Source organism: Humulus lupulus, chromosome 9, assembly GCF_963169125.1.
Source record: "Humulus lupulus chromosome 9, drHumLupu1.1, whole genome shotgun sequence".
NCBI lineage: Eukaryota > Viridiplantae > Streptophyta > Magnoliopsida > Rosales > Cannabaceae > Humulus > Humulus lupulus.
The window spans coordinates 11060487-11132575 of record NC_084801.1 but is presented as its reverse complement, the minus strand read 5'-3'; the positions used below and the strand labels follow the sequence as shown (position 1 = coordinate 11132575).

General features: G+C 36.3%; 2 protein-coding genes across 2 annotated transcripts; both read right to left on the bottom strand.

The window, feature by feature from the left end:
• Nucleotides 1-37041: 37041 nt before the first annotated feature.
• On the bottom strand, nt 37042-40147 carry LOC133800885 (uncharacterized). Its single transcript, XM_062238986.1, has 5 exons — nt 39818-40147; nt 39622-39733; nt 38861-38953; nt 37534-37734; nt 37042-37357 (listed from the first exon to the last, which is right to left on the bottom strand). The coding sequence occupies exons 1-5, from the start codon at nt 40111-40113 to the stop codon at nt 37142-37144; spliced, it is 918 nt and encodes a 305-aa protein (XP_062094970.1). The 5' UTR covers nt 40114-40147; the 3' UTR covers nt 37042-37141.
• Nucleotides 40148-55030: 14883 nt separating this feature from the next.
• LOC133799417 (protein FAR-RED IMPAIRED RESPONSE 1-like) lies at nt 55031-56049 on the bottom strand. The gene is made up of 3 exons (XM_062237435.1): nt 55899-56049; nt 55538-55837; nt 55031-55476 (listed from the first exon to the last, which is right to left on the bottom strand). Exons 1-3 carry the CDS (start codon nt 56047-56049, stop codon nt 55031-55033), a joined length of 897 nt encoding a protein of 298 aa, XP_062093419.1.
• Nucleotides 56050-72089: the final 16040 nt, after the last annotated feature.

Genomic DNA, 72089 nt, shown 5'->3' with positions numbered 1-72089 from the left:
AAACAAGAGCAATTAAGAAAATGCATAATTCATAAATAAAAGAAGAACATAGATTTTTATGTGGTTCGATAATTGTTGACGCCGTTTTTCGTCAACTTAGAAATGAAGAGCAATTAAACAAAATACCAGAGGAAACAAACACTAAAAGACATGATATTTTACGTGGTTTAATAGTTAAAATATGCCTAGCCCACGAGTCGATGTTATTCAACTATGGAATTCTCTCAAAGCTTTTTGAAAGCAATTTAACAGAGTATTCCCCAATACAAATTTCTCCGTCCACTTCAAATGAATAGCTCCAATCTATTTATAGACTGGCTTACCGAATATCTCCCCTCACATTTCGGGGAGTTATTATTCAAAATCACAAATTAAATATAATTAAATGCATATAATTATACAATATGCGTATAAATCCTATGATGTTCAGGTTTTTACAACTGATTACAACCAATCCCTTATATATAGGGATTTCCTAACAGTAACTATGTTCACACTGGGCTATTGACCTCGAATAATCGAACGCCTCCGAGATCAGCTGACCATCATGAGCTCACTACCTTGGTTTACCTCAATATTGACAAGTGACTTTGTCGAGATCATCCCTTCCCGAGCTCACAACACCTGGGCTTGAGCCGTCTTGTCTGATGGCGAAAGTTGAACTAGGAGATTTATACAAGTGTTGAACCCCTGTCATTGTAACTTCGAGCTCGACTTGTAACTCCGAGCTTACACCTTACGAGCCTACACTTCGAGATCGAAAATTCCATTCTCGAATTTTGGGTGTAACAATAGTTAAATCTATCTAGTATACGAGTCACTGTTATTTATCTTTTTGTGTTAAAGCTTTCAGAGCAATTTCACAAAGTTTTTGCATAAAAGAATTGAGCGTGTCCTCTAAAGACCATCGTCCAGACTTTTTATAGGCCTGGTACATCAAAATATCCTCCCTTAATTTTAGGAAAGTTACAATATATCTTATTTGAATTTGAAATACAATTATGTACATCAAAATACAATTAATTGCATTAATTATAAATAAATATCCCTAAACAATTAAGATTGATTACATACTTTAAATTAAATCTCCACGATTGTAGGGATTTTGCAGCTGCATATACGCTTTCGAGTCTGCTTCATGTATCGAGCTCAGCGTGTCTCCAATGTAAACTATCAGGTTTCCGAGACAACCCTTCGGAAGAAGCCTTTGCCATCGATCTCACCTTATAGGCTCGGGTGCGAATGACGTGGCGTCTTAATGCGACTGACTATTAGCGTAAGTAGTCATGCTAACTATCCCGTACATATTTAATTTTTACACTTACGAGCCTACATTTCAATGCTGCTTTTTTATATCTCAAAATTTGGGGTCTAAGAATATCATTAGAAAATTTATATATGTGATTTTTTTTTTAAATCTTTATAAATTTACATTTTAAAATTTTCGGTGTAACAGTATATCCTACAATCTTTTAAGCCACTTTAAGTCCTTTAGCGAAAATGGAATGATCTTTTAGAGCACTCCCAATGGGTGCTCTACTCCATCTTTTAAAATACCTCATCAAAACCTACATTTTTCTATTTTACCTCTAAATTTTACATTATACCATACATCAGCTTTTCTATATATTTCTCTACATCATTTAAATATTATATTTTTAAACTTATTTTATTACTTAAAGTAAAATAAAATAATTGAAAAATAAAAAAAATAATAAATATATACTAAATGGAGAGAGAAAGCTTATAAAGAAAAATAATAATATTAAAATATTATATAAAGGATATGTAAGTGTTATGTAAATGTAGATATGAATTAATTGGAATTTGTGCATATCTATTATAAATATATGTATAAAGGAGCTGATGGAAGATGTTTTTATGAGTTTTAGCTAAATATTATAGAGAGCGTATTACAAAATATATCACCAAAACATACATTTTTATAATTTACCTCAAACTTTTACATTATACCATACATCTGCTTCTCTATTACATTATACCATACATTTACATAGATCTACATCATTTATATATTATATTTTTAAAAATATTTTATTCATTTTAAGAAATAAAATAATTAAATATAATAGTATCATACTCGTATATGTTGACGCCGTTTTTCGTCAACAGTGAAAGAAGAGCACAAAAACAATAATCAGTTATGGCCAATAAAAATATGGTAACACAAACGAGATTTTTTACGTGGTTCAGCAGTTAAATCTGCCTAGTCCACGAGTCTTTTTTATTAAGACTTAAGATTATCTCTGAAAATCCTTCAAGGATGAATTCTCCAGAGTTTTCTCTCAAGATCACCAAAGTTCTATCCCTTATAGAGAAGATTAAATGGTAATGGTGCATGACCTCTCTATTTATAGAGAAGATTTCAGAACACTATCCCACATATTTCGGGAAGTTATTATGTATATGCAAATAAATTAAATAGCATTAAAAGCCAGCAATCCTATATACAAGGAAACGTCCCCTGAAGATCAGGGGGCGTATAACTGAACAAATAATATCCCTTGATTATAGGGGATTTATAGTAATCAATGTAGACCGCGTCTCTTACAGATGATTCATTAGGATATTCAAAGTTATTATCCTATATCGCCAAGGCCCTATTCACCCAGGTCTTTTATCGATTTTCGAGCTATAGCATCTTCCCGAGACCACATGACTTCGAGCTCATACGTGTGCCAGGCTCGGAGCCCTGATCCGAGGCTATCTCGAGAATAGACGTACCTCGGGGTCTGTCTTTCGAGCTTGTGAGGATCTTCGAGGCTATCATCTTCGAAGTCGTCTCTGCTTCGCCGACTCGATGCTTAGATTTCGGACATGTTCTAGACTTTACGAGTTCATTTATTACGAATCCATCTTTCGAGGTCACAATCTTTATGGCTCAAAATCTGGGTGTAACATTTTTTCCCCTCAAAAGTATTTGTTCGAATCCTATGAGAAGGAAACTTTTGAACTACTTTCTTCGGGAACCGTACCGTCGCATACTTGAAAATGGACACGTGTCAGTTGGGTATTGCCCATTCAAGGTACTCGAGTACCTTGAAAATCCACCCACGATCGTTCGTCTGCCGCCTTTTCGGTACCATCATGTCATAAATCCCTATCCGTTGGATTTTATAAGGATTCTGTTAAATGGCTCAGATTAATCCTCTTTTACCATCTATATATAAGACCCCAAATCATCTTCTTCCTTTTATTTTGCACTCATCAGAAGAAAAAGAGGCAAAACCAGAAACTATCTCTGAGAACTTTTTGATTGTGCATGTTCTCTCAGCCGAGGAAGCAGAGGACCGCCAGTTTGTTCGAGATCGTAAGCTCATACCTGCAACCTCTCCTTCAATAAACGATTTCTTTGCAATCGCCATCATTGTGTAAGCATCTGATTATCTTTTTGTTTTCCTTTATGCCAGTTTTCCGTCTGTGTTGTTCTTGTTATTTCTGTGAATGCAATTTCTGTGAATGCACTAGTTTACCTTCTTAGTTTGTCACTCTAGGATATTTTTTACCAATAGGCTTTCACGTTTACGTCTCCATGCTAGGTTTAAATCACTGGTTCTAAATCCAGTTTCGGTGTAGAACAAGGTTTCTTTTTTCTGGGTTTCAAAATTTAAATGACATATCTTGCACACCAAGATATCGGGTACAAAACCTTGGTTTTAAAGAACGCACGATACCCAAGATTACCTTTTCTGAATAATCGCCACCCTTTTCCCCCGATATTTCGGGATTTTAAAAAAAAAAATTGTCCACTCTCCTCCTTTTTCTCGTAGAATACACGTTCCGACTCTTTAATAAGGGTTTTAGTATCGAGCTCGTTTCATTCTTAAGTTCCGAGCTTGTCCTGTCAAGCTCGTAATTCTTGAACCCTTGCATGCATGGCCCTCACCATTTTCTCTTTCTCGCTAGATGTCACAGAATCTGGAAAGACGGTGGCGATCGTTGCTGGCAATCCCTTACTCGCCCAAAACCCCGAGCCCAGAGTCGCTGTTTGCTCGGAATCAACGTTTAATTCGTGAGTACGATCTCGCGGGCGAATAGGAGGAGACCCGAGCTTACTATCGCCGCCAAATCGTTGAGGTCATAGAAAAGAAGAGGAGAACTCTTCGGGAGGCTCTTTATCCAGAATCCAATTCAGGGCCCAGACCGATCCCCCTCGATCCTAGGTTAAAAGTGACCGTTGCGTACAGTCCGGGGGAGCTCCAATTCTCACTCATGGGGGAGCCTTCTACCTCGCAACCGAGGAGGGAATTCTTTGAGGCCGAGCACTACTGGAGCTCGGTCTCTTCGATAAATCAGGTAACTGATATCCTGGCCTTCCATGGTCTCAGGTTGTCAAGCTCCTTGAGATGTCGAGCTCCGACCTCTAGTGAACGAAGCTGCTATGCTCCAGGGAATGGAAACCCTGACAACAGGTTGAGTTATGCGGCATGGAGCCAGGAGCACATGAAGGCAGGAGCGCTACTACCTTTGAAGTCTTTCTTCAAGGACTTCACGGACTTTGTTGGGTTGGCCCCGTTCCAGCTCAATACTAATTCTTACAGGGTTCTGTCTACCCTGAGGTCGTTGTACCATGAATTGAAGTGGACAGGACCTTCACCCCGAGAGATTTTGTATCTCTTTTGTCTGAAAAACAACCCTTCCCGAGCTCGGGGAGGAGACGGCTTCTACTATCTTTCGAGCTACCCCAAAGAGAAAAAGGTGTTTAAGGACCTTCCTAACCATCCTCCTGACTTTAAGAAATCCTTCTTCTGGACATATGGCTTGTCCCCATCTCGATGCTACTCATTCAGACGGATTCGTAAGTACTCCAACTTTATTTATCTCTGTGCTCGGGCTTTTGTTTGTAGGATTGTACTTAGTTGAAATGTGTCTTATTTTCCAGCCAATTTTCACCGTCCTACTCCCGACGACGCGATGAAGGAGCATAGAGAGGCTCTGCTCCAACTCCCTTATGGTAGGAGGTCTCTCTCATACCTTTTGCATGAAAGTAAGCTCTGAGCTTGCGGGCTTTTGGGAGATGGCCAGTCCACCTCGGACTGGTCCAACAAGAAGTATAACCAGTGGGAGCACGTGCCTTTGCCTACAGGCGTCCTCCCTCCAAGGAGAGAGGTGAGGCCCCCGCCTCTAGCTCGCCGAAGAAGCCCGCCATCGGGGAACGAGGCTAACGATGAAGCCTCGAGCTCAGACTCGGATCATCAAGGTAAAATCATCCTTAGATAGAAAATGTGGTCCCCCACCTTATTAAAACACAAACCCGATAGGTTAGTTTTATGCCCCGATGATAGAGACCACTTCTATATATGGACTTGGGTAGATGACCGAGTTCATAGGTTTGATAGTTGGCTCGGGAAGTATGACATTATGTACAGTCTGAACAAGGTGTGGGACGGGATAGCCGTCCAATATGGGACCAATGACTATAGGGACCTTTCGAGGTTGACATCCACCTATAGGGAAGGTACTCCCCTCGCCTCTTCTGAAGATGGGGGAATTTCGTGGTCTCCGAGCTCAAGCTCGGGGGAGAGTTCCAGTTAGGTCCTCCTTTACTTGGTTTTTATTATTTTTTTTCCAAGTTTATTAGAATTATCTTTAACCTCGATTGATACTGTGCAGGCGCTATGGATCCCGACCTTGACGTTGTGCTTTTTAGTGATGAGGGAGTTGGAGCTCAGAAGAGTAAGCGCCCGAGAGCCTCGCGGAGGTCCGATCTGCCATCCAAGGTCCCCAGACGCTCTTAGAAGACCCCAACGGCTCAGGCTACAGCAAGCACAGCCGAGGAGCCGAATGCCCAGGTTGATGCATCTATTTCAACCGCGCCCATCTTGCTTCCTCCAGCCGACACTCAAATAACAGTCGCCCGGCCTCCGAAGAAACCCTCCATCTCCAAGGTCCTACTGCCGATGGCCCGACCTCATGTTGAGGAGTTCGTGCTTGATGGTGCTGCTGGGACCCAAGGAGCTGTGCTTAGCTCGGACATTCTCTCTCGAGTGGGTCAGAGTTTTTCAGGCTTCGGCGCTGACCACTGGAATCTTGTGCACAAGGCCTCAAACTGTAATACTCTTTATGATAAGAGTATTGAACTTACTGCCGCGGTAATCTTCGCAACTCTCCTTTAATTGCTTATGTCTCGGCTCGTGAGCTAATTCATTCTTTGTATTTCAGGCCCTTGTCGTTTTAGCACAGCTTAATTATAAGCTTACCAACGAGGTGCACACAAGCATGTCTCTAGCCCAATATTCGAGGGATCTCTAGCTTAAAATGGCTGATGAACTCAAGGACTCGAAGACCGAGCTCGAGAAGGTGAAGACCGAGCTCGAACAGGGGAAGACTCATCTCACGGAGCTGGATAAGATAAAGGTCGAGCTGGAACATGCGAAGACTCATCTTGCGGAGCTGGAGAAGGCTAATGCTAAGCTCGAGGAGGAGAAAGCTTCCACTTTCGACATCATGGAAAGCGAGAAGGCCTGCCTCCTAGACGAGTTCAAAGAGCAGAAGGAGAAGGCGGTCGACCAAGCCATGTACAAAATTTGGGTTGACAATGCCGACCTCGACACTAGCTTCCTGGGTCCTCTTGAGGCCAAGTATGTAGAGCGGTGGAATGCTCGTCTTGAGGCGAGTGAAGCTGCTCGGGAGGCTACTCAGAAGGATAGTCATGCTATTCGTCCTGGGGGGTCTAGTGCCGTTGACGCTGAGAAAGCCAAGGGAACTGCTCCTTCCTGATCCTCACCTCGGGGCTGCGTCCCTTTATCTTTTGTAATTATTTTAATTTATACCCGTAGGGTTGATACAATTTCTCTTTATTTTAATACACATGCTTTACATTCCTTGGTTCGAAATATTTTGCACATTTTATTTTAATAAATCGTTTATGTTTATTTATTCAGACAAACATAATTTGGATTTAGGCTCGAGACTCAACGCATTCATGCATTGTTTGCTCGAAATATCCGCTTCCAATCTTGTTATTTATCAAGGTTGTATGTTACTTTAACTATGAACCCGAAAGTACTTGTATGGTATGTAATGCGAACGGTTTAGTTATATCTTATTTCTTAATTACTTTTCTTGCCCTCGGTTATTTCTCCGATGTTATGAGTTCGAAACTATTTTCCCTTAAGATATTCTAGCCTCGATCTCGACTTATCTCGAAGTAGGTTCAGGTTCCAACTTATCGTCGATTAACTTTAGCTGGTTTGCTCTAAACCTATTAAGGTCGTGTTTGGTTTGTAATCCATACACTTATATTTTTAACCTAGTTCGTATATTTGGTTATATCCAAACATTTTTTGTCTTTTGATAATTTGGTTACATCCAAACTATCTAAGCTCGCGCATCTGGTTACATCCAAATACCTGTATGTTTTTTATAATTCGGTTACGTCCAAACTATCTAAGCCCGCGCATTTGGTTACGTCCAAACACTTGTATGTATTTCGTGTATGTTATTTTATTTTTTAAGCTGATGGTATATATACCAATGATGCCCCCTTAATATCCTATGAGTGTGACCATAGGTTATTAAATTAAGAGAGATTGCAAAAATAAAAAGAGACATAACATATTGAACGAAATATATCTTTATTTGATGGAATTCAAAAGCAAACAGATTAATACAGATAGAAAATCATGGTTACATGTAACACTTTTCCTATACTATTAGTAGTAAGGTCTAAGGTGTTCGCCATTCAATGCTCGCGGTACCAGGCCCCCATCCAATCTCGCTAGCTTGTAAACACCGGGCCGGATGACTGACTCTATCTGGTATGGTCCTTCCCAATTCAGCCCGAGCACACTGGCTGCTGGATCTTGTGTTGCCAAAAATACTCGTCTCAACACCAGATCTCCCACACCGAACTTTCGATCTCGAACCCTCTTGTTGAAATACCTGGTAGCTCGTTGCTGATAGGCAGCATTCCTCAGCTGAGCCTCGTTTCTCTTTTCTTCAATCAAGTCTAAGGTTTCTTCGAGCTGAGAGTGGTTTGAGTTTTGGTCGTAAATGTGAGCTTGGACTGTTGGAATTTCGACCTCGATAGGCAACATTGCCTCGTAACCGTATGCTAGAGAAAACGGAGTATGCCCCGTTGGCGCTCGAGCTGTGGTCCTATATCCCCATAGGACTTGGGGAAATTCTTCGGGCCATTGTCCCTTCGCTTCCTCCAACTTTTTATTTAGCGAACTCTTGAGAGTTTTGTTTACAGCCTCGACCTGGCCATTCGCCTGAGGATGAGCTACTGACGAAAAACTCTTTATTATTCCGTTCTTTTCACAAAAGTTGGTAAACAAGTCGCTATCGAACTGGGTTCCGTTGTCGGATACAATCTTCCTCGGCATCCCATATCAGCATACGATGTTTTTTACCACGAAGTCAAGGACCTTTTTGGAAGTTATTGTTGCCAATGGTTCAGCCTCCGTCCACTTTGTGAAGTAATCCACAGCGACGACAACATATTTCACGCTGCCCTTGCCAGTTGGGAGAGAGCCTATGAGGTTGATTCCCTATACCGCGAATGGCCATGGGGAAGTCAACATGGTCAGCTCGGGGAATTGCGGCGAATCTCTGGCATTTGTCGCATTTCTTCACGTACTCGAAAGAATCTATTTTAATGGTAGGCCAGAAATATCCTTGGCATATGATTTTCTTGGATAGGCTATGCCCCCCAGTGTGATCTCCGCAGAATCCTTCATGAATTTCTTCAATGATCTTCTTAGCTTCAAGTGGAGTTACGCACCGAAGTAATGGCATGGAATACCCCCTTCTGTATAGCTTTTCGTCTAAAATGGTTTAACGGGGAAGTTGATACATTAACTTTCGAGCCTGGTTCCGATCTTTTGGAAGGACTCCGGTCTCGAGATATTCAACTATCGGGGTCATCCAGGTAGGCTCAGATTCAATCATACACACGTCTTCCTCCTCTGGCTCGTTAATGCTAGGTGCCGAGAGGTGTTCTATGGGCACAGCGTTTAATTCATCGTTCTCTGCGGAGGTGGCAAGCCGAGCTAAGGCATCAGCATTTCAGTTCCGCTCTCGGGGAACCTGTTTGATCGCATAAAATTCGAAATGCTCTAATGCGGATATTTCCTTTTCTAAATAAGCTGCCATCCTCGTGCCACGAGCCTGGTATTCTCCCAAAATTTGATTAACCACGAGCTGGGAGTCGCTATAGAAATGTATAACTTTAGCTTTGAGCTCTTTGGCTATACGAATTCCTGCCAGTAAAGCCTCGTATTCGGCTTCATTATTCGACGCTTTGAAGTTAAATCTTAAGGCAGAATGAAATCTGCTCCCTGCGGGGGTAATCAAAATGACTCCAGCCCCCGATCCATTTTCATTGGATGAGCCATCGACGTAAAGTTTCCACAGCTCGTGGGCCGGGGTTATAACTTCATCATTGGTCATGCCAGTACATTCTACTATAAAGTCTGCTAATGCTTGTGCCCTAATGGTCGTCCTCGGGTGGTAGGTGATCTCGAACTGCCCGAGCTCAACCGCCCATTTAAGAAGTCGACCTGAAGCCTCCGGTTTAGATAAGACTTGCCTAAGTGGTTAATTAGTCAACACATGGATGGGATGCGCCTGAAAGTAGGGGCGAAGTTTACGAGATGAATGAATTAAACTGAGAGCCAGCTTCTCCATCAAAGGGTATCTTGACTCTGCCCCCAGTAACCTTTTACTGATGTAATAAAGGGGTCTTTGTACCTTTTCTTCTTCTCGAACGAGCACTGCACTTATTGCGTGTTCGGTGGTGGAAAGGTATAGGTACAGTACTTCTTCCGTTTCAAGTTTTGATAAGATGGGGGGTTCAGCGAGGTGCTTTTTAAGCTTCTGGAATTCCAGCTCGCACTCCTCTGTCCATTCAAATTTCTTACCTCCCCTCAAAAGGTTGAAAAACGGGAGACAACGGTCCGTAGATTTTGAAATGAACCTACTTAGAGTCGCCATCCTTCCGGTCAAACTTTGGACATCCTTGTGTCTTCGAGGTGAGGGCATGTCAATCAGGGCCTGGATCTTGTCGGGCTGGCTTCTATTCCACAAGCGTTCACGATAAAGCCCAAGAATTTTCCTGAAGATACCCCGAAAGTGCACTTCTGAGGATTCAGTTTCATGTTATACTTTCGGAGCACGCCAAAGCACTCTTCGAGGTCATCAACATGGTTATTGTTAAGTTGAGACTTGACAAGAATGTCGTCAACATAAACTTCCATGTTGTTGCCTATTTGTTCTGAAAACATCATGTTCACGAGCCGGTGGTATATGGCCCCAGCATTTTTGAGCCCGAATGGCATGACATTATAGCAGTATAGCCCCTTATCCGTTATGAAGCTCGTATGTTCCTGGTCGGGGGCATGCATGGGAATCTGGTTATATCCAGAATAGGCATCCATGAACGACATCAGGCCATGCCCTGCCGTGGCATCCACGAGCTGGTCAATCCTTGGTAATGGGAAACAGTCTTTCGGGCAAGCTTTGTTGAGGTCTGAATAGTCAATACAGGTCCACCACGTCCCATTAGGCTTTGGGACCAACACCGGATTGGCTACCCAGTCAGGGTAAAAGGCATTCCTAATGAATCAGTTTGTTTTTAACCTGTCAACCTCCTCTTTCAGTGCCTTCTTTCTATCGTCGTCCAGCTGTCTTCGCTTTTGTTGCTTCGGAGGGAAGCTTTTGTCTATATTTAGTGCGTGGCTTGCTATATTCGGGCTTATTCCCACCATGTCCGAATGTGACCATGCGAAGACATCCTGGTTCTTCTTTAAAAAGCAAATTAGTTGCTATTTTGTCTCATCCTGGAGGTGTTTTCCAACCTTCACCTTTTTCGAGGGATCAGTTTCCTCGAGCTGAATTTCTTCAAGCTCTTCTAAGGGTTCGAGGTCAGCTTTCTCCTCAACCCTTCGATCGATCTCTTCATCAATCTCTAAGAACGTCCCGTCTTTACTTTGAATAATGACGAGTGCTTGTGCGCTCGTCTGTTTCTTTCCTCTCAAGGAAATGTTGTAGCATTCCCTCCTAGCTAATTGATCTCCCTTTAATGTTCTGACGCCGCTAGGGGTCGGGAACTTAAGGGCCAGGTGCCTTACTGATGAGACTGCCCCCAGCCCAACCAGGGCGGGTCTCCCGAGCAGCACATTGTAGGCTGAAGGTAGATCCACTACCACGAACTCCATCATCTTGGTTGCTGAGACTGGGTAGTCTCCCAAGGTTACGGGGAGCTCAATGGATCCCATGCAGGCGGTCCCTTCTCCTGAAAAGTTGTACAAAGTAGTCGCACATGCTTTCAGGTCGTGAAGGGAGAGTCCCATCTTTTCGAGGGTTGCTTTATAGATAATGTTAACTGAGCTCCCATTATCTATGAGAACTCGGTGGACCCCTTTATTTGCCAGCTGGAGAGTGATGACCAGCGGATCATGGTGAGGAAACTGAACATGGGGCGCGTCTTCCTCAGTGAAAGTAATTGGTTGGGATTCAATCCTCTGACTTTTTTAAGCTCTAGGTTCGGGTTCGTAGGGAGACCCGTCCCCAGTCTTCAGCTCATTAACGTATCTCTTTTGGGCATTTCTGCCCGTTCCTACGGGATGAGGCCCTCCCGAGATGGTTATTACATCCTCTCCATCTATCGGCGGGGGCCTGTCTTCTTCCCGAGTTCGGGAATTATTGTTTTGCGTGGGCTGCGACGCGGCTGCTTTCTGGCTCGCGGTCGCCTGATTAGTACTCTGGTTCTTGACATATTGTCTGAAGTAACCCCTCGAGATCAATCCTTCGATCTCGTCTTTCAGCTGTCGACATTCATCGGTAGTATGCCCGGTGTCTCTGTGAAATCGGCAATACTTGCTGGAGTCCCTCTTGGACTTCTGATTTCTCATTGGGTCCGGCCGCTTGAAGGGGACCTGGTTTTCATTAGCCAGGTATATGTTCTCCCGAGACTCGTTGAGCTCGGTGTACACTTTGTACACGGAGAAATATCTTTCCCCTTTCTTTTTCTTTCCTCCTTCAGCCTCGGGGTTACTCCCTTCGTTCTTTTTTCTCTTGGAAGGGTTTTCCACAGCAGGCTTTGAAGCTACTGGGTTCGCCAAGGTTGAGGCAGAGTTTACGTTTATCGTTGTAGTTTCGGGCTGGGAAGTCACATTAAGTGTCGACCTCGCTTCCTCTACATTGACAAACCTCTGCGCTCGTCTATTAAACTCGGTTAGGGACCTCACCGGTTTTCTCTGCATGTCGTCCCAGAGAGCACTTCCTGGAATTACTCCGGCTTGGACAGCGTCCACTGTCATCCATATTCCGAGCTCGGGCAACTTCCAGATTAAACCTTGTAAGGTAACTTTTTAATGTCTCACCCGGCTGTTGCCGAACGTTAGTTAGGGTTGATACCTCAGGTCTAACCCCCATCATGGCTTTGAACTGCTTCTTGAAGTCTTTAGACAGCTGCTCCCAAGAAGTTATTGAGTGTCTCTTATATTTTTCGAACCAACTTTTGGCTGGTCCTGTCAATGATGCTGGAAATAACATGCATCTGAGCTCGTAACTCACGTTACTGGCTCTCATTATGGTGTTGAACGTACTCAGATGGCCGTACGGGTCGGTCTTTCCCTCAAACGTTGGGACGTGAGGGATCTGAAATCCTTGGGGAAATGGAGTGTTGGAAATATGGGGAGCAAATGGTTCAAGCTCCTCATCAGAATCTTCATATCGATCTTGTCCTTTCTCATTTTTCAAAAGCCTAAAGGCCTTTTCCAGCTGATCAATTCTTTCTTGGACTAGGTTCGCGAGGGATACTGTCTGGAATCGGTTGTCGTCGATCACAATTCCAGGCTCGCGCCTCCCTAAGGGATCTTTACGCCTATTCAAGCGATCTCTCAGGTCCGGGTTTATCGGGTCAACATTACCCCGACTTTGATTCAGGTGTTCTCGCAAGTCAGAGCAATTTCTGCGGCTTCCAGTATTCTTACGACCTCGATCATGCATGCTGACCGATCTGGTATCTCTAGAGTCATCACTAGTAAAACTTGTTGCATGGTTATTTCGAGATGGGTCTTTTCTGTGCCGCGTCGTTTCCACTGTGCGAGACCGAGATGTTTGACTCCTTTCAGATAAGGCACCTCTCCGCTCCTGAAAAGTTCCCTTGTTTCCTTGTCTCCTCTCCGCACGCCTTTCGTCTTGATCTCGAACTGGTTGTGTATTCCTGCGAGGAGGTGAAGGATACCTTATAGGCGATGGAGGGAACCATATGGGTGACGGTGGCTGCCACCCATTTTGTGGCCTAGATGGTCCGGAGTTTGCCCGAGATGGGTTGGTTGCGTGTGGTGCGCTCCCAGGGACTTGAGTCTGAGCCTCTGCAGGGGCTCGGTTGTTCTCAGTTCCCGCAGGTACTTCCACAGGTGGATTAACCAGGGCCCTAGCCCGAGTACTTCTCTGGGTCCTAGGGGGAGCGGATGGTTCTGCTGGTGCCGGAGGTTGTGCCGGCCTTCTTGTGGCAGCATTCTTTCGTGGATGCCCACGGGGCCTACGGGGAGGAACATGCACGTCCCTAGGAGGAGGAGCTTGGTTTTCACGCGGAGGCGAGGGCTGAGCCACCTGCGCCCCTGCGGCTATCCTTGCTAACTCCTCATTCTACTTGTTGGCTTCAGCCAACTGCTGTTTCAACTGCTGGTTCTCAAGTTCCACAATAGGAATATATCTCTCAGGATTGTAATACATATCCTCATCTCTTGGTGGAGGAGGTGGTCCCCGAGAATCGGAGGATCCACTCCTTTCTTCGACATCTGGGTTTTCCATCGGCTGTTTCCCAAGACGTCTTGGATAATCTTCTTCAAGAATGTTCTGATTATTAGCGGCCATAACTTGTTCAGGGTGAATGCTTAAGACTCTCAATGAAAGCACCAAACTGTTGACGCCGTTTTTCGTCAACAGTGAAAGAAGAGCACGAAAACAATAATCAGTTATGGCCAATAAAAATATGGTAACACAAACGAGATTTTTTACGTGGTTCAGCAGTTAAATCTGCCTAGTCCACGAGTCTTTTTTATTAAGACTTAAGATTATCTCTGAAAATCCTTCAAGGATGAATTCTCCAGAGTTTTCTCTCAAGATCACCAAAGTTCCGTGCCTTACAATGGTGCATGACCTCTCTATTTATAGAGAAGATTTCAGAATACTATCCCACATATTTCGGGAAGTTATTATGTATATGCAAATAAATTAAATGGCATTAAAAGCCAGCAATCCTATATATAAGGAAACGTCCCATGAAGATCAGGGGGCGTATAACTGAACAAATAATATCCCTTGATTATAAGGGATTTATAGTAATCAATGTAGACCGCGTCTCTTACAGATGATTCATTAGGATATTCAAAGTTATTATCCTATATCGCCAAGGCCCTATTCACCCATGTCTTTTATCGATTTTCGAGCTATAGCATCTTCCCGAGACCACATGACTTCGAGCTCATACGTGTGCCAGGCTCGGAGCCCTGATCCGAGGTTATCCCGAGAATAGACGTACCTCGGGGTCTGTCTTTCGAGCTTGTGAGGATCTTCGAGGCTATCATCTTCGAAGTTGTCTCTGCTTCACCGGCTCGATGCTTAGATTTCGGACATGTTCCAAACTTTACGAGTTCATTTATTACGAATCTATCTTTCGAGGTCATAATCTTTATGGCTCGAATCTGGGTGTAACAGTATATATACAAAAGTTTATAAAAAAATAATAAAATATTAATAGCTTGATGAATAGTATAATGAAATACTATTCGTTTAGGTAAAAAAAATATAACTTTACATCATCCATTGGAATATTACTTAACCATTTTTTCTCTATATTATAAATAATAACATATTTTAGCTCTTCCATTAGGAGTGCTCTTAGTGTAATCCCTTATGAATTCTATTATTTTAATTATATTATTTTATGATAGTTGACCTGTTGATCTAATTTTTTGCGAACAATATTTATTTTTTATTTCTTTTCTTTTAATTATATTATTATTTTATGCTACTTGACTTGTTGACCAAAACTTTTATAAAAAAATACACGGTATACATTTACTTCTTTTTCTCTTTCGATTTTTTCTCTAATTTTTTAATCTAATTCTTATTCAGCCTTTTTTTATTTTAACTTTGTTTCTTCTATCTGTTCTAATTAATGGATTGTGAAAGTGAGTTTCTATTTTATTATATATACCACTTCGATTATTTTTTATTGTTCTTTTTTTTATACTTGATATTAATATAATTAAATATTTTAATTTTTAAATTCATATTTTCTTAAAAAGAATGATTATTTAATTTAAATTAAAATGCATAATGCATATTATAATATGAGCTACTAAACATAATGACTATGAACTAATGTAAACTTCAAAATAAAGAAATATTAAATTTTAGATTATGATGGGCTACTAAACATAAAACATATAAAAAAGCTACACAAGTTAACTAAATTATAATTTAACAAAAAAACATAAGTGTGTTATAAAATTTTATGCTACAAAAAAAAAAAAAAACTTTGTTTACATATATGTTTACGTTGACAAAATCATTATGCATGATCTTATTTTATTGATATAAAACATATAACTTCAAAATAATAAAAATAAATCATGCAATTTGAAAAGTGCATATGCAATTTTTTATAACTTCAGTAATTTTTAATTTCACATCTAATTTTTAGATGTTGTGTTTAATCTAAACTGTAAATATTTTTTTTATAGACAAAAAATGTGTAGCCATTATAATTAAATTTAATTGGGAATTTTTCAAAAATATGACTTTTATAATATCAATTTACAAAAATATGAGAATTATACTTTTTTTAATTTGTATTGGAAAATTTATTAAAGACAAAATTAAAGTAAGAGAAACACAATTAGTGAAATGCCACATTTTTTTATCATCGTTATATTTTCTTTGATTTTGAAAGTGATTTTATTTTATTATTTTCAATTTTTTATTTTTCCTTCACTTATAATTATTTTTTCAGTTATTTTTTATTTTTTTTCCGTACTTATTTTTTTTTCTACCAATTTTTTCCTTTATCATTTTTTTCTTTCCATTTTTCCATTCTTATTCCTCTTCTTCTTCATTTTTATTAATTTATCTATTTTTTTTATTTTATTTGTATTGTTTTTTTTAGTTTTCTTTCTTTTTCTTTTTTTTTCATTTTTTCCTTCTATTTTTTCTTTATTTTTGCATTTATTATTTTCTCCTCCCATTTTTTTTCTTTTTTCACACATATGAACTTTTTTTTTTCTTTCTTTTTTTCTTCTTCTTCTTCTTTTTTTTCACTTTTTTTACCAATTTTTTCATTCATTTTTTTTTCTTTCAATTTTTCCATTATTTTTCTTCATCTTCTTTTTCATTTTTATTCATATATCTATTTTTTTTCCTTCATCATTTCTTTTGTTTTGTTTTTTTTTTCATATTTTTTTAGTTTTATTTCCTAAGTTTTCTTTCCTTCTTTTTTTGTAATTATTCTTTTCTCATTCCATTTTTCCCTTTTTTCACATATATTTTAACATTACATAATTATTTTACTATTTTTTATTTATTATCTTTTTTTATTATAATTTTTTATAGTTTTTTCCACTATATGTAAAAAAAATCAAATCAATTTTTTCAGCATTTTCTTTTTAATGTAACCCTTATAGGAACACCAAAATTTGGAAATAAAACTAATAAAAATATGAAAACGTGAATGAGTAACCAGTTACCTTGATGAGAACATTCAAATCTAGAAAAAAATTATATGAAAAAGATGAGAGAGAAGGGAAATGGGGTGGATCTCACTGTTTTTTTTCTATCTTCGAATTTGTGGAAACTGGTTATCTTCCCATTATTTGTGTGTATATTTATGGGGGTAACTGGTTACCTATGTTACTAAAATCATAGTTTATTTTTTATTTTTTATGAAGTGGTCTTCCTCTTTTTCATTCAGATTTGATGTTTCTTTTCATATTTAATATGAGTAACTCGTCACCCTTCTTATGGTAACTAGTTACCCCTCTTATGGTAGTAAGTTACTCCTCTTGGTACATGTTATTTAACCTAGCTCTAGGATTTTTTTTAGATAATTGTTAAATATCAATCAAGTAACTGGTCACCTTACTCATAATTTGAAAAAAAATAATGTACAATATAAAATTAAGAAAAAAATATTAATAATAAATAAAAATAATAATAAACACAATTCATATCACAAAAAAAAATTGCAAAACAACCAAAGAAAAATTTAATATAAAATTAGTTATATAAAAATAATATAAAAAAACAAATGAGCTAAGAAAAAATAATCAAATTATAAACATAACCTTCCAAATTAATAAAAACTTGATTAAGAGTAAAATTACGACATAAACCAATTTTTATAGAAAAATATGGGAAAATAAACCCATAAAAGTAAAAAATCTTAAAAAAACTATTAACTTTTTAAAAAAAAGTCATATTTTTGCACACTCTATTAAAAATTCTATATAAAATGTAATTTCCTCAATTTAATTTGTATGGTATACGTTGCTTGTCTGTCTTGATCTAAACCATTCATCTTAAACTCCAATTTTAGCCCAACAATAAAGATTTTTTTTTCAATCTTATCACGCTGTAAACGATAAAATATCATAATAGATGGGACGAATTTAATAATTGTATCATTTTTTGTTTGAAAAATGGAAAGGTGTTATATATCACAAAAAAGAAAAAAAAGAAAAAAGAAAATCCTCATCTCTTTATTCTTGAAGTTCTTCTTGACTTGGTTGTTTGGCAGCCCAAGAACCTTAGAAATTGATTGAGACATTTGGAAAATGTAATTAAAAATTTATTTAGTGAAAAATACATTTGAAAGTTTAGAAACTGAAAATGTGACCTTTGGTCGTGTCTGTTTACAAGGAAAAATGATCAAATAATAAGAAACGTGCCTCAACCATCGTTTACTTACCTAATTCGATTTCCAAGTCATTCTAGAGAAAGTGGAAAAAAACGTTCAAACATATATATGAGATATTTTTAGTAATAATTGAGGAGTTGTTTCTATTCGGAAAAATATCTTTTTCTTCAATTCAATAATATTATATTTTATATTACAATATTTATCTTATTATTTATTTTTAAAAATTATTGACAATATTTTAGTGTTTTTAATATGTTTATGTCATTTTTTTTATAAAACATATGAAATTATTTATTTATTTAAAATTTATAAAATAATTAAAAAAATATAATAAAAAAATTAATATATTTTTACCTAATATATATGGTAGATTATAATGATTTTTTTTTTAAAAAATTAGTTTTATTTTGAGACAACTTTTGTTGTTTTGGTTCATAACTATGTGACAATTTTTTTTTTTTAGATTATGAATGTTTTTCATTTTTTTTATTTAATATATCAATTTTAGAATTATTTATATATTACTAGCTAGATGTCACAAAGAAGGGACCTGAGCTTCCCATCAAATTTCATACCACGTAGACATCCATACACACAATACCTTTAGTTACCTGAGATTAATAAGTCGTGAGTTAAATTTATCTCAAAATAAATATATTAATTAAAATTAAATTACAAAATTGAATTTAAATATTTTTATAAAAAATAAGTATTTTACAAATTTTCAATTGTTAACTTATATCGAAGTTGTTATACTCATTTTTGGCACAATAATATGGCAAGCAACAAAAATATAAGGTAGGCCCACCTTGCAAACGAGTGTATCTCATCAACCGACTAAGTGAAGCCATCTCGCTAATCACATCCACATCGCCAACTTCCAAAGGGAAGAGGGCCTCGCCATCATCATAAACCAGAGGGCCCTCACTAGATACAATGGGGGTGACCATTGCTACCTTCAAAGAATGATGCCCTCGCCAATTATGAGGAGACCCTCGCTAGTTTGACAGAGTTGACGCCCTCACCCGCTTCACTCAGATGAGGGTCGTCACTACCTTGAGATCTCAAGAATGTTGTATCTTTCAACACACTTAGCCTAAAATTGAGTGTGAATGACTCATTGAAGCAGCTAGTTGGATTACCATTTTAGAAGGAACACTAAGGCCTGAAATAACCCTTATCTTACGAGAATTAGCTTGATCGGGAAACAGAGTGCCGCTGTTAGCTCCATCCCTCTCCACTGTTAGGAATTGTGTCATTGAAAGCATATTAGTTGGATAATGTTTTATGAAATAAATAATTAAGATGAATTTTTACATATATTAATTGTTTATTATTATTATTTGAATAATATTATATGAATATGAGAAAATTCACAAATTCGTTATTGTGACTACAATCTTGTATTGGTACGAGATGATTAAGACTATATGGAACGAATTTAAATAGTTCAAAAGTAAAACAAAGTTGTATGGAATATTTGGATTAAATACTGCAAGTATGGTTCACTAGTATTATGAATATGAGTAATCTAGATCCAGATTACTGATGTAGTAAGACATCTTAGTAGATGTACTTTGTATAATGTGGTTATACATGAACTGTACCTAATATGTTATTAATATTTAATTGAATATTGTTTTGTTTCATAAGTATTAATTAAACATATCAATAAGATAATCATATACAAATTGATCTTATTCCTCAAGTTATTATGAACTCTTATTCATGTCATTTGAGTCATTTGATTCATTCATTATGGTTTGTCAAAATGATCAACCTGAAATCTGTTGTTTTGGGGACTCATTGAGGGGAATGGTTGGAGACATAAAATACAGATATGGAATCTATACTTTTCCGAGATGAATTGAATAATGGTTCTCTTAAGGGTTAGCTTTTGGAACTGCAAGGTTATAGAACTCAAATTCGTAAACCAATTTATGAATTAACCTTCACTAGTAAAGTTAATGATACTTAAGGAAACAAGAAATAATTAAAGAGGTAAAACGGTGATCTTATTCCTACTTTAATAATGAACCATTAATAGATGATTATGCAATGATTAAAACGATGGACGTTTTTTTATATTTAAAAAATACTCAATAAATAAATGTCTATAATTGTAAGAGTATAGTCTCATATTTTTAGTGGAATAATATTGAGATTAATAAATTAAGGTTATTATATTAAAGAGTTTTAATTAATAATCTAAATTTATTGGAGCTTGAAATTATAGGTCTATTGGTCCCCGAGATGGTTTTAATTAATAAGAGTGATAACCCGTGAAAAATAAGGGAAATGACATATTTGGAAGAAATTTATTCTTAATGGTCAAATATATAATTGAGATAAATTAATTAGTTATCATATTAATTTCGAAATTAATATGATTAATTAATTGAATTTTCAAAATTAATTATTTAATTATAATTATAATTTTCAAAAATGTCATTTAAATAATTAGAATAATTAATTTTGAATTGATTAGTTTTATTTATTTAAATACTATCAAAAGATAAATAAGATAATTCAAAATTAGTTTGAATTAGTTTAAAATTTATTCATTAATTAAAATATTAATATGATAAGATTAGTTATTAGGTTTTAGATATTTTTGAATAAATAGTTATTAAATAATAAATAATTAAAATATTAATATGATAAGATTAGTTATTAGGTTTTAGATATTTTTAAATAAATAATCATTAAATAATAAATAAATAAAATGACATGTGTTACACGCTAGTCAGGCCTATAACAATATTCAAGAATGGGTCTTGAATAATTTTATTTATTTTATTTAATAATTTTTTTATAATTTGAATTTATTATTCTTTTATAATTCTATCAGATAAAAAATAGTTTCAAGAATATTCAAGAGAATTCTAAGCTTTCACAAAAATAAGATATTGTATTATTTTTGTCTATCCCTAAAAATTGGCTTCGACTTGAAAAATTCCAAGATCTCATGTGTTGAGAATATCTTGAGAATCACTATAATTCCCACAATAACTTTACGTGTCCACCTGCGTCTTGAGGTGTATAGATACATCTTTGAAGATCTTGGTCTAAGTATTTTGGAGGTTGCTAAGGATTGGATGTTCGTAGGAGATACAAAAAGATAGCGAAGAATCTTGATAGTTCTACAATTGGTAAAATTCCGTATCTTTTTCTATATCATTGATTAATGTACGCATGTTAGTGGATCCGATATTTAAAGATTGTTTAAATAATTTTTTTTGAAATCTCTGGGCCACCACTCTGTGCATTTCGCTGTGCACATGGTAAACTAGTTACCAATATCCACCACTATAAAATATTGATACGTAAACAGTGGAAAGGGTTCCAAAACTAAGTTGCCCTATAGAGCATTTACTCCTCTTTGTAATCCAAGCTACCTCAAGAATAGGATTTAATCATAGTCTTGAGTGTTTATAACTTCTCATCAATATATTGTCTAAAGTGGACGTAGGCCATCTTTTTTGGGCTAAACCACTCTAAATTTCGTGTTTCTTTTTATTAATTATCGCATTTAATTCAATGTTTTTGGTCATTTACTCCTCTGAAATATTCCATTTAGAAATTTATGCATAAACAACTCTTTCATTTATTAATATGTGTAGTTGACCAAAAATTGAGTCAATAGAAGTAATGTAATACATAAACAAATATATATATGTGTGTGTGCACTCTTAATAGTTACTACTCATATATGGTTACTTTAATGTATGATTACTTTAATGTTAACCATTGGATTAAGATCAATGATCCATATTTATAGTTGTTAATTAATATTTATAAAAATAAATTTTGATTTTTTCAAATTTTTGGAATGGTTACTTAAAGAAAAACGTGTATTTATTATGAAAATATAATATTATAAAATTTTCATTTTTCAAATGCAAGTCAATTTCTAAATGTAACTAGTGTTTCTCATTGGTTGGAAATACCATTAAATATGGCAAAAAAAATTAAATTCGAAATTAATGTAGAAAAAAAATTATTTATATGTTGGTGACTTGTTATACTAAGTCAATATGTTAATACATCATTATAATTGTTAGTACCCATATATGGGTAGTAACAATTGGCAAATCTTCCATATATATATTTATTTATTAGATGAAAGTAACGTATAATGTACGTTTGCTTAGTTTTATTTTAAAAAAAAATGTAATAATTTATTTTTATCATATATTTTTAATTGTTATATACATTCTAAATCAATAAACAATGTCATATTATAAAAAAAAATGTTTAATATAATATATAACATAAATACATTAAAAAAATAAACTTTAAAGTTGTTTCATATATATCCTATCTAAATTGGATGTTTAGACTCTAAAATAATAGTACTTTTTTTTAATAAAAAAGTTTTATTTATATTTGATAATTATATTACTCTAATAATAAATAATAAAAACGAGCATGTGTTCATAACATGTCGTACAATAAAATCTTTGAATTTAAGATTTCATAGATAATCTTTATTTTCTCACTTCAATTTGCTGACTTATATTTGGTAATCTTTCAATTACAGAAAAGGGCTTATTCCAAATCTTAGAGGTATTGATAAATCATATTTATCATATGCTTTATTTTGGTTGTTGTTGGAGATAACTTCAAAACCACATATATATATTTATATAATCATTTATTGAAAATTAAGAGAACAATCTTATTTTAGTATTTGAATTATGCTTAACTAGAAGAATATATTTGATTTTCGTTGTGGTATTATACTATTGAATAACCCTTTAATTACATCATATTACTTGTCACGTGTGAATGTGAAATGACTAATGCAAGTGGTCACGTGATTCAGTGGACCAAACAAAGGCGCAGTAATCATAATAGGGTTAGGAGTTGGGACCATGATGTCACGTGCGTGCGCGTGATTAATTGATATGTCACGTGCGTAACGCCGGTGTTTTGTGGCGGCCAAGTCCATTCACAAGTCAACAGATTGAAGCCTTTTCGTTTCGATTATGAGATTATTTATGTGCTTAATTAGGTAGAACACACGAATAAACATACGTAATTGCATATTTAGACTAGTTTTTAACCATGTCTCTTGATTTTGTATTTTATAATTTATTTTATAGAGTAAATGGTGGCTGGTATTTTAAAAAATATTCTACTTTTATACCTAAATTTTTTTAGGCATAAAATTATTCACAGTTACTAAAATATAACATTTAAATATAAAAAAATGAGTATTTTTTTTGTAAAAAATATTGAGTATTTAAATGTTATATTTTAGTAATTTTGAATTTTTTTTTTATTAAAAAAAGTATAATAATGTAATATTTAAAAAATATAAAGTATTTTAAAGACCCTTAACCTTATTTTATATAAATAATGATATATGTAATTAAAATCTAAGTCCAAATATTATACACAATAACGTTAATATTTTTTCGTTTATTGTTGTTATCATATCATTTAAAACTAAATTTCTAAAATTTACTTTTACAATGTATGGCACAATGGCGTCGACCAAGGCTATGGATTGGGGCGTGGGATACACCACTAGCGTAGTGTGTGGGGTAGAATACCAACGGGGCTTGAATGGTTTTGGGCTTCGCTTGCGGCTCAACTAGGTAGCTGCTGGCTTGGCTCGGCTTTGACGACTTGGGCAGATTGGGTTGCTACATGGACTTGGACTCTCCTTTGGCTTTTAAGCTTCTTTTGACTATTTAATCCTTTTCTTTTGCAAAAATGCCAATATTTCCCTACAAAACTAAATAAATTAAGTCAAAACTAAATATTTTTAAATATACAATATATATGATAAATTCCATAAGAATATTAACTAAAACTCAATTTATTATATTATTTTTCTACAATTAATGTGTACTTTGGAGCACTGATTAGTTAGCCGTTTTAAGATATTTATTTCTATTTGATACAGTTTCCCAAATTTTTATATTTGAATTGTAACAAACTTAATAATAGGAAAATCTAATGCACTGACCACCCAATAAAAATTTATATATAAGTTAGAACGAAATGGTTCATGAGTTGTTGGACTTGAGAGGCCATGTTTGGTACCATGTTTAGTAAGAAATTGAGTAAATGCTTGGTACTCTCCTCCCCATTCAAATAGGAGAGTTTTAATTTAATAGCCTAACTCATTCTCTATTTGTTTTGAGCTTTAAAATTCACTTTGAAATAGGAAATTGAAACTTGTGTATTTTTCCTTCACACAACAAGCGGAACAAAAATTAGAGTCCATTTTACTAATGTGTGGAATAATACAAAAATTCAATAAAAATTTTATAATTTTCGCAGATGGATGACCGAGTCTATTGTGCCATAACAACAAATAATTCGAATGAACAAGACACTAGAAGATGTTGGATGGAGGAACAAGACACTACTAAGATTGTATAGTAGTAGTCTCTACATTTCTTTAATGATCAAGTAGCAAATGTGTAAGTTCATGTATGATGACGATTGCTCATGTTCTTTTAAGTTAATTTACTTATTTGAATTTGCCTTGATAGTTTTTTTAGTTACTTGTTTTAAATTTATTTAATTATTTATCTCAAAAAAATTATTTAATAATTTTACTTTATAAATGATTTATTATTTATTTTTCCAAAATTACATTATTCTTATTTATTTTATCTTTCTTTTGTAATATTATTACATCACGTATCTTAATGTATTATTTTTATTTAAAATTATTCCATAATTTATAATATATATATATATATATATTGATCCTTATTAATTCCTATATATAAATTTTAATTTTTTAAATTATATTACTACATGTAGATTTGTTCAATTTTTTAAAGGGTAAATGTCTTTTTCCTACTGCTTTAGTTATACCGCCAATTTAATTTATTATTATTATCATTCATAGTTATTGGAGTTATTAGTTATTTGAATTACTCATGTTTTGAGTTCTCACATCTGATTTAAGATTCATAGAACAGCTATAAACTTTGAAAGATACACTGCTGACAGTAATTGTACTAAAAAATAGGATTTTTGCTCTTCTTGTTCCTTATAAATGATTTTTTTTTTATAATTATTTTGGTAGTCATTATTATTGTTCATAAAGTTTTCTTTTTTCCACCATTTATTTAATTTTCATTTGCTAATATATATTTTGTTTATTAGCTATTCATTTTTCTCTATTTTATGTGTAGTTTTGTCATCTAATTGTTATCACTTGAAGTATACTGGGGGAGCATAACTGTATGATCTTATTTTATAAGTTTATATGCATGTTTTTTATTGTACAAAATAATGTATAATAAAAAACATAAATACATGTATAGATGTAATTTGCATACATAATAAGACCACATCCTTTGAATTCTCTAACATTTTGTCCTTGTTGAATGCCGTGTATTGTAAGAAATGTAAATCTCTTTGAAACAATACCACAGTCTTCCAAATCTTTCTCTAAAACAACCTAATGTTTGTGCGGGCAAGTCTCAATACATGAGAAGAAAATTCCTATAGAGAAAACTAAGAAAGAGTGGGCGGCTAGGTATAGAATATTAGGAGTGAATTTTTACCTAGTCAAATTCATTGACAATGCATTCTATAACACTAGTATATATTGACAATTAGCTAGGACATAAAATATGTTTTAGTTTTCCATTTTATTTTAATTATTTAATCATTATAATGATTTAAATACTTGTCAAAATTAACCAATTATAATTGTGACATTTATTTAATTCATTTTATTAATATTAATACCAACTAATTAATATTAACAAAATTGTCTCAATTGCCTATAACAAAATTGTCTCAATTGCCAGCAACGACGACACGTATTAACTGTCGGCGTTGCCGGCAACGGCGACACGTATTAACTGTCGGCGTTGCCGGCAACGGCGACACGTATTAACTGTCGGCGTAGCTAACAACGACGACACCTATTAACTGTCGGCGTAGCTACCCCTACGCCATCATAGGTAAATACGACAGTTAGTCGACTGTCGTCATTGCTCAATAACGACAGTTAAAAACTGTCGGGAAAGCCCGTTTTTGTAGCAAATTTGCAATAAAAATTCTCAAAGTTTCTTCTATTTATTTTCTCACAAAATATCAATAAATAAGTTAACATTATTTATTTCCATTGACCTAGTTTCTTCTATTTATTTTCTCACAAAATATCAATAAATAAGTTAACATTATTTATTTCCATTGACCTAGTCAATATGATATTTTATAATTAATAAATAAATTAACTATTCAAGACTAATAGATTAATTTTAATAAGAGATGGCATGAGGATCATGAATCCATGAACTCAAGCTCCAATAAGTTAACGTGAGTCTATTTATAACAAATAATCTCACTAGCTTATTAATTCCCCGTGATTCTACTATAAACTCGAAATTGCACTATTGAATTCATAGAACACTTTACACCAAATGTAAATACGTTATCTATTGTTATAACCATCACCGTCATTCAATCCTCTATAGATGATCTACTAATGAGATGGGTGCAAATTACCATTTTACCCCCATTGGTATTTTATCCTTAACTTCCACTTAGTTCCTACATAAATGAGTACTCTATCATTTAACACTTGAACTTGAATATAAGGAAATCATCGTTTCACTTCTTAAACAAAAGCTATAGATTTCATGTCTATGATAAATACTCCCACTAAATTATATTTTCAAATCTCTAATATGTAAGTATGAGCTAGTTCGTAGGGTAAGCTGGTGACGAACAAATCAAAAGACTTGAATAATACAATTAGCATAATATTAATCACTCAGAATTAATATTGAATTGACCTATGGTCAACGTTGTGATATGATTAGATTAGATGATAACAATACTTACTTATCTTATTAATAATCAATATCGGTTCAGTTCAATGTAACAAAACACATTTGATCTTATTGTTTAACCCAATTTTGGACTCAGTGACGTGACATTTAAAGAAGACATGTGGCAATAAAACGACATAAAATGTTGAGAGCTAGTCGAAATGAGATAGTTGCTCGAGGAAGCCATACCAACACAAGCAGTCATAATCTGTTTGAACCTGTAAAATCCTTTATTGGCATTTTTGATAATAAAGACAAAATTAATTAAAAGGGTATTTTCGAAATTAGTAGTTTCCTCTTTTGTAATATTTTGTGGTGAATTTCGAAAATGGGTAGTTTCTTGTTTTGGTGAAATGTGTTCTTTATTCAGATTTTTATTTATGTGTTAATAAAATAAATATATATATTTTCCTATAAAAGATTATCTTTTTCTTGAATTGGAAATTATTAGTATTTATTTTATTTATCTGATTTGGTTGCCCAGAAATCGTGTACAGCTTGCAATCATAAAAGATATATTGTTTCCTTATTTATTTAAGGAAACTGGGTTGAAAAACTGTCCAGGTTCAATGAATCTGTTTGAACGGATTGCCAGTCTGTTTGAACAGATTCTGACTTTCCTGTTTTGGAAGATTTTCCATTTATTGGCTGTTTGATTTCTGATTTGTTTTCCACGACCTAAAGGGATTCTAAAATGTATATAATCATCCTTAGGACGTTGGTTTTTGATTATCTCTCTTGGGTATTATTTTCCAAATATTTTTCAAGTTTTAGAGAGACTTTTTATTATGTGAAGAACTTGAGTCCAGCAAGTTCTTAGTGGTTTATTACAGTGTACTTCTGTATTGTTTTCCTTTGTGTTAATTGTGCAGGTTGAACACACTTGGACATTGGTCATCAAGCTTCGGGAGAAGTCTTGTTCGTGAGTCACTTTTCGGGAGGAAAAGTGCAAGTGTTATGATTTGAAGGGAGTTCAAGATCTTAGCACTTCAGAAATTTGATTAGAAGTTTAGATTACAACAGTTGCGACAAATTCAAGAGGGAGTATTTATTTGTATAAGTCAATTTGGTTTTGTAATCATTTAGATATTCTTCTAATAAATTTCATTCTCTGAGCGTGGCCTCGTGGACTAGTAGCAATCTGCAAAGATTGCTGATACCACGTAAAAATTCGTGTGTTCTTTACTTTATGTTCGTTTTTATCTTCTGGTCACAAACTGTTTAAACATATCTGGTTTCTGTTCAAACAGTCTTGGTATCTGTTTAAACATTTCTGTAACAGTTTAACAATTAATTATTTAATTTAAATAATTAAGTTGGTAATCATAAAAAAACGGAATTTCAGAACCAAGTGTCCTGCTCAAGAAGGAGCAAGTAAGCACTATCTATTGAAGCTCCTTGGAGACAGATGCTGCTCGATATGCAAGACAATTTTATCAGAGGATCCACATTTCACGAGATATTGTGAAATATCCTAAGATATTTTTGAGAGTTGAAATCCAACATCCTATTTTCTAGATCCATCTGAAGCAATGACTATCACTACTAGAAGCCAGAGTCAAGAACCACAAAGGGGGAACCCTAACACTGCCCATTCTCATCGCTCCTTGAGCAGTCAGATCCATCATTTGCGCCCCACTTATCAATTTCCTCCTCTTGGAAACCTGCCTACACTAGTCACATTTAGGCATGATGAGCCCCATGTTGACTTAGGAGAAGATCTGCACCACGACCTTAAACAACTGAAAGGGGTTATGGGGCAGATGAAGGAACAATTCATTGCCATGCTTGAGAGTCAAGCATCAGCTCAAGATGTGACGCCCCACATCACTATGGCTACTTCCTGGAATGACAACTGACCCTACAAACCAACACGAGTCTTTCCAGCGTGCTTTGTCCTCACTCGCACGCTTCCTGGGAAGGTCAAGCACGCTTAACTTTGGAGTTCTCAAGTGATGGGCTACCGAAAAGAAGATGCATTTTATTGGCATAGGTAGTACCCATCAATCCATTTAAGCCCTCTTCAACTGTGTAGTCCCATATTTACACAGTCTTAGAATCATCACACTTGACCTTCCCTAGGCGGTGTGGGATTGCACAGCTTTACCCGTTCTTTCCCCTTACGGATCACGGGATTTTGACTATCACAATCACCCCCGTTATGGGCCCGACGTCCTCGTCGGCCACACTTCCGGCTGGGTCAAGGCTTTGATACCATTTGTGACGCCCCGCATCACTATGGCTGCTTCTTGGAATGACGACTGACCCTACAAACCAACACGAGTCTTTCCATCGTGCTTTGTCCTCACTTGCACGCTTCCTGGGAAAACTTCCCAGGAGGTCACCCATCATCAGATTGCTCCAGGTCAAGCACGCTTAACTTTGGAGTTCTCAAGTGATGGACTACCGAAAAGAAGATGCATCTTGTTGGCATAGGTAGTACCCATCAATCCATTTAAGTCATCTTCAACTATGTAGTCCCATACCTACACAGTCTTAGAATCATCACAATTGACCTTCCCCAGGCAGTGTGGGATTGCACAACTTTACCCGCTCTTTCCCCTTACGAATCACAGGATTCTGGCTGTCACACAAGAGGTCATATCTTAAGCCTTCAATAAACAAAGACAAGATTTTCAAGCCTGGTTGGATAAAAGGGAACGAGTTTTTGAGGCCCGACAAGTGGAAGTTGACTGTCGCAATGCTGAGGCGGCAAGGTTGCTAGAGGTTGTCTTGTCACAGAATTAAGCAACGAGATCCTGACCAGTGAATCCTGAGCCTGAGAACATTGATCAGGAAAATCCTGAAGCCCAATGACCAGCTGGTCGGGCTCCAGGACCTGCTCAACCATCACGGTCTCGAGACCAAGTAGTCCCCCTAGGCCAACTCGACGCCAACACTCGAACAGAGGGGCTTAGCCTAGGGTGCAGCGACCGCTTCATCAAGATGAGCAAGTGTTGCCCAACAGAGAGCAAGGCTGTGCCATAAAAGTGTCTGGAACTGGGAGGCCTACTAATGAACCACCAAGGCGTGCAACCTCACGGGAAGGCCAACCTCCTAATGTTGAAGCTGGTCAGCAATTCTGACAACCAAGAAACGAAAGACCAGCTAGCCAGATCCAAGCCCAACCACCTCAACATGTTGGATACAATTATGGTCATCCTCATAGAAGAAATTGAAGGAGGAATGATCAGGAAGCCAGTAGCAGTTTTCGAACAACATACAGAGATGGTTATGATAATGATGAGGGGGATAGTCGATACTACCAATCATGTGATTATCAATATTATAACGACCATCATAACGATGGAAACCCAAGAGGAAAGTTTGTTCTGCCAAGGCCACCTGGGCCTCAAGATATCCCACAAAGGGAAATTTTTCAGCCTGAATGACCGTTTGCCCCACCAAGGCAGCAAAAGCCATCGAGCTGTCCAGAAAGACCACCTTCTGGCCCTCTCCTCGAGTAGATAGTCAAAATGTAGGGGGCGATCCAAAGGAGGAAGCGTCTTTGATAGACTTAGGACCAGAGGGCCCGACCTGCGTGATGTCCTCGACCAGCTTCGGGAAGGCAACTGTTCCAATGTTGTAGGAACTGTTGCACTAGTAATCCTACTTGCACCACAAGGAGGAGCTGCAACAATCCTAGTCGCTGCTCCAGCAGCTGTGCCACTAGTTTCCCCAACAATCCAAGCACAACTAGACGCCCTGACACAGATGGTTCGGGAGCTAACTGCTCCTAAACTTACTGATATTGATTTAGAGAGAAGGAAAGGGTCTCCTTTCTCTGGCCGAATAAAAGCTTTTACCATTCCACCCAAGTTCAATTTGCCAACTTGGAAGATGTATACTAGAAAAGAATATCCCATCTCACACCTCAATAACTTCGAAATACAAATAGATATTCAAGGGGTGAGGGATGATGTTCGTTGCAGAATCTTCCCTACAACCCTAGCTGATTCTACTCAACAATGATTCTTTAAACTAGAATATGGAACTATTACATCCTGAGATACATTTGTGAGGCTCTACTACTCACAATTCTTTGCTGCTCATATTCCACCAGCCGAGCTCAACGACCTTGTGGACATTAAGCAAGGGCCTAATGAACCTCATAAGGATTATGTGCAGGGATTCATGCAGGAAGCTGCAAGGTCAAAAACAGTCAGTGATGATGGAAAACCGATGGTCATCATGGCTGGGATTCAAGTAAAGGGTCTCTTATGGACTGATCTTAGAAGAAAGACCGTCTACTCAACTAGATAATTTCTAAATCGAGTGGAGGATTACATTAAGCTGGAAGAGGCTATTCAAATAGCAGATCATGCCAATCAAGCAGGCACCAGTTGTAACATCCCAAATTTCCTAACGTGGCTTAATGCCTGGATTAGGGGGCCGGGAGGCAATAATTGAGTTATTATGTGAATTATATTATGATATAATTATGCTTGCATGTTAGCGATATTAATATGTGTATATGGGCCCGTTTCTTATAAGAAGGGTATTTTAGTAATTTGACCCGTTCGTGGTATAAATGCAAATATGTGTTTGTGTGATTGAGACCACATTATTATGTGGATATATTTGGGTTACTCGACGAGAGGTGATCCCGATGAGCAAGTTAGCGGAAAAGTCACAATGGGGTCTTAATACCCGGCTCGGGGTGAGCTTAGGGGTATTTTAGTAATTTAGTACATTACCGGGAATTAGTGGGTAATGGGAATTTATTGGTAACCATGTGAGAATATTGGAGGTAGCGGGAATTATAGGATGTAAATTGTGGATAGCGGGATTTGAGGTAAAGGACAAAATTGCCTTTGTGAACACTTGATAAATAGGCTAAGGGTAAAGGGAAAAATGGTCATTTTTGGTCTAAGTATAGTGTTTGGGTGAGCTGGGAATGTTTGAGAAGGCTAAGGAAATTAAAGGAAAGGAAATACAACGGCTTCCTTTCTCTCTCTCTCGTTTTCTCTATGTGCCATGGAAGCTTGAGGAATTTTTGGGGAAATTGAAGATCAAAGCTTAGGAATCAAGGTGTTAGACTTGGGGATTAGTTCAATGGCGTTTTTCATCTTTGAGGTAAGATTTAAACTCAGCTTCTCTTGATGTTTCTGTGGTTGTTGGCTGAAGTTTAAGTATATGCATGCTAGATAGTTGTAGGGTTGAGTTTGAGAATTTTGATAAGTTTCACTATGTTATATAGCTGGGTTTTGTTGTTGGAAAGGGTTGTGTTAGTTATGGAAATTGAATTGGAAGATTGGGGTGGAATTAGATGGGTTTTAGTTGGGTTTAGCTGAAGAAAAACCCAGAAAATTCTGGGTTCGTGGGGCTGAGCCGCGGCCTGCGAAGAGAAATGAGAGCCAGGAGGGCTCGGAGGCAGAGGCGGGCTGCAGCGCATGTTGGTTTCCAGGGAGGCCGAGCCTCTGGAATTAGAGGCGGGCCGCGGCTCAGGTTTGTGGGGCCGCGGCCCTTAAGGGGAAAATTGGCCTTAATGGGATTTTTAGATTGGGAACTTAACCGTTTGGGCTCGGGATCGATTCTACTTCCTTGATAGGTGGCATTCGATGTCCCAGAGGCTAAGATTTGATCTGGAAGCTTTTATTTACCTGTTGTTGATGGAACTTCCTTATTACGGTTATGACTAGGTTTACGCTAAGGGCTTGAATCAAGGATCGTACTCAAAGGCCCGTCGTTAGTAACTTGCATACGAACCAAAGGTAAGAAAACTACACCTATTATGTGAATGCATGATTAGAGCTTAGTCAAGGTGATGAATGTGAAGATGAATAAAGCTTGGACTTTGTTGATGAACATGATTATAATTATGTTTGTGAATATCTGATTAGGTACATTGTAATGTGCATAATTTTGAATATGATTATGACTGCTGAGTGAATGTATTATAATGCATTATGATTGTTGATAAGTATGCTATATGAAACATGTGACCGTCTGTTATGACTGTGAAGCTTAGTTTATAAACTAGAGGGTTATTAGGGTGTTAAGTGGGGATCAACTTACCAGTTGAGAATATGTTGGACTCTGGGAGACTCGCCTCATAAGTTGAGTCCTAAGGCTTCAACTTATAAGTTGGAGGCACGTGGTGGCTTGACTTATAAGTCAAGGGCTTAAAGAACTTAGTTTATAAGCTAAGATTGGCATAATGCACCGTGGAGTGCAGGCCACCATGGCTGGGCCACCCTGGGAGTGTGACATGCACTTGACTGGCTCGGATGCCAACAACTTGAAAGAAAGTGCAATGTGCACTTGTGTGACTCTTTGGTCTTCAGTTTGGTTTTATGAACGCACAAGTTTCAGTTATTACCGTTTGATAGTCGTTTTATTCTGTGAACTGTTGATTACGTTTTCTTGCTGAGTCTTCTGGCTCACAGGTGCTTTGTGGTGCAAGTAAAGGTAAAGAGAAGCTCAACCAGCCATGAGTTGGAGGGCATTTGCAGTGGTATGTACATATGCAGTCCGCTCGACCACCACGACCGAGATGCTCAGGGGAACTAGGGTTAAACCCAGCTTTGCCGCCTAGGTCGACTTATTATGTAACCTGAGTATTGTAATTAACTTTTAAACTGATGTTTTTGGGATCCCATGTAAAGAACGTGCTTTTTTTTAACTTAATGAAAATACTTATGAGTTGACCAAAAATTTTAATACCTAAACCTTTAGTGGCTTAATCACATGTTTAGTCCAAATGACTTGTTAGCAAGTCTAGCACTGGTTTAAAACACACTTGGTAATGGACCCTATTTAGCAAGGCGTTACACCAGTACTGCTCCAACAAAAAATATTGGTACGTCTAATAAGAACCATACAACCAATGGTAATGGTAGTAAGAAAAACCATAATGGTGGTAAACGAAGTTGTTATACCCAGATTTCGAGCCATAGTAAATATGACCTCGAAAGCTGAGTTCGCAGCAAATGGTCTCGTGAGGATTAGAGTGATCTAGGATTGTAAGTCGAGCCTGTAAAGTATGATATATGATCTCGAATGCGGTGATCTCGAAATGATTTCGATCTCGAAAGGTAGCTCCGAGAACACCTTCATCTTCAGGAACTTCGGAGCATGGGTCTTGAGCTCGATATCCCATCTCGAAAGCAACGTTAGCTCGGGAGATGTCAGTGGCTCGCACAATGACATGAAACCTGAAATGCTGGAGCCTTGAAGATACGTTATAACCACCTTGAATATCTACAAGTATTATAACTATGAGATGTAACCCTCATTAATTGATGTAAATCCCCAAGAATTGTGGGATATTATTTATTCAGTTATACGCCCCCTGATCTTTGGGGGACGTTTCCTTTTATATCTGATTATTGGCATTTAAAGCTATTTATTTTTATTCACAAAAGAGTAACTACCCAAAATATGTGGGATAGTATTCTGCATCCTTCTCTATAAATAGAGAAGCCATGCACCATTGTAAAGGACCGAAATTCTGATCCTTGAGAGAAAACTCTGTAGAATTCATGCTAAAGAATTGTTCAGAGATAATCTTGAGGTTAATAACAGAGACTCGTGGACTAGGCAGATTTAACTGCTGAACCACGTAAAAAACCGTGTGTTTGATTCGTTTGTTTCTTTTGGCCATTGTCTTTAATTGTTTACGTGCTCTCTTCTTTTATCTGTTGACGAAAAACGGCGTCAACAGAAGTAATAACTCCAATGGTGGCAACAAAAAATAATAGAAAACGAGCAAAAACCAATGATATGCCACGAGAGTACAATCCTCGTTTTACCACCTACTCTACGCTCTTAGGGTCACGAGCAGAAGTCTTTCAAGCTACAAAGACTAAAGTGTCTTATAGGAAGACAAATCCTATTAGGAAAGATCTAAGTAAAAGGGACACGAACACGTTTTGTTGTTTTCATAATGACTACATACATGACACCAATGAGTGTAACCAACTCAAAAATCACCAAGCCATGAGAAGGTATGTTCGATGTCCTGCCAAACAAAATCAGGTTGCTGCACCTAATATGGATGCACCAGCACAACCATTACAACCAACTCTTGTAGCTTGTCGATTAATGAATGTAGGACCACACCTGATCAGTGAAAGTAGAAAGGCACTGGAACGTTATGCTTGAACACTTCGCCATGAATCGGGAAATGAGGTGCTGGTCGTCGAGGAGTGTACTCCCAAAACAACTCTGGATGAATGTAAGCCCATAACATTCACCGAGGACGACGCCGCGCATGTCAAGTTTCCACACAACGTCCCTTTGGTAATAGAGGTCTAGATTGCCAACATGATCGTTGCCAGAGCAATGATAGATAATGGCTCTTCTGTAAACATCATTTTCAAAACTACCCTTAAACAGATGAAGTTAATTGTACGAGATTTGGAGCCCTGTACATAGACCCTATATGACTTTCTGGAGAAGGATTGGCCCTAGTTGGAACAATTAAACTAGCAGTTATTGTGGGAACTGCACCAACAAACAATACTGTCATGGTCACATTTGTGGTAGTCGACACTCCCTCGGCTTTCAATGCCCTACTTGGAAGACCGATATTGATTGACCTAAGAGCCATACATTCACATTCCACTTAATGATGAAATTTCCCACTAACGCCGAAATTAGGCGTGTTAAGTGAAACCATAGAGAGGCTCGAGAGTGCTATAACTTCTCCATCACAACTGCTGAAAAGGCTTGGCAACGACCAACGTGATTTTTGTTGGACCAGCAGAAAGCATGCCGACAACAGTGATGAGAGTAAGCACCATCAGAGAACAAGCCACAATGTCCTCGGATAAACCGAGCAGCTCCAAATAGAGAGTTGCTCAAAGCGAAGGAGAAGATGTAGATCCTCACTTTGGAGATTTTGATATTGGAGTGGGACCAATTGAGGACTTGGAGGAAGTTTCACTCGACCAAGACGAACCGACTAGGATAGTAAAAATTGGGAAAAACTTTTCCGAAGAAGTCAAGTATGAGCTTATAAGTTTTTTAAGAAATAACCAAGACGTATTCGCTTGGTCGCACAAGGACATGACAGACATTGACCCCACTGTTATCAGCCATGCCTTGAATATATATAAGCATAACTTCAAACTGGTACAACCAAAAAGAAGGTTGTTCGATAAAGAAATATCTAAGTTTTTAAAAGAAGAAGTTGAAAGACTAAAAGAAAATGGATTCATAAGAGAAGACTGTGCTATATATTATTGATGAAATTAAGTAGTAATTTTTTTTTGGCAGCAGAAATTAAATAGCAATTTGAACACACACCAAGGATAAAAAGGAATTCGAATACATATTGCTTAAAGATTAAGAAAGAAAAGAGAAAGATAATGCATCACTTAAAATTTCTAATTATAATGAGAGAAAGTAGTATCTAGTTTTACCAACTTTCTAGCTAAATAACATTTTCAGCTGTCATTCTAAATCAAGAAATATTACTTGAGATCCCATTAATAGCAAAAATAAATAAAATAAAGAATCACAAAGTGTTAGACAATTGATGACACTTCTAGACTTTCAGAGTTGGTTAAGAAATTTGCAATTGAAATTCGTCTCAACTAGTTTTATTCTTTCTTGCCCTCCACTCAAAGTTGACACAAAAAAATAAAGTTACATAAAACAAGAAAAACATGTTTTTTTTCATATGTGGTAGAGGAAATAGCACCATGTTTATATTTCATTTAGAAACTTCTTAAATACTGAATATTCATATATTTTTTCTTTTGTTTTGAACTTTGTGAAGAACTTAAATTCAAAAGTCAACAATATACACAAGAACACAAGTTTTTTACGATATTGATGGCTAGACTGACTCACTAATAGTGGGATAAGAACAAAAATAAATTAATCATTTCTTGGCTAAATCAAGTCCTTTTTTTGTCTGAATAAAATAGGTTCGATTAAAGTTATAGTGGGCATCTGCCAACTTTCAAAGTAAACACCTCTAAAATGTGACTTTGAGTAAATAAATTAAGCACTGGTGAAGTAGTACACAAATTCAATAAGATTTTGTCCATTCTTAACTTTTATTTTATTTTTTAGTTCAGAGAAAATACGATACCAATAACAATAAATAAAAACAATCCCTCCTGTATTGATTATCACTAGTTATGTATATTCAGCTTTATCAAAATCAAAACTGATGATCGTTAATGAAGAACACAAGAGTAATTACACTTCATGCTGAGTAATTTTGGGTTAGCGATATTATTTAAATTTGATTTTTTTTTAATTTTAATATTTACACCCATTTTAAGTATACATTAATACTATGTACCATAGTTTGACTTTAATTATGTAGCAAACAGGGCAACATGACCTTCCAATTCCATGTACCAAACATGCTTGTAAAGAAATTTGTTTATTCTAATCATCATTCGGTTGTTTATGAAATTACATATCTTTACAGAAATGGCAAGAGTTTTAAGCTCGGTATTAAGAACTAAGACCAAGGCCACTTAGCATTTCTCCATGTGAAACTGCGAGCTCTAGAGTTCGTGCCATTTGGTTCAGCTTGTATATGCTGAAGATCATCGAATCCAGAAACACAACAGCATCGAAGTTTTTGATCACGAAGAGTCGCTTCCTCCCTGTATGCTGGATTGGAATACCTTGGATGTTGAATAAATGACACATTTTTCCACCATAGCTTGACGGCCTAGAACAACATTGGCACAAAACAAAATCATGTTAAAAGTTTGTTAGCTATGCCATCTTCCCGGAATATATGGACATAAGGGAAAATATTCTCAGTTATTGAGTTGTTAAGTTCTGTTGATAGTGTGATTGATCTTTGTAAATGAAAAAAACATGGAGTTTCAATGTACCACTTACATGCCAATATATCCATACTGCCACTTTATGTGGCATCAACCAGAAGTAAAGTGATTGATCAGAGACCGACGATAAGGAAACTTTCTTGGCTCTCAAAGTAGCAGTGAAATAGTTGCCAAGAGTTGGATGCTGGACTGAAATAGCCACAGATAGATTATCCCCTGGAACACTGGCTTTGATATTCCAATTCCCAAACATATCCTGCAATTATTTTCACGGATCTTGAGATTTTTCCATGTAGAATTACAAAAATGTTATAATTTATCAAATATAGCAAGATATTTTGATGAAATGTGAGGCAGTTTTGTGCCTCTATACCACTTCAGATATACAGATTTTGATTAGTTAACTTAGTCAATTACCATTATTGGCAATGAATCAGGGCCGCTAAGAACAACCTTACTCCGGCATTTATTTTAAGCACTGAACAAATTAGCGACAACTCACTACATTGTCTTGATGCACTTCTCATGAATTATCTGAATCAGCACCTGAAAAGTCTAATATTTAGCATTCCCTGACACCCTCAGTGATTCTTTTACCAGCACAAAGCTTTATCACACATGGCAAGGTTTTCTCTCTTCAGTTGGAGAAAGAAAAATGTGCCACCATATTGTAGAGTAAAGACCAAAAGGTTTACAAAAGAAGACAATAAAATATCATTGTCTACAATGGAAGATGATACAGGGTCCATCTTAGATTAGAAACAAAGATGCCAATCTCTGAGTAAATAAAAAAAAAAAAAAAAAAAGAAAAAGGCCACCTTAAGTCCTTAGTCTTAAAGAACCTAACAGCCACCCAAATTTTAATTTTCTTCCCATTCATGCTCCTCTTCAAATTCTGTGCACCCTAGAAGATCCTATTACTTCTTTCTAGCCAAAGATCCTGCTATTTTTTTTTCGTACAAACCAACCATATGAAAACCTATCAGAGAAAAAATAGATGGACGGAATTCTTCCTTCCAAGGATCATGGAGCGAGAATAGACAGAATTCTTTCATTTGCAAGTCTACTTCGTTTACAGATCTCTTCAAGCATTATGATAAGGGGTCTTTGTTCTCCCATAATTTACTACAGACCAAATGCAACTTAGAGAAAATGACTAATTCCGCAGTGCATAAATTGCATGAAACAAAATACGAATTACAGGGCATAAATCATCTAAGCATGTAACAAAGACCAAAAGAGATTGCAGAATTTGTAGATTAATTGTATTTCCAGAAAACATTTTTGAAATGCAAATACAGTTATGAGCTATGAGCATTAGCATAATGCTATGTAAGAGCAGGATGTTGATATAGAAGAGAAAAGTTACTACTAAAACATACCATAAAAGGACTGACATGCAATGGTTTTGCCACTAAATCAGATTTTGGATTGAAAACAAATGTTACTCTTTCACCCCATGGAGTATTGGTTACCTGAAACCAAAAACCAACAGCAATGTCAGCAAAGCAACTCACTACCAATAACTAATCAAAAATCATACTAACAAGTGTAATTTCTAGCATTTGCTAACTTATATCTATAAAGTAACTAAACATTTTTAAGCGAATCAATCTAAAAATGCCACTACTTATGAATCTCCAATAGGAAATAATCTACTTCCTCCTGCTCTAGCTTTTAGCAAAAGAAAATTAATCATTCAATCTGAAAATGTACAGCTAATGAATCTCAAATTTGGGTACCCATCATTTCTACCTATTACATGTGACATGTAATTAAGTATTATGACCATTCAAACAACAAAGATGAGAGAGGGAGAGATTTAAAAGCATTTTAAACTCTTGTTTCCTTCAACAAGAAAACAAATAGAAAAACAGTTCATTCAAAACTCAATGTTCTTACAACCCATGAGAGTTAGCTTGGCTGGCTCAAAGTTTTCTCTCATGAGGACTGGTGCTGAATTTCTCATAGGGACTATCCTAGCACTTTGCTAGTTTCTTGCCTCCCAAAGACTGTATGTTTTAGTGTAACTAATTCTACAATCAATTAAAACTCAACTGTCGTTCAATGGGAATTTGTGAATTAAAATCTCATACAACAACAATAATAATAATAAAAATAAACAAAGTGACATTAAACCCACCTCGGCAATGCAGTTGTTCAAATTCTGGGCAGAGTCTTCTAAATCATAGCAATAATACAAACTCAATGGATTTTGCTCATATCCAACGCTTTCAGGTATAGATAAAAGAAACCTGTTTTTATCCAAACACAAACGCAAAACCATTAAATACACACACATAAACTTAAAAGTCAACGATGTGAGGAGAAGTGATTACACGGGGCCAGTAGTGCCAGCAACCCGGCGAGCTTCATCGGCGGAGAGGTGGTTTTGAAGTGAAGCGGAGGCAGAGTCGAGGTCAAAGAGGGCGTAGCGAACGGAGTAGGTGAAGGAGTGGTGGACGGGTCGCCGGCGCTCGTGCCAGACGGTACCTTCGTAGAGCGAGAGAAAGTGTGAGTGTGAGTGGTTCCGGCGACGGAGGAGTAAGCGGAAGGGAAGGAGGAGAGAGAGTAGGAGGGTAGTGAGAAAGGTGGAGATAATTGACCCGAACAGATAGATCAACTCCATACGCATTCAATCCTTCTTTCAGTTTCCTTTGATAATGATATTTATATTTATATATAAATACTAGTTTTATTATTCGTGGTTAGTCATATTCAACAACATATTTTATATATTTAGAGGTTCTTAAAAGAATATTAAATCTAAATATTTGTAACCAAAACCTATAAAATGTAGAATATAAATATTATTTTTTGCTGTTATTATATGTATAAATAATTTTTTATTTGTAAAGCTATATTTTGACTTTATTAATTATTATTTACTTTATTTGAGAATTTTTAGTTATTTTGCCTTTTTAATGATTTTTTTGATATATTTATAAGTCTTTTTTTTTAAGTAAAATTATTTTATCTTTAATTACAATATAATAAAGAATTCATATTAACTTTTTGTGCCCAATATTTTAACGCATGACCATTTTTTATGTGATATACACGTATTAAAGCATAAATGATATTATTTTTAAAAGAGTAATAATTAAGACACACTTAAATTATGCACATTTTTTTAATTTATAGCATAATATTTCCTCATTTTTTTAATCTTTTGTACAAGTTATTTTTCTTATTAACAATATTTGAAAGGTGGTTCTGTACATTTTTGGCGAGGCAATAGCTTGATTGGGTTTAGTACGTTTATAGGTTTACTAAATATAATGATATTATTATAGGTGTCATAAATATAAAGAGAAAAATGACAACATAAAGATAAGCACTAACCCTTGAAAAAGTCAAATCACTATATATATTTTATTTGTAGATATGGGTATAATGAAATTTTTTGTCTTTATTATCACTACCCAAATATTCATCATTCTATTAAGTTATCTAGATATATGAATTTTCTTAATTAGGAGATAACATACATTATAATTACGGTAGGAATGGAAATTCCGGATAATCTATGATGATGAAATCAGAGTTTAAATAGTTAGTTGCATGTGCGCGTGTCTCTGATTTTGACAGTGTAAATTTATTGAAATTTTCTGAAAATTGGCAAGATGCATACTATAACTAATATGTATGCGGTGAAAAAAAATTAAATTATAATTTCTCAAAGTACCGAAAATAGAAAATGCTCCTATGACCAAAAGTAATGACGCTAACTAATAAGCTTTATATATTTATATAGGGTATTGCTCATGTGCAGCTCTTAAAACGTCTGCACCTATGGAGACATTTTTTTTTTTGCACCATTAGATCAATTGAATGGTTGTGATATATATACTGCTGTAAGTTATTTTAATCATATTTTCTCTCTTTCCCTCACAGCTACGGCAACCCATCCTATTTTCTCTTTTTCTCTCATAGCTACGACAACCCATTTTCTTAGCTATTTTCTCTCTTTCTTTCACAGCTACAGCAGCCCATTCTCTCTCAAACGACTTAAGTTCTCTCACAACCATTCTACGGTAGCCCATGCTTTCTCAAACGGCGGCTTAAGTTCTCTCACAACCATTCTACGACAGCCCATGCTCTCTCAAACGACTTAAGTTATTTGAATCCTATTTTCTCTCTTTCTCTCACAGCCATACTACGGCAGTGTATTCTCTCTCAAACGGCTGTGATATTCAAATCGGTAAGTTATTTTAACCATATTTTCTCTCACAACCATACTACAACAGTGTATTCTCTCATACACGGCTGTGATATTCAATACTAGTGGAAGTTATTTTGTCTAATTTGTTAAAAAAGAAGAATTGTTCGGCTGGTTCGTTAAACCACAGCGATAGTACACAGTGTATTCTCTCTCAAATCCGGTTATGTCTTTGGTAGTGGGATGTGAGGCTGTAGATGATTTCAGACGGGGTTTCAAAGCAAGGCGGTTGGTGGTTTCTTATTTGTGGATTTAGGGGTTGCAGAGTCGAAAAGTGAAGTTTGTCTATCGACGCAGGTTCAACTTTGTTATTTTGGGGTCATTTTTGTGTGGTGTTAGCTTTGTAGCAGATCTGTAAAATTAAGACTAGTAATAATAGTTGATTTACAACTTAACTTAGCCATTAGCTACTTTGTGTGGGTCGTAGTGATTTTATATTTGTTGCAGTACTGTGTTTTTGTGTTTAGTGGTTTTAGTTTGGCATTCTGCTTGCTTGTTTTGTTTCATTGTGAGAGGTTTGCAGGATAAAATTTATAAATAAAAGAAGAATGATGTTTATGCATCCAAGGGGTCATTTATGTTATTAGGTTGATGACATTCTGTTTGGCATTTTGTTTGTTTGTTTTGTTTCATTGTGAGGGGTTTGCAGGAAAAAATTTCTAAATAAAAGAAGAATGATGTTTATGTTGGAAAAAGTTTATACATGATCTTTATTTATTTTCATGTATATCTAATATTAAACAAATTAATACAAGATAGCCTAAAACATGTTTATAAAATTGAATTCAAAGATAAACAAATAATATAATACTTACAGTATACGCAACGGAATTAAGAGTCCTTCCTTCAGTTTCTCTAACTCTTGTATCCTTTCTGTCGTAGAGTATTATCAAGAAACTGAACCGATCTTCTATTTTTCTTCATGATCTTCCAATGTATCCTTAGAACTACCTAGACTAGTGTGGGCAATTCTCAACACATGAGATAGATATAGAGAGAAGAAGAGAAAATAACAAAGAGGCTTAGAAAATGACTTGTGTTTAGAGAGAATCTAAAACTATTAGAAAATCTGACTTGTGACTAATCTGTCGTCTCTTAAATCTTCTCTCTAAGCACTCCTTTTATAGACTCAATTAGGTCATTTAATTTAATTAAAAAATCAATAAAATAACAGCCATTTTGAAGCCCTAGGTCGAAATTATCATGGGCTATAGGCCCGTAAAATTCCCATTTGATTATAAGCCCATTGGACTTAAAATCAAGGCCTGCATTATTTTCTATTGATTTAATTAATTAAATAATTATTTAAATCCTTTATCAAATTAATTATTTATAATTTGAACCTTGATTTAAACTTATTTATTAATTTAGATACCAATTTATCTTAATTAATAAATTTGCCATAATTTCTCTTTTCTTCTCAAAATTACACAACTCTGTGAAACTATCCAAAATTGACCTGGTCAACTTTGATAATTCTAATTGATGATTAAATCAATTAATTGAGACTATCTAGATGATTTTATCCAAGGTACAATGGGGACCATGGGCCTATGAAATCAAGCTCCAATAAGTTATCATAAATCTAACAAATAAATTTACTAACTTATTAATTCCTCGTGACTCCACTATAGACTTGGAATTGCACTCTTGAATTCATAGAACGTTCTATAACAAATATAGATACGCTATTAATTATCCATTGTTACAACCATAATTGTCACTCAATCCTCTATAGACGGTCTAGAATGAGATAGGACTAAAATACCGTTTTACCCCTCATTGTATTTTATCCTTAAAACACTTAGTTCCTTGTAAATGATATTTCAGTAAACTAATTTAATTACTGAAATGAGATCTCTATCATTTAACACCTTGAACCAAACTAAAAGGAAACCATCGTTTTACTTCTTCATTAGAAGCTATAGATGTTCATATCTATGATTAACACTCCCACTCAATTATACTACCGAGTTCCCAAGATGTAAGTATGGGCTAGTCCGTAGGGTAAGCTGGTAACGAACAAGTCAAAGAACTCAAATAATACAATCAGTTAGAATACTAACCACTCAGAATTGAGATTGAATTGACCTATGGTCAACTATATGATATGACTAGAATAGATAATAACGGTATGTTTACTTATCTTGTCAACTGTCAATATCGGTCCTGTCCGATGTAACAAATACATCCGATCTTATCTACTTTGCTAATGTTCTGGAAAGAACATAACACTGTAATGTGTAAGTAGATCATATCGTAGATTGGCAAGTCAGTGTAAATCCGGTGCACTGACTAATCTTAGGATTAACTTATTTTGAACATATAATCATATTTATATTCCACTGTGATTACGTCACTATAAATAAGATTAGCTATATGCTCGGGATTTAATAGAAGTTTATATTAAACAAATAATCATGAAAATAAAACATGTGAGCAAAGTGATTGACCAAGTCAAAAAATGATTTCTATTCTTTTATTGATAATAAGATGAGATTACAAAGAATTTGGGTTTTAATTAGGGCATAAAACCCCAACAGTTTATGCACCCAAGGGGTCATTTATGTTATTAGGTTGATGAAGAGCTATTGTTTATGGACTTGAGTGAATTTAACTTTCTAAGGATTTGTTAAGTATTAAATCATTTCTATTATTTTACATCTATAAGAAATGCATTATTATAAACATCAAGAAATCATTAGTTGGTCAGTCATGCCATTCAAAATCTTCACTCGCATGAGTGCCCTTTGGTTTGTTGGTCGTTTTTGAAGTAGGCTATGAAAACTTATTTGTAATCTATTCCTATGAATTGAAAAGGGTTGTGGTGGTTATAGCTATGTATAATATTTGTATATATAAAACTGGAGACAACATATTCCAAAACTACTGGGTTAGGATATGTCATTAAACTTTAACAATAGACTGCAATCATTCTAAAAATGGAGGATATGATAAATGATTTTGTTTGAGTATGAAGAAAATGGTGGTTAATTTTTTAGGAATTTAAATTACTCATTTATATTTATATTGCAACTACACAGCCATAGACTTTTGAAGCATGTGTATTGTTTGTTGGGATTATAATATATTTTTTTATGAATATTGTTTCCATACGTCACCACTATTGAGATCAATTTTTTGGTTAATGTTGCAGAGGTTTGATTTCTTCTGTATTATTAGCTAGAGGATAAGTATTTTGTCTTTATGTTATGTTTCTTTTTTCTTGAAGGAATGAAATTTGTTTGAAAATGATTATTGTACAGTTGTTAATATATTTCCCCATTTTATGTTACTGGTGATTTGATGATTTAGGATGGAAAATGTTATTGTTGAATTCTATAATGGAATCAATACAGAGGCTGTGTAATGATTATGTTAGGTTGAAAGATGATTTGAGAGTAATTAAAGACGAATTGTGTGCAATAACTGAACATGGGAAACATAGGTATAGTGAAGCGAAAAAATTTGAGCATAAAATGGTTGAAAAATTAATTGGGAGGAAGGAAGATGTTGATTTGGTTAATCCTTTAGGTAAAGACAAAGCAACTGATTTTGATAGACACACTGATGGTGTCGTTAAATGTAGTGGGGTTGATAGCAAAGTGGAAGATTTAAGTAACAGTGAGTTGAAGAAGTCTGTAGGAGATATTCAGGGGTTAGATGAACCAAGTTCATCCATAGGTACTTGTAGGTTTAAATGTGGAGGTGATAACTCAATTAATATAGAATGCAGAAGGAAGAAAGTTGTTGGTAATTGAGAGGATAAATGTTTGGGGGGAAACTTTGGGAACTTTGATGATACTGTTTTAAGGATTTCATCCAAATTTGGAGAAACATTATTGTAGCGTGAGATGTCGATGAAAGTAAGTAATGGTATATTTTCGTAGGTTAAAAGTTGATTTTTTTTTGTATTTTTGGTTTTTTTAATTTACTTATTGAACCTATTTGGTTGTTAATTTTGAGATTGTAGAAGCCTAGAGTTTGTACGATTAACCAAACATCTTCAAAGTTGTCGGATGTAAAAGTAGGAAGCCAGTCAGTGTCTAGTAGCATTGGTGGGCCAATTGATCGGAGGAAAAAACGATAAATGCGTAATTGAGTACGTTTTCTATTTCTTTGTTATTGTACCTTGTTTTATAATTTACTAGGTTATCTAAGCAAGTGAAGACTAAATCACAGACAACTCCATGTGGAGTTTATATTTCTAATGTTACAATTGGGAAGAGCCAAAGCATAGGGCCCTTTAAAATCCGCACGCCCATAATGGACGATGATATAGGAAAATTAATAGAATACATATTTGATGATAGTTTGAATCCGGAGTAAGTATATTTTTTCCATTAATTAACAATAAGAATTTTTTTTGCATTCCCAATGTTATTATAAATTTGTTTTATTTTTGTGGCACAATGAGACACTGGTAGACACGGGGTTTAATCATCTGACGCGTGGTTTGGTTCGAACATTGTGTCCTGGTGTTTTTATTAATGGAGAGGTATGGATTGATAATGTTGGACTGTTTAGTTAGAAATCTTCACTTTATTTAGATTTCCCCACCTAAACTAATATTCATGGACGGTAAGGGTAGGTTTCCAATGTTTTTTTCTTGTTTTGAACGTAGGTGTTGAATGCAGTATGTGAGATGAACACACGTAGGGAGCAGCAAGTTTCAACAGAGATTTGTTCGTCATGGTATTTGAATATTAGAATGACGGTGAGTATTGTTCCTGTAGCAAAATTCAACCCAATATAAGAGATATCAAATTAATTCTAAATATTTTTTAGTGACAGTGTACTGGAATTAATATTCAGAACTTATTTCCTTAAAGCAGTCGATCTGATTCAGCTCGTAAACTATTTATTGGAGATTTGAATTTATGTGGGAAGGTATATTTGTGGTCTTTTTTAGTATTTTGGGGTTTTTTTATTAGTTGAATATTTTATTATTTTGCAAATTAAGATTCAAGTTCACAACGAGGAGATGCAACACTGGGTTCTCTTTATAGTTCATGTAGGTAATGGGGTTGTCGAAATATGTGATTCGTTGCTGCTAGGGCGTAAAGAATCATTATCACAATCTCTTGTTCTAGTGGTGGTGAGTTTTTAAATTTTTTGGGGTTGTTTTAAGTTTTTTTTTTTTGTTGGGAGTAAAACTAAGGTGAGGTGTTAATTAATTGGAGAAGGTTTTCTATTTCAAAACTGAAGGTGTAGTATTGGACTATCATTACAGTTGATGTTATCTTGTTTTGTCCACACTGTAGTTGCAGTAGCTTGATTTAGTTCTCCGAAGGGACCTGTGAAGTCATTCACATGTTTCAAGGCTTTCACTAATAATGAAGTTGTCCAACAATCAAATGGATATGACTGTGGTATTCATGTGATAAATTGGATGGCACAATGCAACCCTTCTGACTTCAAACCAAAGGGTGTAAGATTTTATGTTGTACTTTATTAATTTTTAAATCTATCGGGTTTCTTAGTAGTTGAATAATGTTTATATTCAGTAGTTGAATTTTTTTTTATTTCTTTCACAATTCACAATTTCTGTTAAAGTATAACTCATATGATGAGAGGGCTCGTGTTGATGTTGGTTTAGTGACATCTCTACACAACAAAGTTAGGAATCAAGTAATGGCTTCAGCGAGGATAAAGATGAATTTTGCTCGATGTGTAGGGAAATAGGTTTGATGATTAGTAATTGTGAGTGAGGTGTGTTATGAAAAATATGGTTAATGAGGTGTGGGTCTATTGTCATGGGAGCTCGAAATATCCTTTTGACTTAATTTCTTTATTGTCATATACTTTTAATTTGATCTTGTTGCCCCTCTCTATATGTCAATGACAGGATGTTTATTGTGTGGGGTGATGTTAATTCTATGCAGATTGGCGCGATATTATTAAAATGAACAGCGATGAACCAACCCCTACTTTCATATATTCAAGACAAATCAAATAAATTAAAAAAAAAAACTACGATGGCATATTAAGCATGTTCCATTATAGAGCTTCATATATTTGTCCCACTTTAATTAAGAATAAACATTTATAAACACCACCCTATCCTATTTCAAAATAAGCTTAAGACAAGAATCATGGTATAGCATAACAGTGGTGGTTGTTAGTTGTTATGCAAATCATGGTATATCATGTCCCACTTTAATTACTGGTTGGAGCTGCCTTATATCACCTACAACTATATGAAGCTAATGTCTTAAAAATAATGTCTGTTTTTTATTATGTTGGGGGAAACTATACTTGTACTACCTACCATTAAATGTACCAAATAGGAGCAAACCAATTTTATACAATACACTGAGACATAGCATATGAAAATTATAATTATTGAGCCTTCCCATAATTGACAGAGAATATTGTTTTCATTGTACAAGATATATAACTCATTTTTAGATACAACATGTGTTGTGACCTTCGTTAAGATGCAGCAAGTACCATAACGATTTATTCAACTGAAACTTGTATCTTACAGCATATAGAACATTCAAACAAACACGTATATGTAACACCCTGGTTACTCCAAGGTCGTTACTGTGAGCTTTAAACCGTGCTTAACTCGATAATCGAGTTCTTTGGTTATAAATGTGCATCTAGGTGTTATTAACAGGCTATGGTGAAAACCGTTCAAAAGGAAATGATATATTTTATTTAAAACATAAAACTATTCATGGGCCCATAAAATCGTTTACAAGTTATTTACAATCCAAAATGGTCATTACAGTGTAAAAATTACAACCTGCCGACCTAAGCGGCAAAAATAGGGTTAACCCCTAGTTCCTCCGAGAAACTCCTTGGCCGTGGTGGTCAAGTGGCCGCATATGTACACATCGCCACCTAAGCTCTCCACTCAAGGCTGGGTGAGATTTTATTTCCCTTTACCTGCACCACATAGCACTCATGAGCCAAGGCTCAGCAAGAAAACTCATTACTGCATGTATATAATTTCAGATGATGATCATGATAATCATACAGAGCTTATAGCCCTTAACAGTTGAGTGAATAACACTTTGAGGTTCTGTTAACCATGATGGGTCTTATAGCCCTAATCAAATGAGTGATTTAACACTTGAGGTTCTGTTAACCATGATGGGGCTTATAGCCCTAATTAGATGAGTGACTGATGAGCAAGTCACTAACGTAAACCAGATGAGTGACTGATGAGTAAGTCACTAACGTGGGCTCAGCACCCATAGCCATGTGACGATGCAGTCACTTGGACCTTCTGGCCCTGGCTCTAAGTGACTAGCCATAGGCTAGACAAGCACTTTTAGTTTTCATCGAACTTGAGGTCGGTCCAGAATTAATGCTCATGATGAGTCATTCAATGCTGATGTCGATTAGATCTAATCTTTATCGGCTTGCGTTAAACACACTAAGACCGTTCTTAACTTATGAGTCAATACCATATGACCAGTGCTCAGTACTACTGCCGAACTTGACTAATGAGTCACAGCTTCACAGTTAATACCGACACCATTGCCAATTCTGACTAATGAGTCAGTGCCATTCACAAGTAAGCAAGATTTGCTAAGCATTTGATATGCAATCATTGTCCACATTTAAACACTCAACATGCCTCATGAATAAGCATGCATGTCACATATGGGGTGCAGTTTTCTTACCTATGGTTCGAGCTATAAATAGTAAAAGAACGACCCTTGAGAACGATCGACCTTTCGATTCCTTAGCAGTCACCTAGTCATAACCAAATATAATCTCCATTAATGAAAATCAACCATAAAAGGATCTTGACCTAAACCTCACTCCCGGGACCCCGAATTGTACCTAAACGGTGAGTAGATTCGATCCCGAGCCTTAGGAATTGAAACCTGTAGAGTCCCAGAACTTTACTTAGCTAGTTAGATAGTAGTAGTAATAGTAATAGCTAGTAATAGTTATAGTATGTTTATTACTGTGGATTTTGGTTCAAGCCGCGACTTAGTTGAACACTCGTAGCAACACTTATAGATTTTATAAGTTTAACCTATAGTTTAAGAATATTAATTATAACATAAGGTTTGATTAATATAGCTGATTATAAAGATGTTATTTATTATACTATAAGGTTTAGATAGAACTAATAAGATCATGACACTTGTCGTGTGCATGTTTAGTGAGAAATTAAGCATTTTTGATGAATAATTTTTTAAAAGAAATATTTGAAAACCCCAGAACCTGCCAGCAGCTTTAAAAATGTTATAGGACTCAGTCAAATCTGTTTAACCAATTCAAATTAAGCTGAAAAAGTGCAATTACGTGTATAATATTTCGGCGTATGCCGATATATCGCAGCTATAGGGGCGATATATCGCCACAGGGGGAATACGAAAACATGTGAACTTCGCACAAATGCATTGACGAACACTCAGGGCATAAGCCCAGGCGATATATCGCCTACCATGGGCGATATATCGGCCCTCGGCCAAGTTTTTTCAAACGTTTTTGAAACCGAGCTCATTTTATTCCTTAACCTCTTAGCAAGCTTCTGAACGTTTTGACCGAGTCTTAAGCATCTGCTGAACAAATATTCAAATTTTTTTCAAGTAATATTCATTATTTTTATTCAAGCTAAAAGAAAATCTTTTCACTCCTTGAACTCTATAAATATGACCTAGTACCCAGCCATTTTTCTCATTCTTCAAGCTGTGTTCAGAGCCTTCAAGCTGCTAGGTTTACTATTGAGTGATAAACACTTGGGTTGGGATATAAGCTTTATCATTTTTAAGCTTTATAAACATTTGGGAAGTAAGATAAATAGTGTGTTTTTCTATATCGAGGTGTAGTTCGGTTTTAATACATTCAAAGGCATTCCTACTCTTATGTTCATTTCTATATGACTCTTTAGTTTCTTTAGTTTTCTTTACTCAAATCCTAACTCGATATTTTCCACTTTTGGTTAGGTATTTAAGTTCTTTGAACTTAAGGTTTCCTTTCGGTAAGCTCTTCCTCTCGGTGGTTTAGATTCATTTCTTTTTCATCTCCTTCTTTTAGAAATACTCACATTCTCATTGTTGGTTTTTAGGAGTGTTTCAAATCCCGTCCTTGTTCTCACATCCCAGTTTTGGTAAGGAAAATGGGATAGAATTTTATATGTTTATATGTTATCTTATGTTATGTTATGCTATGTTATGTAATGTTATATTATGTATGTTGATAGACCTTGGGCATATGACTTGTATAACTAACAAGCCCCAATAATTTATAGGCATATGACTTGCTTAGCTAGCAAGCCCCACAAATCTATTGGGCATATGACTTGTTTAGTTAACAAGCCCCAAGTAGTATAATGGCCATTGTAGTAGTATGTAATGCCCTGGATAGCCAAGACCGTTACACTGTGTGTTTATAAAGGTGTAAGACTTGCTAATCAAGTCATTTAATTCAAACGTGTTACTGAAACTATAGTTGAACTAGGGTTAAAAGATTTTGGTCTCAAAAGTTGCATTTCTTATATATAAACAATTTTCTTTTTACATGGGATCCCAAAAGTAATACGTTAAAGACTGTTTACAAAAGATTCAAGATTAAGATACAGTGACCAGCCATTCTAAGGCAAAACAGACAGTTAAGCATATCCCGTCCTGTTCCACTCCTCGGCCGTGGCGGCTGAACAGCTAACTATGCACATTCGGCCTTGCAGCTCTCCATCTCAGGATTGGTCCAACTTGCCTTTGCCTTTACCTACACCACATAGCACCGGTGAGCCAAGGCCCAGCAAGAAAACACAATAACAGATCACAATCATTCAACAGACAATCAGATAACTCATACCGCATAAGCATGTACTCAACAGTTTAGGCATTCACGTTAATCAAGTATTCAACATACCAAGTATATCATTTCATATCAATAATCATTTTACATATGATAACTAGGGTTAATGCCCTTAGGCCGCACCCTCTACTTATCCCACTAACTCTGGCCCGCTTAAACCGAGCTCAGTGAATATTAAGCTGTCATCGGCTACCAGTGGCCGAGCTGCGCCCTGTGCGCAAGATTAATTTATGGCACCCTTAGGCCGTCTATCACATGTCCCATGGCATAATACCATCTATGACATCATACAGATATAGGGAGCTCTTAGTCCCATCACAAGCACATAACCGGGTGCAGTTTTCTTACCTTTGGATTTGCTAGCTTTGTTCAATTTGATCCTCAAGCACGATCCCTCTTGAGCCCTAGCATACACCTAGTCACAACCATAGATTAGAATCATCACCAAACCTCAAGTCCAAAATCCTAGCCTCGGGACCAATCCCGAGCCCTCGGGAAGCCCTAATTCCACCAAATGGGGTGGTCAAATCGAACCTCGAACCCTCGGGCAAAAACCCTTGAAATTAACCCAAAAACCCCTTTATGGAAACAGGGTAGCGCTACAGCGCTACAAACAGAGCCTAAAACGCCCCAGACCACATAGCCTAGCGCTACAGCGCCCAATGACTAGCGTTGTAGTGCTAGTTACAGCATAACAAACCCTGCATTTTTTCTCCTTCGATTTCCCCGAGCCAAACCTTACCAAAACACTTCCAAACTTCAAACAAACATAAAAACAAGCCTACCAACTCACCCCACACATCCCAACCACACATAACTCAATCACATGCACCCCTAATCAAAGAATTCACCATAGCTGAACCTAAAGCTCAGAAACTCAATAAGAACAACAGTTGAAACCACAAAACTTGAACTAGAATTCCTTACCTTTGGTGGATGAGCTCAACCTAGGTTATCCTCCACACTAGCTTGGCCTTCACCTCCTCAAAGCCCCAGCCTCAATTTCCCTAGAATTCCCACCAAAGCTCAGCTTAAAATCCACAACAATACTAAGAACTAGAAACTGAAAAACTACCTTGAACCTTACCTCAAATGATGAGTATTCCCTGCCAATTCCTCAAACCAGCCCAAAGACCTTAGCCTCAAGCTCCTGCCTAGACCCTTCCTGAGTTTCTGCCCCAAAAGACCTCAAGAATTGATGAAGAAGAGCTTGAACCAAGAGAGAGAAAATAGACTTCCAATTCCCTTTTTTTTTCCTTTTCTTTCCTTTTCCTTCTTTTCTTTCTTTTCCTTCAGACCTCTATTGCCTTCTACACATTCCACCAAAGCATAAAACTTAATATTGATTATCCCTTATAAACCAAATGACCACAATACCCTCCCATAATTCCTAAGCCTTTTAATCCACCTAGAGGCATTTTGGTCATTTCACCCAATTCCTGCTAATTCCTCGAGTGTCTCAAATATCTACCACTTACTTCCCTATACCTAACTAATCACCAATTATATTCTTCAATGTCAAAATTGACCCCAATATATTCTCTAAATTCCCAGAAATACCCCCAAGCTCGCCCCGAGCCAGGTATAAATCCCTGCCGTGACTTTTTCGCTAAACTGCTCACTTGGATCGCCTCGAATCACAGATTATAAATATATCCACATAATAATGTGGTCTCAACAATTTATCACATATATATACAGTTATGTCCTCAATGGGCTAAAATTTACAATTATGCCCTTCGAACCTAATCATGGCCTACATGCATACTAATACACATAGTCATGCATCACAGATATTCAAATAATCATATAACATGCTTTAATCATTAAATCACATATAATCCAGTTATGCCCTCCCGGCACACTAATCAAGGCCCTTAAGCCTTATTAGTAAATTTGGGTCGTTACATAGTATATGACATATGTTTATAGTATATGTTTATGATATAGTTTATGTGTATATTTTATGTTTTTAGTAGATTTTCCTTGCTGGGCATTAGGCTTATTCCTTTATTTTTTTATGTATGCAGGAAAATAGTTATGGCGGCGGAAGGATTCTTGGCAGCTTGGGGTTGTGTATTGAGGAAGAATGGATTCGGTGGACTGTGTGAACGATTCGAGGACGATGTTATTTGCAGTTTTTTTTAATTATGTTTCTATGTATTTTCCGCACTTGGTTTTGTAAACAATTTCAATTAAGTTAAGTTGTGTTTTATTTTTCAAACAATGGGATCCCATACCCCGAATTTATGAATTTCAACATTTACCTTAAGTTTTTAATAAAGTTATGAATGTTTTGTATGTATGTTTTCTTAAGAATAGTGTCTATGTATAGTAGTTTTAATGGTCCAAAGTCTTAGAATTAGTTGGGTCATTACAACTGGTATCAAAGCAACGGTTCATTCGTATGAAGTTCTCCTTGATACACACGCTCAAGCTCCGAATCTAACCGCCAAGTAAATGTTTATAGTATAGTTATTATGTTTATATGTATAACTAACGATTTTAGCCTTTATGTTTTCAGTTAAGAATGAATGGAGCATTAACTTATGAGGATATCCGAGCTATTAAGGCCTTAAAAAGAATTAGAGAACCAAGAAACACCGTAGGAGTGCTAGAAAGAATCACTCGGAGACTACTTTTATTCCACAGGGAGATATGTCACCTCCAAGAAACTAAGCAGATCATGATGATATCAACGGAGCAATATGTTTTAGTAATTAGACTTTTCAAAGATTATCCAATTGTGATTGCAACTTTAGAAGATATATGGGAGATGATAGATGATGAAGATGAGTTACCGGTAGCTATGAGATATTATTTTCTCATACTTAGGTTCACTTCTAAAATGGAGTTCCAATTTACAAATGAGCAAAAACATAGAATCTTTACAAATCTTCCTCAAGGGAATTTTGAGGCTCAAGATAATGATGACTATGAAGAAATAGACGATGATATGTTAGATGAAGGATCAGATATAGAAGATCTCGATTTTTAGAATAGATTAGTTTCCTTGTTTATTTTATTTATTTGCATTTGTGATTGTAAATAGTGAAAACTTTTTTTCCAAATTAATATCATTGTTATTTTGATGACATGTATGAGTTTGATTTTCTTTTGCAATCATAATAAATAATAAATTTAATAAATAATGATTAAGTTCGGTGAGGGTGGATACAAATCAATGAACCGGGCTCTCTATATTGAGAGTTAGGGGGCCATAGTAGTGGGAAGGATTTTACTGATCCCAGCCCTCCCTCAATATGGTTAACTTTGGAACAACAATGAGTTTCGAGCCTGAGAATTTAGTCATATAGGATGGTTAGAAACACACTTAGAAAATAATAAAGATGGATCATTTTTCTAAGTATAGAAACCCACTCTAATAATAAAGAAGGATTATACAGCTTTCATAAGAAATCATAATTTATAGGCCTGAGTTATGTTTGTTTATATTAAGATGTATGTATGGTTTCTTAAGAATAGTGTCTATGTATAGTAGTTTTAATGGTCCAAAGTCTTAGAATTAGTTGGGTCATTACACAAAGAGATCACGCTCCGGTGTTACATATACATGCCTCTTCACTTGTTCAGCAGCATACTTGTGAAGCTTCAAAATTAATGCATCCTCTTCCTCCGATAAGGTTTTCACCATGTACCTACCTTCTTTCAATAGCTGGTGTCGTACCTTGTAGAACATGTTCCGTGTGTAAAGATTTGCTAATTCATCCTTTATTTGTGACAAATTTGTCTTCCCGAGCTCAGGACTAGTGTGAAGTGTAATGTACTCATCCTTTGCTTCATGCTGTCTAATTAAAGATGAGGCCATGTTGATCGCCCTCATAAACTCGTACAACTTCAACTTTTGATTAAATTTTTTCTTCAACATCGCATTAATACCTTCACTCCGTTGAGTAGTTGTCATTCCACAGAAGAAATTCCCTCTAAGAATTTGTGTAGTACCAGAATACCAATTTGGTAAACCTACTCACAAAAGATGGATCTTTCACTTTCAAAATGACTTTGTTGTGTAAATGCCAATAACACAATCGGTGGGGCACATCATCCATCAACTCCTCTAGCATGTTAACAATAGCTTCGTCTCCATCTGTCACTACTGTTTTGGGTAGAACACCTCCCATGCATTCCATGAAAGCCCTTCTCGCCCACTTGTAGCTGTTTCCAGACTCATTGTCAAGAATGGCAAAGCCCAAAATGCACGTTCTATAGTAGTTATTAGTTCCTATACATATCAGCAGCGACTTCCCATAACTATTAGTCTTGTATGTCGAATCAAAAGCTACTGCATGGCCATATGTTTCATAGTCTGATCTACATCTCCCATCTGCCCAAAATAAATTAAGAAGAAGATTATCCTCATTGTACGAAAACTGTCCAAAAAAAACCAGGGTCTTCATCAGCTTTATGCTCCAAATATCTGATTGCACGCCCTGCATTAGAACCGATAAACTCAACTTTTGAAGCATGGGATAGTCGATTGTAAAGATCTTTTGATGTGAATGGAATCTTCTCATAACCACCCATTTGCTTTGCCATGTACAACATGATGTGGCAAGTTCTTATGCCTGACTTCTTCATTATTTGTGTCGTCGTCAAGGTTCCATATGAGATTACCCGATTGGATCGAAGGAATTATTTATGGTTGTCTGCTACAACGTTGGGAGAATGAATTGGGTTGAATTCTTTGCATATCCAATGCCTACTACCCTTCACCAAGTTCACTCGAAAGCAAACCTTGCATCCTACTCGACTAATTGGCTTAGGCTCCCTTGTTCTATCAAGCCTTCCCACATGTATTTCTGTAATGGCCCACTAATTCTCAGACCTTGGACCATTAAAACTACTAGATATAGCTATTAATTTAAATAAAACATACATAAGGAATATTCATAACTTTATTAAAAACTCCAAAGTAAATATTGAAATACACAATTGAGTGATATGAGATCCCATTGTTTTAAAATAAAACATAACTTTAAACTAAAGGAAATTGTTTACAAAGCTAAATGCGGAAAATACATAAAAACATAATTTAAAGAGACTAAAAATAGCGTCGTCCTCGAATCGTCACGCAGTCCATCGAATCCCTTCATCCTTAATACATAAGCCAAGCTACCATGAATCCTTCCGTCGCCATAACTATTTCCCTGCATACATAAAAAATTAAAGGAATGAGCTTAATGCCCAGCAAAGAAAATCTACTAACACATACAACATAAAGCATAACATAAGACTACAAAACATATACTATAAAACATGCATTATAATGGCCATCATGCTTCTTGGGGCTTGCTAGCTAAGCAATCATATGCCCATAAATTTATGGGGCTTAGTTATCTAAACAAGTCATATAAATTTATGGGGCTCGTTATCTAAACAATCATATGCCCAAGGAATATATTATTGGGACTTGTTATCTAAACAAGTTATATGTTTGTTATCCAAACAATTTATATGCTAAAAAAACTAAAAACATATCATACATAAATCATGGCATATATCGAAACATAAAAGCATACAAAATCTATCCTATTTTCCTTACCAATACTGGGATATTTGAGAACAAGGACGGGATTTGGAACACTTTTAAAACCAACAATAAGAACGTGAGTATTTCTAAAGAAAAGAGATGATAAAGAAGATAACTAAACCACCAAGAAGAAGCTTACCGAAAATAAACCTAAAGAACTTAAATACCTAACCAAGAATGGAAAAAACGAGTTAGAATTTGACTAAAGAAAACTAAAGGAAACTAAAGAAACATACAAAAATGAACTTAAGAATAAGAATACCTTTGGATGTACTAGAACCGATCTACACCTCGATATTGAAAATACACTATATATCTCACTTCCCAAGTGTTTATAAAGCTTAAGATGATAAAGCTTTTATCTCAACACAAGTGTTTATCACTCTATAGTAATCCTAGTAGCTTGAAGGCTTTGAACACAGCTTGAAGAATGAGAGAAATGGTTGGGTACTAGGTCCTATTTATAGAGTACAAGGAGTGAAACTACCTCCTTTTAGCTTGAATAAAAGAATGAATATTAATTGAAAAATATTTGAATATCTGTTCAACAGGTGCGTAAGACTCGGTCAAAAACATTCAGAGGCAAGTCAAGAGGTTAAGACTATTTTTAAAATTGAAAAACCAAACTTTCAGAAATACATAGGTGGGGCCGATATATTGCCCCTATAGGCGATATATCACCTCTCCCAGTATTCCTGAGGCTGGTTCGATCGTTAGTGCAAAGTTGACGTGTTTTTTGTATCTTCCGTAGGCGATATATCGGCCCCTATGTTGCAATATATCGGCATACGTGAATATATTAAACATGTAATTACACTTTTTCAGCATAATTTGAAGTGATTAATCAGGTTTGACTGAGTAATACGAGATTCCAGCAAGTTCTAGAAGGGTCTAGAGCTTCTAGAAACTTCTATTTTTGAATTATCCACTTAAAATGCTTAAATCCTCAAATAAACAAGATTGTGACAAGTGTCATGCTCTTAATGGTCTTGGAAGATTCTAGAGTTTCTAGAATTTTCTTTTATTTAAACTATAATGAAATCCTTAAATAAACATGCACACGACAAGTGTCATAATCTTATTAGTTCTATCTAAACCTTATAGTATTATAAATGACATCTTTATAATCAACTATATTAATCAAACCTTATGTTATAATTAATATTCTTAAACTATAGGTCAAAACTTATAAAATCTATAAGTGTTGCTACGAGTGTTCAACTAAGTCATGGCTTAAACCAAAAACCACAGTAGCTATCATACTATAACTACTACTAGCTACTGCCACTACTACTACTATCTAACTAGCTAAGTAAAGTTCTGGTACTCTACAATTCTCCCCTACTAAAAAGAATTTCATCCTCGAAATTTACTTACCAAACAATTCCGGATACCGTTCTAACATGTCTTCCTCCAATTCCCATGTTGCATCCCGTTCAGAACTATTACTCCATAGGAATTTGATTATCGGAATACTTTTAGACCGTAAATCCTTCATCCTCTATCTAGGATGCTAACTGGTCGTTCCTTGTAACTCAAGTCTTTCTGGAGTGCTGTCGTATCGTACTTGAGGACATGAGATGGGTCTGACACATATTTACGCAGCATTGAGATGTGGAACACATTGTGGCTATCTGCTAGAGCTGGCGGTAGGGCTAATCTATATGCAACTGCTCCCACTTTGTCCAATATCTCAAAAGGACCTATAAACCGAGGACTAAGCTTGCCTTTCTTCCCAAACTGCTTCACACCTTTCATAGGAGATAACTTTAGGAAGACTTGATCTCCGACTTTGAATTCCACATCACACTGTTTGGCATCCGCATAACTTTTTTGACAGCTTTGAGTAGCAAGCATACATTTTCTAATCAACGCTACTGCTTCCTGAGCTTTTCTAACAGCTTCAGGACCAAGAAGTTGCCTTTCTTCTACCTCGTCCCAATGTAACGGTGATCGACACCTTCTTCCATAAAGTAGCTCGTAGGGTGCCATCCCGATCGTTGACTGGTAGCTATTGTTGTAGGAGAATTCTATCAGTGGCAACTCCATGATCCATCGAAATCACGTACACAAGCGCGCAACATATCTTCTAAAATTTGTATGGTACGCTTGGACTGTCCATCGGTCTGTGGATGAAATGCTGTACTAAGACTTAACTTAGTACCCATGGCTTCCTGCAAGCTTCCCCAAAATCTCGATGTAAACACTGATCCTCTATCAGATACTATTATCTTAGGGATTCCATGCAGTCATACTATTTCTTGGACATAAATGTCTGTATTGATCTGCTGTATATGAAGTCTTAACAGGCAGGAAATGAGCTGACTTGGTTAGTCTATCTATTACTACCCAAGCCGAATCACGTTGCTTACTTGTTCATGGCAAACCCGTCACGAAATCCATGGCTATATCATCCCATTTCCATTTTGGAATGCTAAGCAGTTACAGTAAGCCTGCAGGCCGCTGATGTTCTGCTTTCACTTGCTGTCATACTAAACATTTAGACACAAATTCCGCTATATCCTTCTTCATTCCTGGCCACCAATATATTGCCTTAATGTCGTGAGTCATCTTGGTCGACCCTGGATGAACTGAGTATGGGGTACTGTGTGTTTCTTCTAGGATCTTCATCTTAATCCCTTGATCATTCGACACGCATACCCGATCCTTATATCTCAATAACCCCTGTCCTGATATCGAGAAATCTATGGCCTTACCTTCTTTAACTTTATCCATATGTGCTACTAATGTATCATCATGCTCTTGCCCAATCCATATTTCTTCTAATAGACTTGACTAGATAGACAAGTTAGCCAGCTTACCGACGACTACCTCTATTCTGACACTAATCAGCTCCTGCTGTAGCGGCTTTTCTATTCCAACTAATGCTGCTAGACTTCCATAACTCTTCCTACTTAGCACATCAGCAACTACGTTTGCCTTTCCCGGGTGGTATAGAATTTCACAGTCATAATCCTTCATTAGTTCTAACCACCTGCGCTGCCTCATGTTAAGCTCCTTCTGAGTGAAGAAATACTTTAAGCTTTTGTGGTTCGTATAAATCTCACACCGTTCTCCATAAAGATAATGACGCCAGATTTTCAACGTAATGACCACCGCTGCCAACTCAATATCGTGTGTTGGATAGCGTTGCTCGTACCCCTTCAGCTGCCTTGAGGCATAGGCTATCACCTTGTAATTTTGCATCAGCACACAACCCAACCCTTGCTTCGATGCATCATAGTATACTACAAACTTGTCGTTGGGTGTCGGTACACAAAGTACTGGTGCTGAGCACAGCTTATCTTTAAGCAACTGGAAGCTCTCTTCACACTTATCAGTCCAGTTGAACCTTTGTTGCTTCCGGGTCAGGTTGGTGAGCGGAGTGGCTATATTAGAAAAGCCCTCTACAAACCTCCGATAATAACCTACTAACCCTAGAAAGCTTCTTACCTCTGATGCATTCTTTGGTCTTGGCCAATCCTTCACAACTTCTACCTTAGATGGGTCTATTGCAACTCCATCCTTGGATACAATGTGCTCGAGGAATGCTACTTGCGAAAGCCAAAAATCACACTTCTTGAACTTGGCATAAAGTTGATGCTCCTTCAGTCTTAACAAGATCAACCTCAAATGTTCCTCGTGCTCGACTTCGTCCTTTGAGTACACCAAGATGTCGTCGATGAATACTACGATGAATTTATCCAAGTAGTCCTTAAATACCCTATTCATTAAATCCATAAACGCAGCTGGATCGTTGGTAAAAACGAAAGACATAACTAAAAACTCGTAATGCCCATAACGTGTTCTAAAGGCTGTCTTGGGAATATCCTCTTCCCGTACCTTGAGCTGATGATACCTAGACCGTAAATCGTTCTTTGAGAACACGGTCGCTCTTCGGAGTTGATCAAACAAGTCGTCAATCCGGGGTAGCAGGTACTTATTCTCAATTGTCACCTTATTCAGTTCACGGTAATCCATGCACATCCACATGCTTCCGTCCTTTTTCTTCACAAATAGAACCTGTGCTCCCCATGGCGAATGGCTCGGTCTAATGAAACCCAAGCCTAAGAGTTCTTGTAGCTGCGTCTTTAACTCCTTGAGTTTGGTAGGTGCCATCCGGTATGGTGCCTTGGAGATAGGCTCGGTGCCCGGTACTAGTTCAATTATGAAGTCAATTTCCCGAGTCGGCGGCAACCTTGGTAAGTCATCGGGAAATACTTCTGGGAATTCTTTTACAATGCGGATGTCTCCAACTTTTAGTGGTGTTTCCTTTACCACATCTGTGATGCTAATGCATGACATCCTTTTTCTATCATCCTCTGAGCTTTGAGAGATGATATAAGCGGTGTGCGTAGTCCTGAAACTTGTCCCATAAAGCATAATCTCTTACCGTCAGGAGTCTCGAATATCACTTGCTTACGTCTGCAGTCGATGGTTGCGCCATGCCTTGCTAGCCAGTCCATGCCTAGTATCACGTTGAAGTCTTTGATCTCCAGTCCTATCAGATATCATTCTAGTTCTACTTCCTCAATCTTGATCAGTATGCCTCGTACTATCCGTGATGATAGGACTACTTCGCCCAAAGGCAACTCAATTACAAACCTAGTTATAAATCTTTCACAAGGTTTCTCTAATTTCTCTATCATTCCTAACGAGATATACGAGTGAGTGGCTCCCGAATAAAATAATATAGAACATATATTATTGAGGATAGGAATCTGACCTGTAACCACTTTATTGCTAGCATCAACTTCTCCTTGGGTTAAGGAAAATACCCTGGCAGGAACCATCTTGTCTTCCTTTTTTCCCTCTGGCTTGAGCTGGAGACGCTGCCTCTTTTGGTGACCTTCCTGACCACAGTTGAAGCATCCCTTGGTGTTTGCACGACACTCACTAGGATGTTTCTTTTGGAACTTAGAGCATTGCGGGTATTCTACATAACTCGGTCTATTACTTCCATTGCTCGTCCGTGCCCTTTTATCGTTGTCGGACTGCTTGTTGTTAGGATGCTTTCTTTTTTGACCATTATTGTTGTTGGACTGATTATTGTTGTTGTTGTGGTTGTTCCGACCATTCTGAGGTTGACTTGTCTGTTCAGGCTCAGGCTTACTAGCCTCTTCTTTACTAACATTCGCCTGAAGCCTTTCTACTTCTATTGCCATTTCTAGAACATCGACATAGGTAGTATTTCCCGGGTTTGCTAACTTAACCCCTAGCTCAATCTTTGGTCGAAGTCCTCTAACGAACTTGGTCACCCTCAGAAAGTCAGTTGGAACCATTTACGGTGCAAACTTGTCTAATCGGTTAAACTGTCGAGCATACTCTGCTACTGATAAGTTCCCTTGCTTCAGACCAGCGAACTCCTCGACCCTTGAAGCGATGACTACCGAATTGTACTACTTTTTGTTGAACAGCTCCACAAATCTGGTCCAAGTCATGGTGGCAACATCGTGATTCTGCTGAACTAAGTCCCACCATATTCTAGCATATTTCTTAAGCAGAGACGAAATGCAGGATATGTGGTCTGCGTTGCCGAGATTCATGTGCGCTAGGATCGGCTCCACATTTCTGAGCCATTCTTCCACCTCGAAGGGGTCTGTTGTCCCATCACAGTTTGGAGTGCGTTGCTTACGAAATCGCTCATAAATTGGCTCCATGTGCTGAGTTGGGTATTGCACATAGTTCACCATTGGCCATCCCCCACATGGACCAACTTGTTGGGGTGCTGGGCCCATTTGCTGAGAAATTCCCTCTCAGAATTTGTGTAGTACCAGAATACGAATTTGGTAAACCTACTCACAAAAGATGGATCTTTCACTTTTAAAATGACTTTGTTGTGTAAATGCCAATAACTCAATCGGTGGGGTACATCATCCATCAACTCCTCTAGCATGTTAGCAATAGCTTCGTCTCCATCTGTCACTACTGTTTTGGGTAGAACACCTCCCATGCATTCCACGAAAGCCCTTCTCGCCCACTTGTAGCTGTTTCCAGACTCATTGTCAAGAATGGCAAGCCCAAAATGCACGTTCTATAGTAGTTATTAATTCCTATACATATCAGCAGCGGCTTCCCATAACTATTAGTCTTGTATGTCGAATCAAAAGCTACTGCATGGCCATATGTTTCATAGTCTGATCTACATCTCCCATCTGCCCAAAATAAATTAAGAAGAAGATTATCCTTATTGTACGAAAACTGTCCAAAAAAAAACCAGGGTCTTCATCAGCTTTATGCTCCAAATATCTGATTGCACGCCCTGCATTGGAACCGATAAACTCAACTTTTGAAGCATGGGATAGTCGATTGTAAAGATCTTTTGATGTGAATGGAATCTTCTCATAACCACCCATTTGCTTTGCCATGTACAACATGATGTGGCAAGTTCTTATGCCTGACTTCTTCATTATTTGTGCCGTCGTCAAGGTTCCATCTGAGATTACCCGATTGGATCGAAGGAATTATTTATGGTTGTCTGCTACAACGTTGGGAGAATGAATTGGGTTGAATTCTTTGCATATCCAATGCCTACTACCCTTCACCAAGTTCACTCGAAAGCAAACCTTGCATCCTACTCGACTAATTGGCTTAGGCTCCCTTGTTCTATCAAGCCTTCCCACATGTATTTCTGTAATGACCCACTAATTCTAAGACCTTGGACCATTAAAGCTACTAGATATAGCTACTAATTTAAATAAAAAACACATAAGAAATATTCATAACTTTATTAAAAACTCCAAAGTAAATATTGAAATACACAATTGAGTGATATGGATCCCATTGTTTTAAAACAAAACATAACTTTAAACTAAAGGAAATTGTTTACAAAGCTAAATGCAGAAAATACATAAAAACATAATTTAAAGAGACTAAAAATAGCGTCGTCCTCGAATCATCACGCAGTCCATCGAATCCCTTCATCCTTAATACACAAGCCAAGCTACCACGAATCCTTCCGCCGCTATAACTATTTCCTTGCATACATAAAAAATTAAAGGAATGAGCCTAATTCCCAGCAAGGAAAATCTACTAGCACATACAACATAAAGCATAACATAAGACTACAAAACATATACTATAAAACATGCATTATAATGGCCATCATCCTTCTTAGGGCTTGCTAGCTAAGCAATCATATGCCCATAAATTTATGGGGCTTAGATATCTAAACAAGTCATATAAATTTATGGGACTCGTTATCTAAACAATCATATGCCCAAGGAATATATTATTGGGACTTGTTATCTAAACAAGTTATATGTTTGTTATCCAAACAATTTATATGCTAAAAAAACTAAAAACATATCATACATAAATCATAGCATATACCGAAACATAAAAGCATACAAAATCTATCCTATTTTCCTTACCAATACTGGGATATTTGAGAACAAGGGCGAGATTTGGAACACTCCTAAAACCAACAATAAGAACGTGATTATTTCTAAAGAAAAGAGATGATAAAGAAGATAACTAAACCACCAAGAAGAAGCTTACCGAAAAGAAACCTTAAGTTCAAAGAACTTAAATGCCTAACCAAGAATGGAAACAACGAGATAGAATTTGACTAAAGAAAACTAAAGGAAACTAAAGAAACATACAGAAATGAACTTAAGAATAAGAATACCTTTGGATGTACTAGAACCGATCTACACCTCGATATTGAAAATACACTCTATATCTCACTTCCCAAGTGTTTATAAAGCTTAACACGATAAAGCTTTTATCCCAACCCAAGTATTTATCACTCTATAGTAATCCTAGCAGGTTGAAGGCTCTGAACACAGCTTAAAGAATGAGAGAAATGGCTGGGTACTAGGTCCTATTTATAGAGTTCAAGGAGTGAAACTACCTCCTTTTAGCTTGAATAAAATAATGAATATTAATTGAAATATATTTGAATATTCGTTCAACAAGTGCTTAAGACTCGGTCAAAAACGTTCAAAGGCAAGTCAAGAGGTTAAGCTATTTTTAAAATTGAAAAATCGAACTTTCAGAAATACATAGGTGGGGCCGATATATCTCCCCCTATAGGCAATATATCGCCTCTCCCAGTATTCCCGAGGCTGGTTCGATCGTTCGTGCAAAGTCGACGTGCTTTTTGTATCTTCCGTAGGCGATATATCGACCCCTATGCGGCGATATATTGACATACGTGAACATATTAAACATGTAATTGCTCTTTTTTAGCATAATTTGAAGTGATTAATCAGGTTTGACTGAGTAATACGAGATTCCAGCAAGTTCTGGAAGGGTCTAGAGCTTCTAGAAACTTCTATTTTTGAATTAATCAAATAAAAAGATTATGACAAGTGTCATGCTCTTAATGGTCTTGGAAGATTCTAGAGTTTCTAGAATTTTATTTTATTTAAACTATAATGAAATCCTTAAATAAACATGCACACGACAAGTGTCATGATCTTATTAGTTCTATCTAAACCTTATAGTATAATAAATGACATCTTTATAATTAGCTATATTAATCAAACCTTATGTTATAATTAATATTCTTAAACTATAGGTTTGTAGAGTCCCATAATTTTACTTACTTAGTTAGATAGTAGTATTAGTAGCAATATCTAGTATTAGTTTGTAGTATGTTAGATTTCGTGGATTTTGGTTCAACCCGGGACTTAGTTGGAAACTCCTAGCAATAGTTATGGATTTTATAAGTTTAACCTATAGTTTAAGAATATTAATTATAACATAAGGTTTGATTAATATTGCTGGTTATTAATATGATAATTATTATAACCTAAGGTTTAGATAGAGCCAATAAGAATATGACACTTGTCATGAGCATGGTTATTCCTAAGGTTTAGATAGAGCCAGTAGAATTATGACACTTGTCATATGCATGATTATTAAGGAATTATTATTTTAATGATAAAATAAGGGAAATATAAGACTTAGTCTTCACCAGAATCTGTTAAGAGCATGACATTTGTCACAATTTTATTTATTTGTGGTTTAGGTTGTTATTTAGATAATTAAACAGATTTTCTGTAACTTTAGGGTACTATAACTTCCAACCTATTTTTGACCTAGTTATGTTATGAATTTCAAAAAATAGTATTTCTAGAAAGTTGTAGATAATTGAATTTTCTTTCTAACAGTATAAAGATGGTCTAAATCGAAGTCTGACAGCTCCAATTATGTTGATTTTACTGCAGGTGAGTTTAGAGTTATGAGATTTAGGGAGTTAGAAGTTAGGATTCTATTTGTTTTTATTATTTTTGTTTTTAATTTTAAAAATCAAGCTTTGACTCCTTAAGCCTCTATCTAAACAATTTGACCAAGTCCTAAGCCTTTGACTGAAGAATATTCAAATATTTTCAATTAAATTCATTATTTTTATTCAAAGCCAAAAAGAATATTTTTATACCTAGAACTCTATATATATGACTTAGAACCCAGCCCTTTCACTTACTCTTCAGCTATGATCAGACTCCAAGGTATTAGTGAGACATAAGAGTGATACACTTGGGTTGGGAAAGAAAAAAAGTTTTACTATTTTTAAGCTTTATCAAACACTTGGGAAGTAAGGATTAGAGTATTTCGGTATTGGAGTTAGGCCAATCTATAAGGTCAACAAAGGTACCCTTATTCTTAAGTTCAATCCTGTTTGATTCCTTAGTTTCTTTAGTTTTCATTCAGGTTCTAACTTTTGTTATGGTTTTTGTGGTTAGGTTTTTAAGTTCTTTAAACTTAAGGTGTTTTTCGGTAAGTTTTCTCTTGGTGGTTTAGTTCTAGTCTTTTCATCTCTTTCTTTTAAGAAATACTCACTATTCTTATTATTGGTTTAGGAGTGTTCCAAGTCTCGCATTTGTTCTCTTATCCCGGTTTTGGTAAGGAAAATAGGCTAGATCTTGTATGGTTGAATGATATGTTATGCTTTTATGTTATGCTATGTATAATATGTTATGATAAGTTTATGTTTTAATATGTTATGTTATGATTTACCCTACCTCAAATATTAGACAGGGAACGTAGATGGTTTATCATACACTACATGTGATCTAACCTACCTCAAATATTAGACAGGGGACTTAAATGGTTTATCACATGTCATAATGGCAATTATTAGTATAGTCTTATATGGAATATGTTATAATATGTTTATAGTATATGTTATAATATGTTTTTAGTATATGTTATGATATGTTTATAGCATATGTTGTGATATGATTTTATGTGTATGTTTATGGTATTAGTAGTTTATCCTTGCTGGGCATTAGGCTCATTCCTTTATTTTTTTTAGTGTGATGCAGGAAACTAGATACGGAGGCGGAAATATTCTTGGTAGCTTGGCTTGTGTGTTGAGGATGGATGGAATGTGTGGACTGCGTGTCGATCGAGGATGAAGTTATTTATTTTTAGTCTTTTAAATCATGTTTTTCCGCATTTAGTTTTGAAAACAATTTTCTTTAGTTTAAAATTATGTTTTATGTTTTAAACAATGGGTACCCATGCCATATTTTCTATTATTATATATTTGATACAATATTTTGAGATTTAATAAAGTTATATTATTTCTTATGTATCTTTCCCAAAATAGCAGCTATGTATAGTAGATCTAATGGTCCAAGGTCTTAGAAATAGTTGGGTCATTACAGTTGGTATCAGAGAAACAGTCCATTTACATGAAGTTCTCCTTGATACACACGCTCAAGCTCCGAATCTAATCGCTAATGTAAGTTGTTTATGTTATAGTTGTTATGATTATGTGTTTAGTTAACGTTTTAGCTCTTATGTTTCAATTAAGAATATTTGTAAATTAGTTTATTTTTCATTATTTATTTTATTTATTATCTTTGCATTTATGATTGTACATAGTGAAAACTTTTTTTTACAAATAAATATCATTGTTATTTTTGAATGACATGTATGAGTTTGATTTTTTTTACAATCATAATAAATAATAAATTTAATAAATAATGACCAAGTTCGGTGAGGGTGGATACAAATCAATGGAATGGGCCATAGTAGTGGGAACGATTTTACTGATCCCAACCCTTCCTCAATATGGTTAAATTTGGAACAACGATGAGTTTCGAGCGTGAGAATTAAGTCATATAGGATAATTAGAAACATACTTAGAAAATAATAAAGATGGCTTATTTTTCTAAGTTTAGAAACACACCCTAATCATAAAGAAGACTTACATAATTTTTTCATAAGAAATCAAAATTAATAGGTCCGAGTTATGTTTGCTTAGATTAAGTTTTTGCCTTAGAGCCTATTAGGGTAAGTTCTAATATGTTTCCTCGACTATTAGAACTTTGCTGAAGATGTCACTCAAAAGATTTGCTCGCAACAAAGCCAATGCCTCAAGCGTCGCTCCTGAAACTTATGAAGCCCCTCCAGTTCATAGAAAAGAAGAGCGTGCTACCACTACTGCTGCTAATGAAAGAGCATAGCCGCGCCGAATGACAACACTGCAAAAATTGCAAGACTACGAAAACAAGTGAAGGAATTACTACAGCAACAGCGACAACAGACTCAACCTCCACCTCAGCCGCAACCACAGCCTGAGCAGATGGCTCAAGTACCCCATCAAGTAGGTCCTTATGGGGGATGGCCAATGGCGAACTATGCGTCATACCCAGCTCAGCACATGGAGCCAATCTACGAGCGGTTTCGCAAGTAACACACTCCAAACTTTGAAAGGACAACAGACCCTTTTGAGGCAGAAGAATGGCTCAGAAATGTTGAGCCGATCATAGCTTATATGAATCTCGGCAACGCGGACCGCATATCCTGCGTTTCATCTCTGCTTAAGAAGGATGCTAGAATATGGTGGGACTTAGTTCAGCAAACTAACAATGTCGCCTCCATGATATGGACAAGATTTGTGGAGCTGTTCCACAAGAAGTATTACAACTCGGCAGTCATCGCTACAAGGGTCGAGGAGTTTGCTAGTTTTAAGTAGGGCAACTTAACGGTAGTAGAATATGCTCGGCAGTTCAATAGATTAGCCAAGTTTGCACCAGAGTTGGTTCTAACTGACTTTTTGAGGGTGACCAAGTTCGTTAGAGGACTTAGAACAAAGATTGAATTAGAGGTTAGGCTAGCAAACCTAGGAAATACTACCTATGTCGATGTTCTAGAAATAGCAATAGAAGTATAAAGGCTTAAAACGAATGTTAGTAAGGAGAAGGCTAGTAAGCCTAAGCCTAAACAGTAGGGTCAACCTCGGAATGGTCGGAACAACCACAACAACAGTCGTCAGCATAGCAATAGTAATAGTAATGGTCAAAAGAGAAGGCATCCTGATGATAAGCAGGCCAATGATGATAAAAAAGCACGAATAATCAACAAAGACAATAAGTTGGGTTATGCAGAATACCCGCAATGCTCTAAGTGCCAAAAGAAACATCTTGGGGAATGTCATGCAAACATCAAGGGATGCTTCAACTATGGCCAGGAAGGTCACCGAAGGAGGCAGTGTCCCCAACTCAAGCAAGAGGAGAAAATGGACAATACGATGGTTCCTGCCAGGGTATTTGCCTTAACCCAAGGAGAAGCTGACGCTAGTAACAAAGCAATTACAGGTCAGATTCCTATCCTCGATAGTATATGTTCTAGTATTGTTTGATTCAGGAACAACATACTCGTATATCTCGTTAGGAATGATAGAGAAATTAGACAAACCTTGTAGAACTAGGTTTGTGACATAGTTGCCTTCGGGTAAAATTGTCCTATCATCACGGATAGTATGAGGCGTACCGATCAAAATTGAGGACGTAGAACTAGAAGGAGGCCTGATAGAACTAGAGATCAAAGACTTCAACATGATATTAGGCATGGACGGGCTAGCAAGGCATGGCGCAACCATCAATAGCAGACGTAAGCAAGTGATGTTTGAGACTCCTAGCGGTCAGAAACGATGCTATATGGGAAAAGTTTTAGGACTACATACGCTGCTTATTTCTTCTCTCAAAGCTTAGAGGATGATAGAAAAAGGATGTTACACATTCTTAGCTAGCGTTACGCATGTGGTAAAGGGGACACCACTAAAGGTCGAAGATGTACATATTGTAAGGGAATTTCCAGAGGTATTTCCTGACGACTTTCCAGGATTGTCGCCGACGCAAGAAATTGACTTCACAATTGAATTAGTACCGGGCACCGAGCCTACCTCCAAGGCACCATACCGGATGGCTCCTACCGAACTCAAGGAGTTAAAGATATAGTTAAAAGAACTCTTAGACTTAGGTTTCATTAGAACGAGCCATTCGCTATGGAGAGCACCAATACTATTTGTGAAGAAGAAGGATGGAAGCATGCGGATATGTGTATAGATTATCGCGAGCTGAATAAGGTGACAATTAACAATAAGTACCCGCTACCTTGACTTGACGACTTGTTTGATCAACTCTAAGGAGTGACCGTGTTTTCAAAGATTGATCTACGGTCTGGGTATCATTAGCTCAGGGTACGGAAAGAGGATATTCCCAAGACGGCTTTTAGAACTCGTTATGGACATTATGAGTTTCTAGTTATGTCTTTTGGTCTTACCAACGCTCCGGCCGCGTTTATGGATTTAATGAATAGGGTCTTTAAAGACTACTTGGATAAATTCATCGTAGTATTCATTGATGATATCTTGGTGTACACAAAGGATAAAGTCGAGCATGAGAAACATTTAAGGTTGATCTTGCTGTGACTAAAGGAGCATCAGCTTTACGCCAAGTTCAAGAAGTGCAAATTTTGACTTTCACAAGTAGCATTTCTCGGCCACATAGTATCCAAGGACGGGATTGCGGTAGACCCATCTAAGGTAGAGGTTGTAAAGATTGGCCAAGACCAAAGAACGCGTCTAAGGTAAGAAGTTTTCTGGGACTGGCAGGCTATTACTGGAGGTTTGTAGAAGGCTTTTCTAAGATAGCCACTCCACTTACCAACCTGACCCAGAAGCATCAAAGGTTCAATTGGACGGATAAGTGTGAAGAGAGTTTCCAGTTGCTTAAGGATATGCTCAGCACCAGTACTTTGTGTACCGATACCCAATGATAAGTTTGTAGTCTATTGCGATGCGTCAAAGCAAGGATTGGGTTGTGTGCTGATGCAGAATGATAAGGTGATAGCCTACGCCTCAAGGAAAATGTAGTTGTTGATGCACTAAGTAGGAAGAATTACGGAAGTCTAGCATCATTAGCTTGAATAGAAAAGCCCTACAGCAGGAGCTGATCAATGCTGGAATAGAAGTAGTCATTGGTAACCTGAATAACTTGTCCATCCAGTCAAGCCTGTTAGAAGATATATAGATTGGGCAAGGACATGATGACACATTAGTTGCACATATGGATGCAGTTAGAGAAAGGAAGGCCACAAATTTCCCAATATCTAGTTAGGGGTTATTAAGATACAAGGATCAGGTATGCGTGCCAAATGATCAAGGGATTATGATGAAGACTTTAAAAGAAGCGCACAATACCCCATACTTAGTTCACCCAAGGTCGACCAAGATGACTCACGACCTTAAAGTGTTATATTGGTGACTAGGAATGAAGAAAGATATAGAGGAGTATGTGTCTAAATGCTTGGTATGCCAGCAAGTGAAAGCAAAACATCAGCAGCCTGTAGGCTTATTGTAACCACTTAGCATTCCAAAATGAAAATGGGATGATATAGCCATAGATTTCGTGACGGGTTTGCTACGAACAAGTAAGCATCATGATTCGACTTGGATAGTAATAGATAGATTAACCAAGTCAGTTCATTTCCTATATGTTAAGACTTCGTACACAATAGATCAATACGCAGACGTTTAAGTCCAAGAAATAGTACGACTACATAGAATCTCTAAGACAATAGTATTCGATAGAGGATTGGTGTTTACATCGAGATCTTGTAGTAAGTATTTGCCACTGAAATAATTCTCTTACAACAATAGCTACCAGTCAACAATCAAGATTGCACCCTACAAGCTACTTTATGGTAGAAGGGTCGATCGCCGTTGCATTAGGATGAGGTAGGAGAAAGGCAACTACTTGGACCTGAAGCTGTTAGAGGTGCTCATGATGTAGTAGCGCTGATT

Coding starts and splice junctions, on each gene's coding strand:
- LOC133799417 (XM_062237435.1), bottom strand. CDS start 56,049: ATGGCAAAGCAAATGGGTGGTTATGAGAAGATTCCATTCACATCAAAA. Junction 55,838..55,898: donor TAAAGCTGATGAAGACCCTG/GTTTTTTTTGGA, acceptor TATTTTGGGCAG/ATGGGAGATGTAGATCAGAC. Junction 55,477..55,537: donor TGATGTGCCCCACCGATTGT/GTTATTGGCATT, acceptor TTTTGTGAGTAG/GTTTACCAAATTGGTATTCT.
- LOC133800885 (XM_062238986.1), bottom strand. CDS start 40,113: ATGCGTATGGAGTTGATCTATCTGTTCGGGTCAATTATCTCCACCTTT. Junction 38,954..39,621: donor TGAACAACTGCATTGCCGAG/GTGGGTTTAATG, acceptor TTTTGGTTTCAG/GTAACCAATACTCCATGGGG. Junction 37,735..38,860: donor TGCATGTCAGTCCTTTTATG/GTATGTTTTAGT, acceptor AAATAATTGCAG/GATATGTTTGGGAATTGGAA.